Consider the following 72,089-nt stretch of genomic DNA (forward strand, 5'->3'; position numbering starts at 1 on the left):
CTGGAGTTCTTTGGGATGGACTTTTAACTTCATTAAGACTAACCAGAGTCAGAGAGTGAAATTGATGGAAAATCCATAGCCCCTTTATACAAATAAAATACATTTAAAATCTGAATTGATTAAACATTGTTCATTTCCTCCGTATGGAGTATGTGTATGAGCGGAGTATGTTGCTTTTTGGGCGACCTGCCAAATTCACATACAAATCTGAATGATCTGTCATTCTCAATAGGCAGGTTTCTGGTATTGACCCAGGTTTATTCGATAAAAGCAACATCACAATAATTCATTGCGACATCTGTAATGGAAACATCAAATATAGGAGATATTTTCTAATGATCAACAACATTTTAATCCATTCGACAGGGGTGGATTTTTCTTTAGTCAAACTTTCTTTATTGCGAAACTTCATGAGGGAAACAGTGTTATGATTAATGAGACGTGGTGTGATCATAACAACATACAGGAACTCAAGTCCTTCTGTTCAATTCCTCACACTCAAATGTTGACCGCATTATCTACTTAGGGAATTCTCTTCGATTATAATCACAGCTGTAAATATTCACCCCAAGCAGACACATCGATGGCCCTGAATGACTTAAATGTAATGTAAATGAACAAACTTTATATGACTCTATGTAACCTGGAAACCACATATCCTGAGGCTGCATTCATTGTAGCTGGGGATTTTAAGGTCATTATGCAGTTCTGGGATGTTTACTACTGTCTGTTAGGTTATTATGCAGTTCTGGGATGTTTACTGCTGTCTGTTAGGTCATTATGCAGTTATGGGATGTTTACTGCTGTATGTTAGGTCATTATGCAGTTCTGGGATGTTTACTACTGTCTGTTAGGTCATTATAAAGTTCTGGGATGTTTACTGCTGTCTGTTAGGTCATTATGCAGTTCTGGGATGTTTACTACTGTGTTAGGTCATTATGCAGTTCTGGGATGTTTACTACTGTCTGTTAGGTCATTATGCAGTTCTGGGATGTTTACTGCTGTCTGTTAGGTCATTATGCAGTTCTGGGATGTTTACTGCTGTCTGTTAGGTCATCATGCAGTGCTGGGATGTTTACTACTGTCTGTTAGGTCATTATGCAGTTCTGGGATGTTTACTACTGTCTGTTAGGTCATTATGCAGTTCTGGGATGTTAACTACTGTCTGTTAGGTCATTATGCAGTTCTGGGATGTTTACTGTTGTCTGTTAGGTCATTATGCAGTTCTGGGATGTTTACTGCTGTCTGTTAGGTCATTATGCAGGTCTGGGAAGTTTTACTGCTGTCTGTTAGGTCATTATGCAGTTCTGGGATGTTTACTACTGTCTGTTAGGTTATTATGCAGTTCTGGGATGTTTACTGCTGTCTGTTAGGTCATTATGCAGTTCTGGGATGTTTACTGCTGTCTGTTAGGTCATTATGCAGTTCTGGGATGTTTACTAATGTCTGTTAGGTCATTATGCAGTTCTGGGATGTTTACTACTGTCTGTTAGGTCATTATGCAGTTCTGGGATGTTTACTACTGTCTGTTAGGTCATTATGCAGTTCTGGGATGTTTACTAATGTCTGTTAGGTCATTATGCAGTTCTGGGATGTTTACTACTGTGTTAGGTCATTATGCAGTTCTGGGATGTTTACTACTGTCTGTTAGGTCATTATGCAGTTCTGGGATGTTTACTACTGTCTGTTATGTCATTATGCAGTTCTGGGATGTTTACCACTGTCTGTTAGGTCATTATGCAGTTCTGGGATGTTTACTGCTGTCTGTTAGGTCATTATGCAGTTCTGGGATGTTTACTACTGTCTGTTATGTCATTATGCAGTTCTGGGATGTTTACTGCTGTCTGTTAGGTCATTATGCAGTTCTGGGATGTTTACTGCTGTCTGTTAGGTCATTATGCAGTTCTGGGATGTTTACTGCTGTCTGTTAGGTCATTATGCAGTTCTGGGATGTTTACTGCTGTCTGTTAGGTCATTATGCAGGTCTGGGAAGTTTTACTGCTGTCTGTTAGGTCATTATGCAGTTCTGGGATGTTTACTACTGTCTGTTAGGTTATTATGCAGTTCTGGGATGTTTACTGCTGTCTGTTAGGTCATTATGCAGTGCTGGGATGTTTACTACTGTCTGTTAGGTCATTATGCAGTTCTGGGATGTTTACTGCTGTCTGTTAGGTCATTATGCAGTTCTGGGATGTTTACTGCTGTCTGTTAGGTCATTATGCAGTTCTGGGATGTTTACTACTGTCTGTTAGTTCATTATGCAGTTCTGGGATGTTTACTACTGTCTGTTAGGTCATTATGCAGTTCTGGGATGTTTACTGCTGTCTGTTAGGTCATTATGCAGTTCTGGGATGTTTACTGCTGTTTTTAACCTCTTCGAACTCTCGCTCTATACTGCCCCTGTTGGAGAAAGTGCGTACCCATAGTAAACTGAAAATATTTTTTCCCAAAATTGCTAATATATGCATATAAAAATTATTATTGAATAGAAACACTCTAAAGTTTCTAAAACCGTTTAAATTATGTCTGTATGTAAAGCAGAACTCTCAGGAGTTCCCAAACACTCCCAAACAGTAGTTGGGTCTACTTTGACGTCATCGCCAACACCCTTCCCAGGCAGCTACGGATCCAGGAACAGTCTCTATCAGTTCAGCGTGATGTCTGCTTTCAAATGGCGCATTCACTGTGAGAATCACAGGAGCCCTGCACCTTTGGTGCGCGAAATTCCGCATGTCCCTCTCAAAACCGGGCACTCTATTGCGTGCGGCCGATTTGGAGTACGTCTTTTTCCAACATGCAGCATTTGAAGCCGGTTTGTCTGTTAGCGCTGTCCTTTGTTCTACATGCTAACAACAGCATAAAGCTCGATTTTGCACATCGTTTGACCAGTTTAATCGACATATAATATGTAAATTGGAAGTTTTGGTGCGCAAGAGTGCTGGACCAGAAGTCATTTTTGATGCATTTCAGCTGAAGCAGTTAGCATATGCTAATACAGGGACACGCAACGTGAAACCAAACGATTTATTGGGTAAGTATGACTCCTTCTACGTCTTCTGATGGAAGAACTTCAAAGGTAAGGGAATATTTATGTGGTTATTTTGGGTTTCTGTGGACTCCAAACGTACTGCTAATATCTGAGCGCCGACTCCTAGTATAGCCAAGTGAACGATGTCTGTAACGTTAAAAATAAATGTAATACAGCGGTTGCATTAAGAAGAAGTGTATCTTTGTAAATATATGTAGAACATGTATATTTAGTCATGTTTATTGCTTGTTATCTGACGTTATCTGTCGGAGCTATCATCATTTCTCCTGACATTTGAGTAGCATGCTTTTTTTTTAAATGTCGTCAACCGAGATTTATGGATATTATATAGCATATTATTGAGAAAAAAATTAAATGTACTGTGTAACATGTAATATTACTGTCATCTGATGAAGATTTTCAAAAGGTTAGTGAATTATGTATTTTTTAATCCTACTTTTAAATTTTATTTTTTCTGGGACAAAATGGCCGCCGCTTGCCTTTTGTTTCGGTGGTGATCTAATATAAATATGTGCTATGTTTTCGCCGTAAAACATTTTAGAAATCTGACTTGCTGGGTAGATAAACAACTTGTTTATCTTTCATTTGAGCTATTTTACTTGTTAATGTGTGGAGGTTAAATATTTTTAGGAATATTTTTTCGCATTGTGCGTTATGCTAATGAGCTTGAGCCGTAGTCACGATACCGGATCCGGGATGGGTCGGACTATGAGGTTAAGGTTCGGTCTCTTCATGTTGACTTGGTTTTATTGTAATCCTATTACAATTTACGTACATATAAAAATGTAGTGTGTGTGTGTGCATCTATCAGTTACACAGACTGTACATGTCAGTACATATACACAACAAGTAGGTCACATTGGGGAGAGGCGTTGTGCCGTGAGATATTGTTTCATTTGTTTTTTGAAACCAGGTTTGCTGTTCACTTACTGTTATGCAGGTGAGTGAGGACCCAAAAGCGGTTTAACAAAAACAGAGTCCTTTAATGTCAAAACACAGGGAAGACATAGATCCTCTTCAGATGTATATAATGGCAAAATAGACAACCCGCAGAGAGGGCGACAAATGAATCATAAAGTCCTTCTGATATTTACAGAAGAGTCCCCTTCTTAGCAGCAGAGGAGAATAGCTGGGTTAGCGGCGACAGACTGCTGGTCTCTCTGGGTAGGCGCGGGTCGTAGAGGACAGAGATACCTGATCACACGTAGCATCAGATGAACAGGCAGATTCCGACAGGACGGGACAAGGGTGAAGCAAACGAGACGATAGTTTGGTTCTGGCATGAGAAACTCAAACGAGAATCTGACAAAGACAGAAGCAGGAACAGAGAGAGAAATAGAGACCTAATCAGAGGGAAAAAGGGAACAGGTGGGAAAAGGGTGAACGAGGTAGTTAGAGAAGATGAGGAACAGCTGGGGGAAGGAGAGGAAGAGAAGGTAACCTAATACGACCAGCAGAGGGAGACGGAGTGAAGAGAAAGAACAGGAACAAGACATAATATGACAATACATGACACTTACGCTATATAAGATGGAAGAGAGTTCCATTCACTCATGAAATACTGTATATTTCCTTGAATTTGTTCTGGATCTGGGGACTGTGAAAAGACCCCTGGTGGCATGTCTGGTGGGGTAAATATGTGTGTCAGTGCTGTGTGTAAGTTGACTAGGCAAACAATTTGGAGTTTCCAACACATTTATATTTCTTATAAAGGCAAGAAGTGATGCAATGTACTGATATTAGCCCTCTGATTACAATGAAGAGCTACACGTGACGTTCTGTTCTGGGCCAGCTGCAGCTTAACTAGGTCTTTCCTTGCAGACCTTGACCACATGACTGGACAATAATCAAGATAAGATCAAACTAGAGCCTGCAGGACTTGTGGAGTGGGTTGTGAAAAAGCAGAGCATATTTTTACCACAGACTGACTTCTCAGACTAAAGATATGACAGATAGCAGTGGCTATTCAGTCACCTACCAACCTCAGTAGCTTTCCATCTAAGTTCGCAATGCCAGGAGGTTTGTCATACAAAATTCTAACTTACACTGCTTTTCTTACATTATTTAATTGATTTATGCATGAATACAATGCCTCACTGTTCGTTGATGGCATTTCCTGCCTAAATGTGCCCATGTGCCACTGAAGTAATCATTAAAATAATTGGCACCATTACATGCTTTTGTGATGAATAAGCCATATGATTCAATGAAAGATGGAGCTGAATTTGTCTTTCTGCAAAGTGTGATGAGTGTTATCCATCTGGGGTAGGAGTCCCTCACTTGCATTCCCCTTAAAATGTGTTCCCTGTCAGGGGTGGAGGGGTAGAGGAGGAGAAGGGTGGAGGGGTAGAGGGGTGGAGGGGTAGAGGGGTAGAGGGGCAGAGAGGGTGGAGGGGTAGAGGGGGTAGAGGGAGTGGAGGGTAGAGGGGTGGAGGGGAGAGGGGTAGAGGGGTGGAGGGGTAGAGGGGTGGAGGGGTGGAGGGGTAGAGGGGTGGAGGGGTAGAGGGGTGGAGGGGTAGATGGGTGGAGGGGGGTGAGGGGGATGGAGGGGTGGAGGGGTAGAGGGGGTGGAGGGAAGGAGGGGGGCAGAGGGAAGGAGGGAAGGTAGAGGGGTGGAGGGTAGAGGAGTAGAGGGGGTGGAGGGGTGGAGGGTGGAGGGTGAGGGGTAGAGGGGTGGAGGGGTGGAGGGGTAGAGGGGTGGAGGGGGGTAGAGGGTGGAGGGTAGAGGGAGGGTAAAGGGATGGAAAGGTGGAGGGGTAGAAGGGTGGAGGGGTAGAGGTGGAGGGGCAGAGGAGTAAAGGGATGGAAAGGTGGAGGGTAGAGGGTGGAGGGGTAGAGGAGTGGAGGGGCAGAGGAGTAAAGGGATGGAAAGGTGGAGGGGTAGAGGGGTGGGGTAGAGGAGGAGGGGCAGAGGGTAGAGGGGAGTAGAGGTGTGGAGGGGTAGAGGGATGGAAAGGTGGAGGGGTAGAGGGGTGGAGGGGGTAGAGGAGTAGAGGGTGGGAGGGTGGAGGGTAGAGGGGTGGAGGGGAAGAGGACTAAAGGGATGGAAAGGTGGAGGGGGTAGAGGGTGGAGGGGTAGAGGAGTGGAGGGGCAGAGGGTAAAGGGGTATGGAAAGGGTGGAAGGGTGGAGGTGGAGGGGTGGAGGGAAGGGAGGGGTAGAGTGGTGGAGGGGAGTAGAGGAGGGGGTGGAGGAGTGGAGGGGCAGAGGGTGGAGGGATGGAGGGTGGAGGGGTAGAGGGGTGGAGGGGTAGAGGGTAGAGGTGTGGAGGGTAGAGGGTAGAGGGGTAGAGGGTGGAGGGGTAGAGGGTATGGAAAGGTGGAGGGGTGGAGGGAAGGAGGGGGTGGTGGAGGGGGAGGAGTGGAGGGGTGGAGGGTGGAGGGTGGAGGGGTGGAGGGGTGGAGGGGTAGAGGAGTAGAGGGGTGGAGGGGGTAGAGGAGTAAAAAGGGATGGAAAGGGGAGGAGAGGGGTGGAGGGGTAGAGGGGTGGAGGAGTAAGGGATGGAAAGGTGGAGGGTAGAGGGGGTGGAGGGGTAGAGGAGTAGAGGGTGGAGGGTAGAGGGGTAGAGGGGTGGAGGGGTAGAGGGGTGGAGGGGTGGAGGGGTGGAGGGAAGGAGGGGTAGAGTGGTGGAGGGGTAGAGGAGTGGAGGGTGGAGGGGTAGAGGGGGTGGAGGGGTGGAGGGTAGAGGAGTAGAGGGTGGAGGGGTAGAGGAGTAAAGGGATGGAAAGGTGGAGGGTAGAGGGTGGAGGGGTAGAGGAGTGGAGGGGCAGAGGAGTAAAGGGATGGAAAGGTGGAGGGTAGAGGGGGTGGGGTAGAGGGAGTGGAGGGGCAGAGGAGTAAAGGGATGGAAAAGTGGAGGGGTAGAGGGGTGGAGGGGTAGAGGAGTAGAGGTGTGGAGGGGTAGAGGGGTGGCGGGAGGGTAGTAAAGGGATGGAAGGTGGAGGGGTAGAGGGTGGAGGGGCAGAGGAGTAAAGGGATGGAAAGGTGGAGAGGGGTAGGAGGGTGGAGGGGTAGAGGGGGTAGTGGAGTGGGGATGGAAGAGGAGTAAAAAAGGGATGGAAAGGTGGAGGGCTAGAGGGTGGAGGGGTAGAGGAGTAGAGGGTGGAGGGGTAGAGGGGTGGAGGGGTGGAGGGGTAGAGGGTGGAGGGGTAGAGGGTGGGAGGAAAGGTGGAGGGGTAGAGGGCAGAGGTGGAGGTGTAGAGGAGGGGATGGAAAGGTGGAGGGGTAGAGGGGTGGAGGGGTAGAGGGTGGAGGGGCAGAGGAGTAAAGGGATGGAGGGGTGGAGAGGGTGGAGAGGGAGAGGTAGAGGGATGGAGGGTGGAGGGGGTAGAGGGGTGGAGGGGTAGAGGAGTGGAGGGGCAGAGGAGTAAAGGGATGGAAAGGTGGAGGGTAGAGGGGTGGAGGGGTGGAGGGAGGGAAGGGGTAGAGGAGTGGAGGGGTGGAGGAGTAGGGGATGGAAAGGTGGAGGGGGTAGAGGGGTGGAGGGGTAGAGGAGTGGGGATGGAAAGGGGAGGGGTAGAGGGTGGAGGGTAGAGGGTGGAGGGAGGGGCAGAGGGTGTGGGATGGAAAGGTGGAGGGGTAGAGGGGTGGAGGGGCAGAGGGAGGGAGTAGAGGTGGAGGAGGGGTAGAGGGTAGAGGGGGTGGATGGGGTGGAGGGTAGAGGGATGGAAAGGTGGAGGGGTAGAGGGGTGGAGGGGTAGAGGGGTGGAGGGGGGTAGAGGGGTGGAGGGGTAGGAGGGGGTGGAGGGTGGAGGGGTAGAGGGAGGGTAGGGGTGGAGGGTAGAGGAGTAAGGGATGGAAAGGTGGAGGGGTAGAGGTGGAGGGGTAGAGGGAGTGGAGGGGCAGAGGAGTAGAGGGTGGAAAGGTGGAGGGTAGAGGGTGGAGGGTAGAGGGGTAGAGGGTGGAGGGTGGAGGGGTGGAAAGTGGAGGGGTAGAGGGATGGAAAGGTGGAGGGGTGGAGGGGGGGTAGAGGGTGGAGGGGCAGAGGTAGAGGGGTGGAGGGGGGGGGATAGAGGGGTGGAGAGGTGGAGGGGTAGAGAGGAGTAGAGGGGTGGAGGGGGTAGAGAGGGTAGAGGGATGGAAAGGTGGAGGGGGCAGAGGGGTGGAGGGGTAGAGGAGTGGAGGGGCAGAGGAGTAAAGGGATGGAAAGGTGGAGGGGTAGAGGGGTGAGGGGTAGAGGAGTGGAGGGGCAGAGGTAAAGGGATGGAAAGGTGGAGGGGTAGAGGGTGGTGGGGTAGAGGGAGGGGATGGAAAGGTGGAGGGGTAGACGGGTGGAGGGGGTAGAGGGTGGAGGGGAGGGGTGGAGAGGAGTAAAAGGGGATGGAAAGGTGGAGGGGTAGAGGGTGGAGGGTAGAGGGTAGAGGTGGGGGTAGAGGGTGGAGGGGTAGAGGGGGTGGAGGGGTGGAGGAAAGGTGGAGGGGTGGAGGGTAAGGTGGAGGGTGGAGGGTGGAGGGGTAGAGGGGTGGAGGGTAGGAGGAGGGGGTGGAGGGGGAGGTAAAGGGATGGAAAGGTGGAGGGTAGAGGGGTGGAGGGGTAGAGGAGTGGAGGGGCAGAGGAGTAAAGGGATGGAAAGGTGGAGGGGTAGAGGGGGGTGGAGGGGTGGGAGGGGAGGTGGGAGGGGGGTAGAGGGTGGAGGGTAGAGGGAGGGAAAGGGATGGAGGGTGGAGGGAAGGAGGGGTAGAGTAGAGTGGAGGTAGAGGAGTGGAGGGGTGGAGGGGTAGAGGGATGGAGGGTGGAGGGGTGGAGGGTAGAGGAGTAGAGGGTGGAGGGGTAGAGGAGTAAAGGGATGGAAAGGTGGAGGGGTAGAGGGGTGGAGGGGTAGAGGAGTGGAGGGGGTGGAGAGGAGTAAAGGGATGGAAAGGTGGAGGGTAGAGGGTGGAGGGGTAGAGGTGGAGGGCAGTAGGGACTGGAAAGGTGGAGGGGTAGAGGGTGGAGGGGTAGAGGTGTGGAGGGGGAGGGGTGGAGGGATAGAGGGTAAAGGGATGGAAAGGTGGAGGGGTAGAGGGTGGAGGGAGAGGGGAGGGAGTAAAGGGATGGAAAGGTGGAGGGGGAGGGTGGAGGGTAGAGGAGTGGAGGGGAAGAGGAGTAAAGGGATGGAAAGGTGGAGGGTAGACGGGTGGAGGGTAGAGGGTGGAGGGGGTGGAGGGGTAGAGGGGTGGAGGGGAGGGGAGGGGTGGAGGGGTAGAGGAGTAAAGGGATGGAAAGGTGGAGGGGGTAGAGGGGTAGAGGGGTGGAGGAGGGTAGAGGAGTAAAAGGGATGGAAAGGTGGAGGGGTAGGGGGGTGGAGGGGTAGAGGAGTGGAGGGGCAGAGGAGTAAAGGGATGGAAAGGTGGAGGGGTAGAGGGGTGGAGGGGTAGAGGAGTAGAGGGATGGAAAGGTGGAGGGGTAGAGGGGTGGAGGGGGTAGAGGTGGAGGGGCAGAGGAGTAAAGGGATGGAAAGGTGGAGGGGTAGAGGGGTGGAGGGTGAGGGAGGGTAGAGGGGTGAGGAGTGGAGGGTAGAGGAGTAGTAAAGGGATGGAGGGGTAGAGGAGAGGTAGAGGGTGGAAAGGTGGAGGGGTAGAGGGGTGGAGGGGTGGAGGGATAGGGATGGTAAAGGGTGGAGGGGATGGAGGAGTAGAGGGTGGAGGGGTAGAGGGTGGAGGGGCAAAGGGATGGAAAGGTGGAGGGGTAGAGGGGTGGAGGGGTGGAGGGGTAGAGAGTGGAGGGCAGAGGAGTAAAGGGATGGAAAGGTGGAGGGTAGAGGGGGAGGGGGAGAGGAGGGGTAGAGGGATGGAAAGGTGGAGGGTGGAGGGAGGTAGGGGTGGAGGGGTAGAGGAGTAAAGGGATGGAAAGGTGGAGGGTAGAGGGTGGAGGGGTAGAGGAGTGGAGGGGCAGAGGAGTAAAGGGATGGAGTGGAAGGTGGAGGGTAGAGGGTGGAGGGGGGATAGAGGAGTAGAGGTGTGGAGGGGTAGAGGGTAGAGGGGTGGAGGGTGGAGGGATGGAAAGGTGGAGGGGTGGAGGGTAAGGAGGGGTGGAGTGGGTGGAGGGGTAGAGGAGGAGGGGTGGAGGGGTAGAGGGGTGGAGGGGTGGAGGGGTGAGGGGGGGTGGAGGGGCAGAGGAGTAAAGGGATGGAAAGGTGGAGGGGTAGAGGGGTGGAGGGGTAGAGGAGTGAGAGGGAGTAAAGGGATGGAAAGGTGGAGGGGGTAGAGGGTGGAGGGGTAGAGGAGTGGAGGGGGAGGAGTAAAGGGATGGAAAGGTGGAGGGGGTGGGGGTAGAGGAGTAGAGGTGGTGGAGAGGGTGGAGGGGGTAGAGGGGTGGAGGGGTGGAGGGATGGAAAGGGGAGTGGAGGGAAGGAGGGCAGAGTGGTGGAGGGTGGAGGGTGGAGGGGTGGGGGTAGAGGGGTGGAGGGTGGAGGGGTGAGGGGTGGAGGAGTGGAGGGGTGGAGGGTAGAGGTAAAAGGGATGGAAAGGTGGAGGGTAGAGGGGGTGGAGGGGTAGAGGAGTGGAGGGGCAGAGGAGTAAAGGGATGGAAAGGTGGAGGGGTAGAGGGTGGAGGGGAGGGGTAGAGGTGTGGAGGGGTAGAGGGGTAGAGGGATGGAAAGGTGGAGGGGTAGAGGGAAGGAGGGTAGGGGTGGAGGGGTAGAGGAGTGGAGGGTGGAGGGGTGAGGGATGGAGGGGGAGGGGTGGAGGGGTAGAGGAGTAGAGGGGTGGAGGGGTAGAGGAGTAAAGGGATGGAAAGGTGGAGGGGTAGAGGGGTGGAGGGGGTAGAGGAGTGGAGGGGCAGAGGAGTAAAGGGATGGAAAGGTGGAGGGGTAGAGGGGTGGAGGGGTAGAGGAGTGGAGGGGCAGAGGAGTAAGGGGTGGAAAGGGAGGGGTGAGGGGTGGAAAAGGTGGAGGAGTAGAGGTGTGGAGGGGAGGGGTAGAGGGGTGGAGGGTGGAGGGTGGAGGGGTAGAGGGTAGAGGGATGGAAAGGTGGAGGGGGGTAGAGGGTGGAGGGAGGGGTAGAGGGGTGGAGGGTGGGGGCAGGGGTGGAGGGGTGGAGTGGAGGGGGAGGGGTGGAGAGAGGGTAGAGGGATGGAAAGGTGGAGGGGTGGAGGGTAGGAGGTGTGGAGGGGTAGTGAGTGGAGGTGTGGAGGGGTAGAGGGTAGAGGTGGAGGGGTGGAGGGGTAGAGGAGGGAGGGGGCAGAGGGTAGGGGATGGAAAGGTGGAGGGGTAGAGGGTGGAGGGAGGGTGGAGGGTGGAAAGGTGGAGTAGAGGGAGAGGGGTGGAGGGGGTAGGGGGTGGAGGGGGTAGAGGGTGGAGGGTAGAGGAGTGGAGGGGTAGAGGAGGTGGGGATGGAGAGGGTGGGATGGAAAGGTGGAGGGTGGAGGGTAGGGGTAGAGGAGTGGAGGGGTGGAGGGGTGGAGGGGGTGGAGGTGGAGGGTAGAGGGTGGAGGGTAGAGGGGTGGAGGGGTAGAGGGTAAAGGGATGGAAAGGTGGAGGGGTAGAGGGAGTAGAGGGTGGAGGGGGAGGAGTAGAGAGGGGTGGAGTAGAGGAGTAGAGGGGTGGAGGAGTGGAGTAAAGGGATGGAAAGGTGGAGGGTAGAGGGGTGGAGGGGTAGAGGAGTGGAGGGGCAGAGGAGTAAAGGGATGGAAAGGTGGAGGGGTAGAGGGGTGGAGGGGTAGAGGAGTAGAGGTGTGGAGGGGAGGGTAGAGGGGTGGAGGGGTAGAGGGATAAAGGGATGGAAAGGTGGGGTAGGGGTGGAGGGTAGAGGAGTGGAGGGTGGAGGGGTAGAGGGATGGAAAGGTGGAGGGGTGGAGGGGTAGAGGAGTAGTAGGGGTGGAGGGGTAGAGGAGTAAAGGGATGGAAAGGTGGAGGGGTAGAGGGGTAGAGGGGTAGAGGAGTGGAGAGGGGCAGAGGAGTAAAGGGATGGAAAAAAGTGGAGGGGTAGAGGGGTGGAGGGTAGAGGTAGAGGTGGAGGGGGATAAAGGGGTGGAGGGATAGAGGGGGATGGAAAGGTGGAGGGGTAGAGGGGTGGAGGGGCAGAGGAGTAAAGGGATGGAAAGGTGGAGGGTAGAGGGGTGGAGGGGTAGAGGAGTGGAGGGGAAGAGGAGTAAAGGGATGGAAAGGTGGAGGGTAGAGGGGTGGAGGGGTAGAGGAGTAGAGGGGTGGAGGGGTAGAGGGGTGGAGGGTGGAGGGGGTGGAGGGGGAGGGTAGAGGAGTAAAGGGATGGAAAGGTGGAGGGGGTAGAGGGTAGAGGGGTGGAGGGGTAGAAGGAGTAAAGGGATGGAAAGGTGGAGGGGTAGAGGGGTGGAGGGGGTAGAGGAGTGGAGGGCAGAGGAGTAAAGGGATGGAAAGGTGGAGGGGTAGAGGGTGGAGGGGGTAGAGGAGTAGAGGGATGGAAAGGTGGAGGGGTAGAGGGGTGGAGGGTAGAGGGTGGAGGGGCAGAGGAGTAAAGGGATGGAAAGGGTGGAGGGGTAGTGGAGGGTGGAGGGGTAGAGGGTAGAGGGTGGAGGGGTAGAGGGGTGGAGGTAGTAAAAGGGATGGAAAGGTGGAGGGGAGAGGGGTGGAGGGGCAGAGGGTAAGGGATGGAAAGGTGGAGGGCTAGTGGAGGGGTGGAGGGGTAGAGGAGTGGAGGGGAAGAGGAGTAAAGGGATGGAAAGGTGGAGGGCTAGACGGGGTGGAGGGTGGAGGAGGGGGTAGAAAGTAGAGGGAGGGGGTGGAGGGGTAGAGGGATGGAAAGGTAGAGGGGTAGGAGGGATGGAAAGGTGGAGGGGTAGAGGTGTGGAGGGGTAGAGGGGTGGAGGGGTGGAGGAGTAAAGGGATGGAAAGGTGGAGGGGTGGAGGGGTGGAGGGTGTGGAGGGAGTGGAGGAAAGTGGAGGGGAGTAGAGGGATGGAGGGATGGAAAGGTGGAGGGTAGGAGGGGGTGGAGGGTAGAGGAGTAAAGGGATGGAAAGGTGGAGGGGTAGAGGGGTGGAGGGGTAGAGGAGTGGAGGGGAGAGGAGTAAAGGGATGGAAAGGTGGAGGGGTAGAGGGTGGAGGGGTAGAGGTGGAGGGGCAGAGGAGGTAAAGGGAAAGAGGGAAGGGTGGAGGGTAGAGGGGTGGAGGGATGGAGAAGGTGGAGGGGTAGAGGGTGGAGGGGTAGGAGGGGGTGGAAAGGTGGAGGGGTAGTAGAGGGTGGAGGGGTAGAGGAGTAAAGGGTGGAAAGGTGGAGGTAGAGGGTGGAGGGGGTAGAGGGTGGAGGAGAGGAGTAAAGGATGGAAAGGTGGAGGGGTAGAGGGGTGGAGGGGAGGGTAGAGGGATGGAAAGGTGGAGGGGTAGAGGGTGGAGGGTAGAGGAGTAAGGGATGGAAAGGTGGAGGGGTAGAGGGTGGAGGGTAGAGGAGTGGAGGGGCAGAGGAGTAAAGGGATGGAAAGGTGGAGGGGTAGAGGGGTGGAGGGTAGGGAGTAGGGTGTGGAGGGGTAGAGGGGTAGAGGGGTAGAGGGGTGGAGGGGTAGAGGGATGGAAAGGTGGAGGGTGGAGGGAAGGAGGGAGAGTGGTGGAGAGGGAGTGGAGGGGTGGAGGGGTAGAGGGGTGGAGGGTGGAGGGGTGGAGGAGGTAGAGGGTAGAGGGGTGGAGGGGTAGAGGAGTAAAGGGATGGAAAGGTGGAGGGTAGAGGGTGGAGGGGTAGAGGAGTGGAGGGGCAGAGGAGTAAAGGGATGGAAAAGTGGAGGGGTAGAGGGGTGGAGGGGTAGAGGGAGTAGAGGTGTGGAGGGTAGAGGGTGGAGGGATAGAGGGTAGTGGAGGGATGGAAAGGTGGAGGGGTAGGGGTGGAGGGGTAGGGAGTAAAGGGATGGAAAGGGTGGAGGGGTAGGGGGAAAAGGTGGAGGGTAGGGAGTGGAGGGGTGGAGGGGTGGAGTAAAGGGATGGAGGGGAGGGGTAGGGTGGAGGTGGAGTAAAGGGATGGAAAGGTGGAGGGGTAGAGGGGTAGAGGGGGAGGTGTGGAGTAAAGGGATGGAAAGGTGGAGGGGTAGAGGGGAGGGTGGAGGGGTAGAGGAGTGGAGGGTAGAGGGAGTAAAGGGGTGGAAAGTGGAGGGTAGAGGGGTGGAAAGTAGAGGAGTGGGGAAAGGTGGAGGGGTAGAGGGGTGGAGGGGTAGAGGAGTGGAGGGGCAGAGGAGTAAAGGGATGGAAAGGTGGAGGGTAGAGGGTGGAGGTGTGGGAGGGTAGAGGGGTAGAGGAGTGGAGGGGCAGAGGAGTAAAGGGATGGAAAGGTGGAGGGGTAGAGGGGGTGGAGGGTAGAGGAGTAAAGGGATGGAAAGGTGGAGGGGTAGAGGGGTGGAGGGTAGAGGAGTAAAGGGATGGAAAGGTGGAGGGGTAGAGGGGGTGGAGGGGTAGAGGAGTGGAGGGGCAGAGGAGTAAAGGGATGGAAAGGTGGAGGGGGTAGAGGGGTGGAGGGGTAGGAGAGAGGTGGAGGGGTAGAGGGGTAGAGGGGGTGGAGGGTAGAGGGATGGAAAGGTGGAGGGTGGAGGGAAGGAGGGGTAGAGTGGTGGAGGGGTAGAGGTGGAGGGTGGAGGGGTAGAGGATGGAGGGGTGGAGGGGTGGAGGGGTAGAGGAGTAGAGGGTGGAGGGGTAGAGGAGTAAAGGGATGGAAAGGTGGAGGGGTAAAGGTGGAGGGGTAGAGGAGTGAGTGGAGGGGCAGTGGAGTAAAGGGATGGAAAGGTGGAGGGGTAGAGGGGTAGAGGGGTAGAGGAGTGGAGGGGCAGAGGAGTAAAGGGATGGAAAAGTGGAGGGGTAGAGGGGTGGAGGGGTAGAGGAGTAGAGGGATGGAAAGGTGGAGGGGTAGACGGGTGGAGGGGTAGAGGAGTAAAGGGATGGAAAGGTGGAGGGGTAGAGGGTGGAGGGGTAGAGGTGGAGGGGCAGAGGAGTAAAGGGATGGAAAGGTGGAGGGGGGTAGAGGGGTGGAGGGGTAGAGGAGTAGAGGTGTGGAGGGGTAGAGGGGTAGAGGGGGTAGAGGGGTGGAGGGGTAGAGGGATGGAAAGGTGGAGGGGTGGAGGGAAGGAGGGGTAGAGTGGTGGAGAGGTAGAGGAGTGGAGGGGGTGGAGGGGTAGAGGGTGGAGGGGTGGAGGGGTGGAGGGGTAGAGGAGTAGAGGGGTGGAGGGGTAGAGGAGTAAAGGGATGGAAAGGTGGAGGGGTAGAGGGGTGGAGGGGTAGAGGAGTGGAGGGGCAGAGGAGTAAAGGGATGGAAAGGTGGAGGGGTAGAGGTGGAGGGGTAGAGGGGTGTGGAGGGGTAGAGGGGGATAGGGTGGAGGGGGTAGAGGGATGGAAAAGGTGGAGGGTGGAGGGAAGGAGGGGGTAGAGTGGTGGAGGGGGAAGAAGGTAGAGGAGTGGAGGGGTGGAGGGGTAGAGGGATGGAGGGGTGGAGGGGTGGAGGGTAGAGGAGTAGAGGGGGGTGGAGGGGTAGAGGAGTAAAGGGATGGAAAGGTGGAGGGTAGAGGGGTGGAGGGGGTAGAGGGTGGAGGGCAGAGGAGTAAAGGGATGGAAAGGTGGAGGGGTAGAGGGGGTAGAGGGGTAGAGGAGTGGAGGGGCAGAGGAGTAAAGGGATGGAAAAAGTGGAGGGGTAGAGGGGTGGAGGGTAGAGGAGTAGAGGTGTGGAGGGGTAGGGGGTAGGGAGGGATAGAGGAAAGTAAAGGGATGGAAAGGGGAGGGTAGAGGTGGAGGGCAGAGGAGTAAAGGGATGGAAAGGTGGAGGTAGTGGAGGGGGAGGGAGCAAAGGGTGGAGAGGAGGGCTGGACGGGTGGAGGGAGAGTGGAGGGATGGAAAGGTGGAGGGGTAGAGGAGTAGAGGGGTGGAGGGGGTAGAGGGGTGGAGGGGGTGGAGGGGTGGAGGGGTAGAGGAGTGGAGGGAGAGTAAAAGGGATGGAAAGGTGGAGGGGTAGAGGGTAGAGGGTGTGGAGGGGTAGGGTATGGGTGTGGAGGGGTAGAGGGTAGAGGTGTAGAGGGGTAGAGGGGTAGAGGAGTGGAAAGAGGGCAGAGGAGTAAAGGGATGGAAAGGTGGAGGGCTAGAGGGTGGAGGGGTAGAGGAGTAGAGGGATGGAAAGGTGGAGGGTAGGGGTGGAGGGTAGAGGGGTAGAGGGGTGGAGGGGTAGAGGGGGTGGAGGGGTAAAGGGTGGAGGGGGGTAGAGGAGTGGAGGGGATAGAGTAGTAAAGGGATGGAAAGGTGGAGGGTAGAGGAGGAGGTGTGGAGGGTGTAGAGGGAGTAGAGGTGTAGAAGGGGAGAGGGGTAGAGGAGTGGAGGGGCAGAGGAGTAAAGGGATGGAAAAGGTGGAGGGGCAGAGGGGTGGAGGGATGTAAAGGGAGTAGAGGGATGGAAAGGTGGAGGGGTAGAGGGTGGAGGGGTAGAGGGGTAAGGGGATGGAAGGGTGGAGGGGTAGAGGAGTGGAGGGGGTAGAGGAGTGGAGGGGTAGAGGAGTAAAGGGATGGAAAGGTGGAGGGGGTAGAGGGGAAGGAGGGGTAGAGGTGGAGGGGTAGAGGGGGTGGAGGGGTAGAGGTGGAGGGGTGGAGGGGGTAGAGGGGTGGAGGGGGTAGAGGGTGGAGGGATAGAGGAGTAAAGGGATGGAAAGGTGGAGGGTGAGAGGGTGGAGGGGAGGAAGGAGTAGAGGTGTGGAGGGGTGGAGGAGTAGAGGGTGGAGGGGGAGAGGGTGGAGGGGTGGAGGGGGTAGAAAGGATGGAAAGGTGGAGGGGGTAGGGGGGGTGGAGGGGGAGAGGGTGGAGGGGGTGGAGGAGTGGAGACAGGGATAGAGTAGTAAAGGGATGGAAAGGTGGAGGAGGGTGGAGGGGTAGAGTGGTGGAGGGGATAGAGTAGTAAAGGGATGGAAAGGTGGAGGGGTAGAGGGTGGAGGGGTAGAGGAGTGGCGGGATAGAGTAGTAAAGGGATGGAAAGGTGGAGGGGTAGAGGGGTGGAGGGGTAGAGGAGTGGAGGGGAAGAGGAGTAAAGGGATGGAAAGGTGGAGGGAAGAGGGTGGAGGGGTAGAGGAGTAGAGGGATGGAGGGGAGAGGAGTAAAAGGATGGAAAGGTGGAGGGGTAGAGGGTGGAGGTGGAGGGGTGGAGGGTAAAGGGATGGAAAGGTGGAGGGTAGAGGGTGGAGGGGGTAGGGGGTGGAGGGTAGAGGGTGGAGGGATAGAGTAAAGGGATGGAAAGGTGGAGGGGTAGAGGGGTGGAGGGGTAGAGGGGAGGGGTGGAGGGTGGAGGGAATGGGTGGAGGGGTAGGGGTAGAGGGGTGGAGGGGTGAGGGTAGAGGATAGAGGGGTGGAGGGGTAAAGGGGGTGGAAGAGGGTGGAGGGGTAGAGGGGTGGAGGGGGTGGAGGGGTGGAGAGGTAGAGGAGTGGAGGGTGGAGGGGTAGAGGGATGGAAAGGTGGAGGGGTAGAGGGGTGGAGGGGTAGAGGGTAGGGGTGGAGAGGGTAAAGGGGTGGAAAGGGTGGAGGGGTAGGGGTGGAGGGGGAGGGGGAGGGGTGGAGGAAGGAGGGGTAGAGGGGTGGAGGGGTAGAGGGGGAGGGAAGGAGGGGTAGAGTGGTGGAGGGGGGTAGAGGGAGTGGAGGGTGGAGGGTAGAGGGGTGGAGGGGTGGAGGGGTGGAGGGGTAGAGGAGTAGAGGGGTGGAGGGTAGAGGGAGTAAAGGGATGGAAAGGTGGAGGGGTAGAGGGGTGGAGGGGTAGAGGAGTGGAGGGGTAGAGGGGAAAGGGATGGAAAGGTGGAGGGTAGAGGGTGGAGGGGTAGAGGGGTGGAGGTGGAGGGAGTGGAGGGATAGAGTAGTAAAGGGATGGAAAGGTGGAGGGGTAGAGGGGTGGAGGGTAGAGAGAGGGATAGAGGGTGGAGGGGTAGGGATGGAAAGGTGGAGGGGTAGGGGTGGAGGGGTAGAGAGTAAAGGGGATGGAAAGGTGGAGGGGTAGAGGGGTGGAGGGTAGAGAGGGAGTAAAGTAAAGGGATGGAAAGGTGGAGGGGTAGAGGGTGGAGGGGTAGAGGAGAGGGTGGGGGGAGGGGTGGAGGTGGAGGGGTAGAGGGGTGGAGGGGCAGAGGAGTAAAGGGATGGAAAGGGAGGGAGGGGTGGAGGTGTAGAGGAGTAAAGGGATGGAAAGGTAGAGGGGTAAAGTAAAGGGATGGAAAAGGTGGAGAGGGGGGGTAGAGGGGTGGAGGGGCAGAGGAGTAAGGGATGGAAAGGTGGAGGGGGTAGAGGGGTGGAGGGGGAGTAAAGGGATGGAAAGGTGGAGGGGTAGAGGAGTAAAGGGATGGAAAGGTGGAGGGAGTAGAGGGGGTGGAGGGTAGAGGAGTGGAGGGGCAGAGGAGTAAAGGGATGGAAAGGTGGAGGGGTAGAGGGGTGGAGGGGTAGAGGAGAGGGGAGGGGTAGAGGGTGGAGGGGCAGGGGTGGAGGGAAGGAGGGGTAGAGTGGTGGAGGGGTAGAGGAGTGGAGGGGTGGAGGGGTGGAGGGGGTGGAGGGGTGGAGGGGTGGAGGGGTAGAGGGGTAGAGGAGTGGAGAGGGTAGAGGAGTAAAGGGATGGAAAGGTGGAGGGGGTAGAGGGGGGGAGGGGTAGAGGAGTGGAGGGGCAGAGGTAAAGGGATGGAAAGGTGGAGGGGTAGAGGGGTGGAGGGGTAGAGGAGTAGAGGGGTGGAGGGGTGGGAGGGGTAGAGGGGGTAGAGGGAGGGGTAAGGGATGGAAAGGTGGAGGGGTGGAGGGAAGGGTAGAGGGGGAGGGGTAGGGAGTGGAGGGGCAGAGGAGTAAAGGGATGGAAAGGTGGAGGGGTAGAGGGGTAGAGGGGTGTGGAGGGGCAGAGGGGTAGAGATGGAAAGGTGGAGGGGTAGAGGGATGGAGGGGTAGAAGGTGGAGGGGCAGGTAGAGGGGAAAGGTGGAGGGGTAGAGGGGTGGAAAGAGGAGTGGAGGGGCAGAGGAGTAAAGGGATGGAAAGGTGGAGGGGTAGAGGGGTGGAGGGGTAGAGGAGTAAAAATGGAAAGGTGGAGGGGTAGAGGTGGAGGGTAGAGGAGTGGAGGGGCAGAGGAGTAAAGGGATGGAAAGGTGGAGGGGTAGAGGGGTGGAGGGGTAGAGGAGTGGAGGGGCAGAGGAGTAAAGGGATGGAAAGGTGGAGGGTAGAGGGGGTGGAGGGGTAGGGGTAGAGGTGGAGGGTGGAGAGGGGTGGGAGGGTAGGGTGGAGGGATAGAGTAGTAAAGGGATGGAAAGGTGGAGGGGTAGGGGGTGGAGGGGGTGGGGGTAGAGGGGGTGGGAGGGGGGGGTAGAGGGGTGGAGGGTGGAGGGAAGTGGAGGGGGTGGAGGGGTAGAGGGGTAGAGGGGGGTGGAGGGTAGGGGGTGGAGGGTGGAGGGGTAGAGGGTGGAAAGGGATGGAAAGGTGGAGGGGTAGAGGGGGGGAGGGGTAGAGGAGAAAGGGATGGAAAGGTGGAGGGGGTAGAGGGTGGAGGGGTAGAGGAGTAAAGGGATGGAAAGGAAAGGTGGAGGGGTAGAGGGGAGGGGTGGAGGGGTAGAGGGGTGTGGAGGGGTAGAGGGTGGAGAGGAGTAAAGGGATGGAAAGGTGGAGGGGTAGAGGGGAGGGGTGGAGGGTAGAGGGGTGGAGGGTGGAGGGGTGGAGGGGTGGAGGGGCAGAGGAGGAAAGGGGAGGGTGGAGAAGGGGAGGGGTAGAGGGGTGGAGGGGTAGAGGAGTAGGGGATGGAAAGGTGGAGGGGTAGAGGGTGGAGGGGTAGGGAGTGGAGGGGTAGAGGAGTAAAGGGATGGAAGGTGGAGGGGTGGAGGGTGGAGGGGTGGAGGGTAGAGGGGTAGGAGTGGAGGGGCAGAGGGCAGAGGAGTAAAGGGATGGAAAGGTGGAGGGGTAGAGGAGTAGAGGGGTGGAGGGGTAGGGTGGAGAGGGTGGAGGGGTAGAGAGGGGTAGAGGAGTGGCGGGGATAGAGTAGTAAAGGGATGGAAAGGTGGGGGGTAGAGGGGTGGAGGGTAGAGGAGTGGAGGGGTAGGAGGTGGAGGGTAGAGGGGTGGAGGGGTGGAGGGGTAGAGGGGTGGAGGGGTAGGGGGGTGGAGGGGGTAGAGGGTGGAGGGCAGGAGAGGAGTAAAGGGATGGAAAGGTGGAGGGGAGGAGTAGAGGGTGGAGGGGTAGAGGAGTAGGAGGAGGGAGAGGAGTAGAGGGTGGAAAGGTAGAGGGTAGAGGGGTGGAGGGTAGAGGGATGGAAAGGGGAGGGGTGGAGGGGTGGAGGGGGTAGAGGTGTGGAGGGAGGGGGAGTGGAGATAGAGTAGTAAAGGGATGGAAAGGTGGAGGGGTAGAGGGGGTGGAGGTGGAGGGATGGAAAGGTAGGGGAGTGGAGGGATAGGAGTAGTAAAGGATGGAAAGGTGGAGGGGTAGAGGGGTGGAGGGTAGAGGAGTAAAGGGATGGAAAGGTGGAGGGTAGAGGGGTGGAGGGTAGAGGAGTGGAGGGGCAGAGGAGTAAAGGGATGGAAAGGTGGAGGGGGAGGTGTAGAGGGTGGAGGGTAGAGGAGTAAAGGGATGGAAAGGGGGGGTGGAGGGGAGGAGTAAAGGGATGGGGTGGAGGGGTAGAGGGGGTGGAGGGGTAGAGGGAGGGATGGAAAGGTGGAGGGGGTGGAGGGGGTGGAAAGAGGAGTAGAGGGATGGAAAGGTGGAGGGTAGAGGGTGGAGGGTAGAGGGAGTGGAGGGGCAGTAGGAGTAAAGGATGGAAAGGTGGAGAGGTAGAGGTAGAGGGGTGGAGGGTGAGGGGTAGAGGAGTAGAGGGGTAGAGGAGTGGAGAGGGCATGGAAAGGTGGAAAGGGGGAGGAGTGGAGGGGTAGAGGGTGGAGGGGGTGGAGGGGTGGAGGGGTGGAGGGGTAGGGTGGAGGGGTAGAGGTGGAAAGGTGGAGGGGTAGAGGGTAGAGGGTGGAGGGGTAGAGGGTGGAGGGGTAAGGAGGAGGAGGGGTGGAGGGTGGAGGGGTGGAGGGGTAGAGGGATGGAAAGGGGAGGGAGAGGGGTGGAGGGGTAGAGGGGTGGAGGGTAGAGGGTGGAGGGATAGAGGAGTAAAGGGATGGAAAGGTGGAGGGAGGGTAGAGGGTGGAGGAGTAGTAAAGGGATGGAGTGGAGGGATAGGAAAAAAGGGGAAGAGAGGGAAAGGTGGAGGGAGGGGTGGAGGGTAGAGGGGTGGAGGGGTGGAGGGGTAGAGGGGTGGAGGGGTAGAGGAGTAAAGGGATGGAAAGGTGGAGGGGTAGAGGGGTAGAGGGGTGGAGGGTAGAGGAGTAAAAGGATGGAAAGGTGGAGGGTAGAGGGTGGAGGGGTAGAGGAGTGGAGGGGCAGAGGAGTAAAGGGATGGAAAGGTGGAGGGTAGAGGGGTGGAGGGTAGAGGAGTAGAGGGATGGAAAGGTGGAGAGGTAGGTGTGGAGGTAGAGGGGGTGGAGGGGTAGGAGGAAAGTGGAGGGCAGAGGGAGTAAAGGGATGGAAAGGTGGAGGGGTAGAGGGGTGGAGGGGTAGAGGAGTGGAGGGGCAGAGGAGTAAAGGGATGGAAAGGTGGAGGGGTAGAGGGGTGGAGGGGTAGAGGAGTAGAGGGATGGAAAGGTGGAGGGTAGAGGGGTAGAGGGGGTGGAGGGGTAGAGGGGGGATGGAAAGGTGGAGGGGTAGGGGGTGGAGGGTAGAGGAGTGGAGGGCAGAGGAGTAAAGGGATGGAAAGGTGGAGGGGTAGAGGGGGTGGAGGGGTAGAGGAGTAGAGGGATGGAAAGGTTGAGGGTAGAGGGGTGGAGGGGGTAGAGGAGTGGAGGGCAGAGGAGTAAAGGGATGGAAAGGTGGAGGGTAGGGGGTGGAGGGGTAGAGGAGTAAAGGGATGGAAAGGTGGAGGGGTAGAGGGGTAGAGGGGTGGAGGGGTAGAGGAGTAAAGGGATGGAAAGGTGGAGGGGTAGAGGGTGGAGGGGTAGAGGAGTAAAGGGATGGAAAGGTGGAGGGGTAGAGGGGTGGAGGGGTAGGGGCAGAGGAGTAAAGGGATGGAAAGGTGAGGGGTAGGTGGAGGGGTAGAGGGGTGGAGGGGTAGAGAGAGGGGTAGAGGGGGTAGATGGTGGTGGAGGGGTAGAGGGTGGAGGGTAGAGGGTGGAGGGGCAGAGGAGTAAAGGGATGGAAAGGTGGAGGGGTAGAGGGGTGGAGGGGTAGAGGAGTAGAGGGATGGAAAGGGGGTAGGTGGAGGGTAGAGGGGTGGAGGGATGAAAGGTGGAGGGCAGTAAAAGGGATGGAAAGGTGGAGGGGTAGAGGGGTAGAGGGGGGGTGGAGGGGTAGAGGAGTAAAGGGATGGAAAGGTGGAGGGTAGAGGGTGGAGGGGAGTAGAGGGAGTGGAGGGGCAGAGGAGTAAAGGGATGGAAAGGTGGAGGGTAGAGGGGTGGAGGGGTAGAGGGAGTAGAGGGGTGGAGGGGTAGAGGGGTGGAGGGGTAGAGGAGTAAAGGGATGGAAAGGTGGAGGGGTAGAGGGGTGGAGGGGTAGAGGTGGAGTGGAGGGGCAGAGGAGTAAAGGGATGGAAAGGTGGAGGGTAGAGGGGTGGAGGGGGAGGAGTAGTAGAGGTGTGGAGGGGTGAGGGGTAGAGGAAAGGTGGAGGGGCAGAGGAGTAAAGGGATGGAAAGGTGGAGGGGTAGAGGGGTGGAGGGGTAGAGGGTGGAGGGGTAGAGGAAAAGGTGGGTAAAGGGATGGAAAGGGGTGGAGGGTAGAGGGTGGAGGGGTAGAGGAGTAAAGGGATGGAAAGGTGGAGGGGTAGAGGGGTGGAGGGGGTAGAGGGTAGTAAAGGGATGGAAAGGTGGAGGGGTAGAGGGGTGGAGGGGGTAGAGGGAGTAAAGGGATGGAAAGGTGGAGGGGTAGATGGGGTGGAGGGTTGTAGAGGATGGAAAGGGTGGGGTAGAGGGGGAGGGGAGAGTAAAGGGATGGAAAGGTGGAGGGGTAGAGGGTGGAGGTTCGGAGGTAGTAGAGGGGTGGAGGGGGGAGGGTAGAGGGTGGAGGGTAGGGATGGAGGGGGAGGAGGGGTGAGGGTGGAGGGGTAGAGGAGTAAAGGGATGGAAAGGTGGAGGGGTAGACGGGTGGAGGGGGTAGAGGAGTAAAGGGATGGAAAGGTGGAGGGTAGAGGGGGAGGGTGGAGGGGTAGAGGAGTAAAGGGATGGAAAGGTGGAGGGGTAGAGGGGTGGAGGGGTAGAGGTGGAGGGGCAGAGGAGTAAAGGGATGGAAAGGTGGAGGGGTAGAGGGGTGAGGAGGGTGGAGAGGTAGAGGGGGAAGAGGGTAGGAGTAAAGGGATGGAAAGGTGGAAAGGGGTAGAGGGTGGAGGGGTAGAGGAGTGGAGGGCAGAGGAGTAAAGGGATGGAAGGTGGAGGGCTAGAGGTGGAGGGTAGAGGAGTAGAGGTGTGGAGGGGTGGAGGGGTAGGGTGGAGGGGCAGAGGAGTAAAGGGATGGAAAGGTGGAGGGTAGAGGGGTAGAGGGGTAGAAAGGGGTGGAGGGGTAGAGGGTAAAGGGATGGAAGGTGGAGGGGAGGTAGAGGGTGGAGGGAGGGAGTAGAGGGTGGAGGTGGAGGGGTAGAGGGGTGGAGGGTAGAGGTAGAGTAAAGGGATGGAAAGGTGGAGGGATGGAAAGGGGAGGAGGGGTAGAGGTGGAGGGTGAGGGTAAAGGGATGGAAAGGTGGAGGGTAGAGGGGTGGGGGTGGAGGGATGGAGGAGTAGGGAGGTGTGGAGGGGGTAGAGGGGGGAGGAGTGGAGGGGTAGAGGAGTAAAGGGATGGAAAGGTGGAGGGTGGAGGGGTAGAGGGGAAAGGTGGAGGGGTGGAGGGGTAGGGGTGAAGGGATGGAAAGGTGGAGGGGTAGAGGGGTGGAGGGTAGAGGAGTAAGGATGGAAAGGTGGAGGGTAGAGGGGTGGAGGGGTAGAGGAGTAGAGGTGTGGAGGGGTAGAGGGGAGGAGTGGAGGGGCAGAGGAGTAAAGGGATGGAAAGGTGGAGGGGTAGGGGGTGGAGAGGGGTGGAGGGGTGAGGAGTGAAGGGATGGAAAGGGGTAGTGGGAGGGGGTAGAGGGGGTGGAGGGGTAGAGGGAGTGGAGGGGCAGAGGAGTAAAGGGATGGAAAAGTGGAGGGGTAGAGGGTGGATGGGTAGAGGAGTAGAGGGGTGGAGGGGTAGAGGGGTGGAGGGGTAGAGGGAGTAAAGGGATGGAAAGGTGGAGGGGTAGAGGGGTGGAGGGGTAGAGGAGTGGAGGGGGTGGAGAGGAGTAAAGGGATGGAAAGGTGGAGGGGTAGAGGGTGGAGGGGTAGAGGAGTAGAGGTGTGGAGGGGTAGAGGGGAAAGGTAGAGGGGGTGGGCAGGGTAGTGGAGGGGCAGAGGAGTAAAGGGATGGAAAGGTGGAGGGGTAGAGGGGTGGAGGGTAGAGGGTGAAGGGATGGAAAGGTGGAGGGTAGAGGGGGAGGAGGGTAGAGGAGTAAAGGATGGAAAGGTGGAGGGGTAGAGGGTGGAGGGGTAGAGGAGTAAAGGATGGAAAGGTGGAGGGCAGAGGGAGGGGTGGAGGGTTAGAGGGAGTAAAGGGATGGAAAGGTGGAGAGGTAGATGGGTAGAGCGTTGTGAGGTAGGGGGGTGGAGGTTGGAGAGGTAGAGGGGTGGAGTAGTGGAGGGTAGAGCGGTGGAGGTTCGGAGAGGTAGAGGGTGGAGGGTCGAAGAGGTAGCAGGGTGGAGGGTCGGAGAGGGTAGAGGGGTGGAGGAGTGGAGGGGTAGATGGGTAGAGCGTTGTAGAGGTAGAGGGTTGGAGGGTCGGAGGGTAGAGGGTGGAGGAGTGGAGGGGTAGAGCGTTGTAGAGGTAGAGGGGTGGAGGGTCGGAGAGGTAGAGGGGTGGAGTGTCGGAGAGGTAGAGGGGTGGAGGAGTGGAGGGGTAGATGGGTAGAGCATTGTAGAGGTAGAGGGGTGGAGGGTTGGCGAGGTAGAGGGGTGGAGGAGTGGAGGGGTAGATGGGTAGAGGGTTGGAGAGGTAGAGGGTTGGAGGGGTGGAGTAGTGGGGGTTAGAAGAGGAACTGACACCAGCACAATCTCAGCCGTCACTCACATGGACCCCTAGAGCATGAAGCTGAGGCTTCTGGGATGATACCAGAATAACCCTCTGACTGATTGGAGAGAGAGTGTGAGGGATGGATGGAGGGAGGAGAGAGAGAAAGACACGATTCTCCCTCCCGGAGTGATTTGTGAATTTTTACAATACATCAGCAGGCAGGAGGCATGCACCAGAGGACAGGAGAGAGAGAGAGAGAGAGAGAGAGAGAGAGAGAGAGAGAGAGAGAGAGAGAGAGAGAGAGAGAGAGAGAGAGAGAGAGAGAGAGAGAGAGAGAGAGAGACTCCTCCCTTCCAACATGATTCTTCAAATCAAATCAAATCAAATTGTATTTGTCACATACACATGGTTAGCAGATGTTAATGCGAGTGTAGCGAAATGCTTGTGCTTCTAGTTCCAACAGTGCCGTAATAACCAACGAGTAATCTAACCTAACAATTCCACAACTACTACCTTATACACACAAGTGTAAAGGGATGAAGAATATGTACATAAAGATATATGAATGAGTGATGTTACAGAACGGCATAGGCAAGATGCAGTAGATGGTATCGAGTACAATAAATACATATGAGATGAGTAATGTAGGGTATGTAAACATAAAAGTGGCATAGTTTAATTGGCTAGTGATACATTACATAAAGATGGCAAGATGCAGTAGATGACAGAGTACAGTGTATACAGATACATATGAGATAAGTCATGTAGGGTATGTAAACATTATATTAAGTGGCATTGTTTAATGTGGCTAGTGATACATTTTTTACATCAATTTCCACTATTAAAGTGAGCTGGAGTTGAGTCAGTATGTTGGCAGCAGCCAATCAATGTTAGTGGTGGCTGTTTAACAGTCTGATGGCCTTGAGATAGAAGCTGTTTTTCAGTCTCTCAGTCCCTGCTTTGATGCACCTGTACTGACCTCGCCTTCTGGATGATAGCGGGGAGAACAGGCAGTGGCTCGGGTGGTTGTTGTCATTGATTATCTTAATGGCCTTCCAGTGACATCGGGTGGTGTAGGTGCATTGTGGAGCCCTCACTAGGCACTGGAGAGCCTTACGGTTGTGGGCGGAGCAGTTTACGTACCAGGCGGTGATACAGCCCGACAGGATGCTCTCGATTGTGCATCTGTAGAAGTTTGTGAGTGCTTTTGGTGAGGAGCCGAATTTCTTCAGCCTCCTGAGGTTGTCCCGTCGTTGTCCCGTCGATGTGGATAGGGGGGTGCTCCCTCTGCTGTTTCCTGAAGTCCACGATCATCTCCTTTGTTTTGTTGACGTTGAGTGTGAAGTTATTTTCCTGACACCACACTCCGAGGGCCCTCACCTACTCCCTGTAGGCCGTCTCATCGTTGTTGATAATCAAGCCTACCACTGTAGTGTCGTCCGCAAACTTGATGATTGGAGGCGTGCATGGCCACGCAGTCGTGGGTGAACAGGGAGTACAGGAGAGGGTTCAGAACGCACCCTTGTGGGGCCCCAGTGTTGATGATCAGTGGGGTGGAGATGTTGTTACCTACCCTCACCACCTGGGCGCGGCCCGTCAGGAAGTCCAGTACCCAGTTGCACAGGGCGGGGTCGAGACCCAGGGTCTCGAGCTTGATGACGAGTTATGAGGGTACTATGGTGTTAAATGCTGAGCTGTAGTCGATGAACAGCATTCTCACGAAGGAATTCCTCTTGTCCAGATGGGTTTGGGCAGTGTGCAGTGTGGTTGCGATTGCGTCGCCTGTTGACCTATTGGGGCGGTAAGCAAATTGGAGTGGGTCTAAGGAGTCAGATAGGGTGGATGTGATATGGTCCTTGACTAGTCTCTCAAAGCACTTCATGATGACGGAAGTGAGTGTTACGGGGCGGTAGTCGTCTAGCTCAGTTACCTTAGCTTTCTTGGGAACAGGAACAATGGTGGCCCTCTTGAAACATGTGGGTACAGCAGACTGGGATAGGGATTGATTGAATATGTCCGTAAACACACCAACCAGCTGATCTGCGCTGGGGACGCGGCTGGGGATGCCCTCTGGGCCTGCAGCCCTGCGAGGGTTAACACGTTTAAAATGTTTTACTCACGTCAGCTGCAGTGAAGGAGAGTCTGCAGGTTTTGGTAGCGGGCCGTGTCAGTGACACTGTATTGTCCTCAAAGCGAGCAAAGAAGTTATTTAGTCTGGGAGCAAGACATCCTGGTCCGCGACGGGGCTGGTTTTCTTTTTGTAATCCGTGATTGACTGTAGACCCTGCCACATACCTCTTGTGTCTGAGCCGTTGAATTGCAACTCTACATTGTCTCTATACTGACGCTTAGCTTGTTTGATTGCCTTGCGGAGGGAATCTCTAAACTGTTTGTTTTCTGTCATGTTTCCGGTCACCTTGCCCTGGTTAAAAGCAGTGGTTTGCACTTTCAGTTTTGCGCGAATGCTGCCATCAATCCACGGTTTCTGGTTTGGGAATGTTTTAATAGTTGATGTGGGTACGACATCTCCGATGAACTTTCTAATGAACTCGCTCACCGAATCAGCGTATTCGCCAATGTTGTTGTTGGACGCAATGAGGAAAATATCTCAATCCACGTGATCGAAGTCTTGAAGCGTGGAATCAGATTGGTCGGACCAGCGTTGAACAGACCTGAGCGCGGGAGCTTCTTGTTTAAGTTTCTGTCTGTAGGCTGGAAGAAACAAAATGGAGTCGTGGTCAGCTTTTCCAAAAGGAGGGCAGGAGAGGGCCGTACATGCATCGCGGAAGTTAGAATAACAATGATCCAGGGTTTTACCAGCCCTGGTTACACAATCGACATGCTGATAGAATTTAGGGAGTCTTGTTTTCAGATTAGCCTTGTTAAAGACAGTAGTAAACATCCCAGAACTGCATAATGACCTAACAGACAGCAGTAAACATCCCAGAACTGCATAATGACCTAACAGACAGCAGTAAACATCCCAGAACTGCATAATGACCTAACAGACAGCAGTAAACATCCCAGAACTGCATAATGACCTAACACAGTAGTAAACATCCCATAACTGCATAATGACCTAACAGACAGCAGTAAACATCCCAGAACTGCATAATGACCTAACAGACAGCAGTAAACATCCCAGAACTGCATAATGACCTAACAGACAGCAGTAAACATCCCAGAACTGCATAATGACCTAACAGACATCCCAGAACTGTAATGACAACAGACAGAACTGCATAATGACCTAACAGACAGCAGTAAACATCCGAGAACTGCATAATGACCTAACAGACAGCAGTAAACATCCCAGAACTGCATACTGACCTAACACAGTAGTAAACATCCCAGAACTGCATAATGACCTAACAGACAGTAGTTAACATCCCAGAACTGCATAATGACCTACCAGTATCATGTCAGCTGTATATCAACAGACTATCAGTATCATGTCAGCTGTATATCAACAGACTATCAGTATCATGACAGCTGTATATCAACACAGTATCATGTCAGCTGTATATCAACACAGTATCATGTCAGCTGTATATCAACAGACTATCAGTACCATGTCAGCTGTATGTCAACAGACTATCAGTATCATGTCAGCTGTATATCAACAGACTATCAGTATCATGACAGCTGTATATCAACAGACTATCAGTACCATGTCAGCTGTATATCAACAGACTATCAGTATCATGACAGCTGTATATCAACAGACTATCAGTACCATGTCAGCTGTATGTCAACAGACTATCAGTACCATGTCAGCTGTATATCAACAGACTATCAGTATCATGTCAGCTGTATGTCAACAGACTATCAGTACCATGTCAGCTGTATTTCAACAGACTATCAGTACCATGTCAGCTGTATATCAACAGACTATCAGTACCATGTCAGCTGTATGTCAACAGACTATCAGTATCATGTCAGCTGTATATCAACAGACTATCAGTATCATGTCAGCTGTATATCAACAGACTATCAGTACCATGTCAGCTGTATGTCAACAGACTATCAGTACCATGTCAGCTGTATGTCAACAGACTATCAGTACCATGTCAGCTGTATATCAACAGACTATCAGTATCATGTCAGCTGCATGTCAACAGACTATCAGTACCATGTCAGCTGTATGTCAACAGACTATCAGTACCATGTCAGCTGTATGTCAACAGACTATCAGTACCATGTCAGCTGTATATCAACAGACTATCAGTATCATGTCAGCTGCATGTCAACAGACTATCAGTATCATGTCAGCTGTATATCAACAGACTATCAGTACCATGTCAGCTGTATATCAACAGACTATCAGTACCATGTCAGCTGTATGTCAACAGACTATGTCAGCTGTATGTCAACAGACTATCAGTACCATGTCAGCTGTATATCAACAGACTATCAGTACCATGTCAGCTGTATGTCAACAGACTATCAGTACCATGTCAGCTGTATATCAACAGACTATCAGTACCATGTCAGCTGTATATCAACAGACTATCAGTATCATGTCAGCTGTATGTCAACAGACTATCAGTATCATGTCAGCTGTATATCAACAGACTATCAGTATCATGTCAGCTGTATGTCAACAGACTATCAGTACCATGTCAGCTGTATGTCGACAGACTATGTCAGCTGTATGTCAACTGCACATCAACAGAGTCTCAGTACCATGTCAGTACTATGCCATTTTCATGTCAACATGAAGTGATCTAGCCTAACAGATGAAATAACATATTATTTCCTTAAGTCCAGAGGTGACTGATGCCTCCCTACGTGACATGGCCTATTTCAACCTATGGTTTGGTGTGGAAAGGGCAGCAGTCACAGAGCCAACCGATTGTCGACACCAAATCCTGATCATCTTTAATTATATTATAACAGAACCCACACCTGAGAAGGGTACCTAACAGAATAACTTAACAGACAAAAGACCAGCAACAATGTTTTAGTTAATTAAGCACCTCTGTGCTTCCCTATGTGACAAGACATTATTTCACTCAGTGGTTTTGTTCAGAAAGGGCAGCAGCCATAGAAGGAGCAATCCTACATTCTGCTGCTATCTGAGTGGGGGGTCAAGCTGCTGCCTGCCTGTCTGCACGTCCACCCTGGCCTTTAGAGACTGATCTGACCTATAGTCTGCAGGGAGCAGGAGGACAACTGATGGAGGAAGCTCTTCTGCTGGATCTGAGAGACAATAGGGAAGAAGGGTTGGAGGGAGGGAGGACTGGAGGACTGGAGGGAGGGACAGGGAGGGGGCGGTATGGAGGGAGGGTGAAAGATAGATAGAAGGACTGGAGGGAGGGAGGACTGGAGTGAGGGACAGGGAGGGGGCGGTATGGAGGCAGGGTGAAAGATAGATAGAAGGGCTGGAGGGAGGGAGGACTGGAGGGAGGGACAGGGAGGGGGTGGTATGGAGGGAGGGTGAAAGATAGATAGAAGGACTGGAGGGAGTGAGGACTGGAGGGAGGGACAGGGAGGGGGCGGTATGGAGGGAGGGTGAAAGATAGATAGAAGGACTGGAGGGAGGGACAGGGAGGGGCGGTATGGAGGGAGGGTGAAAGATAGATAGAAGGGCTGGAGGGAGGGAGGACTGGAGGGAGGGACAGGGAGGGGCGGTATGGAGGGAGGGTGAAAGATAGATAGAAGGACTGGAGGGAGGGAGGACTGGAGGGAGGGACAGGGAGGGGGCGGTATGGAGGGAGTGTGAAAGATAGATAGAAGGACAGGAGGGAGGGAGGACTGGAGGGAGGGACAGGGAAGGGCCTCACTTCCCGCCGGTGACTTCCAGCACGAGGACAGAGGTCACTAAAACACTTGCGTGCAAAAACCTGATTTAATCAGCTTATTTTCTTTAAAATACAATATTATAGTACATTCACATTCATATTTTCTGTATTCATTAGTTGTATATTTGACAACTGTGCTGCCACAAAACAAATACAGAGACAACTGTTTGGCCAACATGTCAAAATGAATGGAAAACAACTAAGTCTTCAGATCCAGGAGCTGTGTTCTCATGGAAGTCATTTTAAACATGAACTGATGTGCCTGGCCAGCTGCTCTGTACTGTTCTGTACGGTAATGAACCTCGCCTACATCTTCCAGTGTGTTTTCACAGCACAAAATAAACAGAGCAGATTGTTATTCTCCGATTCCATCCCAGCTCTCCATACCCCAGTGAATCTCAATATTAGTTTTTATTTTCCTTTGTTTGGAAGAAGAAGGTGATTTAGTTGGCTCATTTTCAGAGGATGCAAAGTAGCCACATTTTCTGTGTCCCAAACAGTACCCTGCTCCCTATATACTGTAGTGCACTAATTCCTATAAACCCTGGTCAAAAGTAGTGGACTATGTAGGGAAACATGTTGGGTGCCATTCGGGACACAGCGATGTTGCAAGGACTTTAGTGAGGCAATGCTGTTATAGGGGGTATAGGTTATACAATGGATGAGGCAATGCTGTTATAGGGGGTATAGGTTATACAATGGATGAGGCAATGCTGTTATAGGGGTTTAGGTTATACAATGGATGAGGCAATGCTGTTATAGGGGTTTAGGTTATACAATGGATGAGGCAATGCTGTTATATGGGGTGTAGGTTATACAATGGATGAGGCAATACTTTTATAGGGGGTTTAGGTTATACAATGGATGAGGCAATGCTTTTATAGGGGGTGTAGGTTATACAATGGATGAGGCAATGCTGTTATAGGGGGTATAGGTTAAACAATGGACGAGGCAAATATGTTATAGTGGGTGTAGGTTATCTTGTTAGGGCCGTAGGTTATCTTGTTAGGGCCGTGGTCCCGTGGTAGGAACATCAATCAGCGGAAATGTTCAAGAGCGCCACCTATAGTGGTTGATAAAACTCAAACTTTCATTAAAATGGACATACAATGTACTGAATTAAAGCTACACTCGTTATAAATCTATCCACCAAGTCAGATTTGTAAAATGCTTTTCGGCAAAAGCATGAGAAGCTATTATCTGATAGCATGTATCCCCCAGAATACAGCAACGTCACCTAACGACAGATTTTGCGATAGCCGGGGGCTACTCAAAACGCAGAAATAAAATATAAAACATTCATTACCTTTGACGAGCTTCTTTCTTGGCACTCCTAGATGTCCCATAAACATCATTTAGGGTCTTTTTCGATTAAATCGGTCCATATATAGCCTAGATATCGATCTATGAATACTGTGTGAACAACGGAAAAAAATAGCGTTTTAGAACGTAACGTCATTTTTTTAAATTAAAAAAGTCGACGATAAACTTTCACAAAACACTTCGAAATACTTTTGTAATGCAATTTTAGGTATTAGTACACGTTAATAAGCGATACAATTCATCAGGAGGCGATGTAAATTCTATAGGTGTCCGTCTCAAAAAAATGTCCGGAGAAATCTCAACCAAAACATCCGGTCAGAGACCGGAGGGAATCGGTTCCCTTGTGTCGGTTTGACCAAGAATCAAAGCCGAATCAAATGACAAGACTCTATACATCGTGTGGAAGCTGTAGGTACTGCAAACTCGGCCTCATTTAATCCGGTTCACTTTGAACATATCCTGGAAGTAGCGCATGGATATTTATTTCCATTTTCAGTGATCAGATTTTCCTGCACTTTTCGATGAAACGCACGTTCTGTTATAGTCACAGCCGTGATTTAACCAGTTTTAGAAACGTCTGAGTGTTTTCTATCCACACATACTAATCATATGCATATACTATATTCCTGGCATGAATAGCAGGGTGCTGAAATGTTGCGCGATTTTTAACAAAAAGCTGCGAAAATTCGCAACTTCGCTAACAGGATTTATTCAATGGATGAGGCAATGCTGTTATAGGGGGTTTAACTAGTTGCTCCTACCCTCTACTTTTTTGAACATTTTGTTAAAAATCGCGCAACATTTCAGCGCCTTGCTACTCATGCCAGGAATATAGTACGTTCATATGGTTAGAATGTGTGTATAGGAAACCTGATCACAGAAAATGGAAATAAATATCCTTGCGCCACTTCCAGCAATTGTTAACAGTGAGCCGAATTAGATAAGACCGAGCATTCAACTCCCACAGCATCCCCATGCAGTCGAGTATCTTGTGAATTTAATCCTCTTTGATTCTTGGTTGAACCGAAAGAGGGGCACGACGTACCTCCGGTCTCCGCCCAGATCATTCCGGAAGAGCTCTCTCCTGAAATTTTTTCCAAGACGACAGCTAATGATATGTACATCGCCTACGGATGAATTTATCGCTTATTAACGTTTACTAATACCTAAAGTAGCATTACAAACGTATTTCGAAGTGTTTTGTGAAAGTTTATCGTCTACTTTTTGAATTTTAAAAAATGACGTTACGTTGTGAAATCGCTGTTTTTTTCGTTTATCACACAGTCTACATATAACGATATCTTGGCTTTATATGGCCCGATTTAATCGAAATAAAGACCCAATAGTGTTTATGGGACATCTAGGAGTGCCAACAAAGAAGATGGTGAAAGGTAATGACTGTTTTCTATTTTATTGTGCGGTTTGTGTAACGCCGAAATGCTAATTATTTTGTTTACGTCCCCTGCTGTGCTTTTCTGTTGTAGTGTATTGGTGCATGCTATCAGATAATAGCTTCTCATGCTGTCGCCGAAAAGCATTTTAAAAATCTGACTTGTTGCCTGGATTCACAACGAGTGTAGCTTTAATTTGATACCCTGCATGTGTATTTTAATGAACTTTTGAGTTTTAACTAATACTATTAGCATTTAGCGTAGCGCATTTGCATTTCCAGAGCTCTAGTTGGGACGCAAGCGTCCCAGGTAGAGGTAAGAGGTTAAGTTATACGATGGATGAGGCAATGCTTTTATAGGGGGTGTAGGTTATTCAATGTATGAGGCAATGCTTTTATAGGGGGTTTAGGTTATACAATGTATGAGGCAATGCTGTTATGGGGGTATAGGTTAAACAATGGACGAGGCAAATCTGTTATAGTGGGTGTAGGTTAAACAATGGACGAGGCAAATCTGTTATAGGGGGTGTAGGTTATAAAATGTATGAGGCAAATCTGTTATAGGGGGTGTAGGTTAAACAATGTTTGAGGCAATGCTTTTATGGGGGTGCAGGTTATACAATGGATGAGGCAATGTCTCCTGTGTTATCAACAGAGGAGTCAACTGCTGGGAAGAACACATTGATTGAATTCAACTTTGAAATATAATTGCATTTAACATTTAAACATGACTTATCCCATCGTAACTGTGCAATGCAATACCATATCTGTGGCTTTGGTTTTCTCCTAATAAAATTACATTTGTTTTATTCTATTTAGCATTTACTACAAATCAGGCTTGATGTCATCCATTAATAAACGTCCATGTCTAAACATTTTACATTGACATTTTAGTCATTCAGCAGACGCTCTTATCTAGAACACGTACAGATACTGCATTCACCTTAACTAGGTGGGACAACAACATATCTCCGTCATATTTGGTACATTTTTCATCAACAAAGCAGCTATTAGCTAAATCAGAGCTAGTAAGGGGGAAAAAGCTAAGCGCGAGTGTTAGTTCACAAAGGTACATCTAGCAGCTATTAGCTAAATCAGAGCTAGTAAGGGGGAAAAAGCTAAGCGCGAGTGTTAGTTCACAAAGGTACATCTTTTTGTGAGGGGTGCAGCGGGGTGGAGGTGATGAGGGGGTACAAGGGATTATTTAAGATACTCCTTGAAGAGGTAGAGTTGCAGATGTTTTCAGAAGATAGGGATTGGATGGGGATGGGATGGGGAGGGGAGGGGAGGGGAGGGGATGGGGATGGGGATGGGAGGGGAGTGGAGTGGAGGGGAGGGGAGGGGGGGGGATGTAGTGAGGATGGGTATGGGAATGGGAATGGGATGGGGATGGGAGGGAGGAGGGGGGGGGAGGGGAGGGGAGGGGGAGAGGGAGGGGAGGGGTGGAGATGGGATCGGATGGGATGGGATGGGATGGAGTGGGGGTGGAGTGGGGATGGGATGGGGAGGAGTGGTTGATGAGATGAGAATGAGAAATGGTATGAGGTGGGGATGAGCTGGGGATGGGAATGGGATGGGATGGAGTGGAGATGATATGGGATGGAGTGGGATGGGATGGGATGGAGTGGGATGGGATGGGATGGAGTGGGGATGGGATGGGTATCGGATGGCGATGGGATGGGGATTGGATGGAGTGGGGATGGGATGGGAAGGGATGGAGTGGGGATTTGGATGGGATGGGATGTGGATGGGGATGGGGATTTGGATGGAGATGGGATGCAATGAGGTGAAGATAGGGAGGGCAATGGGTATGTGATAGGATGTAGTGGGGATGGGGATGGGTATCGGATGGAGATGGGATGGAGTGGGGATGGGGATTGGATGGATTGGGGATGGGAAGGGATGGGATGGGGATGGGGATGGGGATTTGGATGGAGATGGGATGCGATGAGGTGAGGATAGGGATGGGAATGGGTATGGGATAGGATGTAGTGGGGATGGGGATGGGATGGAGTGGGGATGGGATGGGGTGGGGATGGGATGGGGATGGGATGGAGTTTAGATGGAATGGGATGTGGTGTGAATATGGATTAGAATTGGATGGGGATTGGAATGGGATGGGGATGGGGACAGGGATGGGGAAAGGGATGGGGATGGGATGGCGTGGGGAAGGGATGAGATTTAGTGAGGATGGGGATGGGGACAGGGACAGGGATGGGGATGGGATGGCATGGGAAGGGATGGGATTTAGTGAGGATGCGGATGGGGATGGGATGGAATCGAGTTGGAATGTGATGGGGAAGGGATGGGCATGGGATTGATGGAATGGAGTGGGGGTGACATGTAGTGGGAATGGCATGGTGGCTGTGGGGATGGGATGGGAAAGGAGTGGGGATGGGATGGGAATGGATGGAGATGGGATGGGAAAGGATGGAGTGGGGATAGGATGGGATGGGAATGTGGATGGAGATGGGATGGGATGGGATCGGATGGAGTGGGGATAGGATAGGATAGGATGGGATGGGTTGGGGCCGCTGGTAAAGTGTAAGGTTTGGCTCAAAGAAAATCTGGAATACTATAACTACTGTTTTATCATTCTGAAGTTGTGCTTTGTGTGAAGTTTTGTTATGTCATGTTTTCTCTTTTTAGGCATGTTACATTGACGATACATTCAGTACTGTATTTACCAGAAGTATTCAGTTAAAGTATTATCTTCTGCAAGCAAATCATGATATTAGGTATCCCTTGTAAAATAGGTCTTCATCCTCATTGGACTACCTGGATAAAGACTGCATGTAGCTACACCACAGATAGAACAATGAGTCAGATATTTCACCAGCGGTAACACAAACCCTTAACACCAGTGCAGCAGTCCAATTAAATAGTCATATGGTATTTGCTGAGAATAATTGACTCGTACATCTGTATCTATGTTTTTCCCCAGATTTGGGTTCAAATTCTATTTGAAATCGGTAAGAAATGTGTAGCACTTGCTCTAGTCTGCATGGCATTGGCAGATGGGTGGGGTTTTATATGATTGACTATTTTGGGGTTCATTAAGCTAGGCAAGCTCAATCAATCATAGATATGGTATTTTAATCTATTTGAAATTGTATTTGAACCCAGGTCTGCTTTTCTCTCTCCATTCCAATCAAGCTCTGTGGAGGGACCTTCTACATCCCAAATGGCACCCTATTCCCTTTGTAGTGCAATACTTTTGACCTGTACCCATAGGGATCTGCTCAAAAGTGGTGCACTTCATAGGGAATAGGGTATTTGGGACTCAAGCAGAGCCAGTGTTACATTACTGAATATTTAATCATTCTTCTTACCCAGGATTTTAATTCCCCTGATATTATTTAAAACCATGAATGAACTTTACAGCAAAACATGCTGAGGCTGCAAGCAACCCTTTTTAAGAGTCAATGCATTTAATGTAGAGTCGTGACCACATATGGACTGACGAAGATAAATAAAGCTCTAACTACAAGACTACACCAACATTCAGTCAAATATTAATATAATTGTGACAAGGTTTGACCCACGCTGACAAAGAGAGGGTGTTCTACTACATTTACATTTGGAATTGTTTTAAGATAATCATACCAAGGATCATTTAGCTATTTGATTTTGAATTTTAGGCCGCCTTTAGATATCAAAAAAGTATGTAAAAAATGATTTATATTTTTAAATAAATATATTGGACTTATAGCTATTAGTCCATAGAAACAATTGCATAACAAATTCATACATGGAAAAACAGATAGTAAAAATACATGAAAGCAGTTGTAAAGTGTCTGTCCTCTATCTAAGAGGTATGCAGTAAGACAGTTCAGGATATATATATACACTACCATTCAAAAGTTCAGGGCCACTTAGAAATGTCCTTCTTTTGGAAAGAAAAGTATATTTTTTGTCCATTGAAATAACATTAAATTGATCAGAAATACAGTGTAGACATTGTTAATGTTCTTAATGACTAACGTAGCTGATTCTTTTATGGAATATCTAGATAGACGTGCCCATCATCAGCAAACATCACTCCTGTGTTCCAATGGCACGTTGTGTTAGCTAATCTAGGTTTATAATTTTAAAAGGCTAATTGATTATTAGAAAACCCTGCCTAGAAGGTCAGCATCCCGGAGTCACCTCTTCACTGTTGACGTTGAGACTGGTGTTTCGTGTTTCTCTTAAACAGACAGATTTATATTAGGATTTTTTTTAATGTTCATTATTTTTCAAGTGGAGCGGAGATCAACTCTAGGTGATTTTAAGGTGTCCATTAGTCTCTAGAGGAGCGGAAAAGAGGGAGTGAGAATGAGGGAGAGGGAGAGAGGAGGGAGTGAGGAAGCAGAGAGGTGGGAGATAAGAGGAGGGAGAGAGGAATGAGAAAGGAGGGAGGAAAGAAGGAGAGAGGAAGGAGTGAGGATGGAGAAAGGAGGGAGATAAGAGGAGAGAGAGAGGAGGGAGATATGAGAAGGGAGAGGGAGATAAGAGGAGGGAGAGAGGAGGGAGGAGACCGGGTGTATGTTAATGGAGTGGGGGAATGTTAATTGATTGGGGTAGGGTGTACGTAAAAGGATGGGGTGGGATGTATGTTAATTGATGGGGGTGGGATGTATGTTAATTGATGGGGGTGGGATGTATGTTAAAGGATGGGGATGGGATGTATGTTAATTGATGGGGGTGGGATGTATGTTGATTGATGGGGGTGGGGTGTATGTTAATGGTTGTGGGTGGGAGGTATGTTAAAGGTTGGGGGTGGGGTGTATGTTAAAAAGATACACTCGTTCTCAATGCAACCGCTGTGAGACAGCGCTCAGACGTAACAATATTTCTCCGCCATGTTGGAGTCAACAGAAATACAAAATTACAACATAAATATTCCCTTACCTTTGATGATCTTTCATCAGAATGTAGTGCAAGGAGTCCAAGTTCAACAATAAATCGTTTTGTTTCATAATGTTCAATTCTAGTGTCCAAGTAACAGCATTTGCTACCACTTTCAGCTCAAATGCCCAAAAAATGACTTCTGGTCAAGGATAACTTTGCATCAAAACTTCCAAATTACATATTACAGGTCGACGAAACTGGTCAAACTAAGTGCAGAATCAATCTTCAGGATGTTATAGTCATATAGATCCAATAGCATTCCAACCGGATCATTCGTTTTCATCTGGGGCTGATTGGAACAGCCGAAGCACTCAAACGCAAACGCGCCTCAACAACATGGAAATCTTTTGCGACACCTACTACTTTCCTTCCCATTAGGTCAAAGTTCACAGCAAATGCTCCATTAGACTTTCTACTGAATGAGGACATCTAGTGGAAGACGTAGGAAGTGTTTCCAGATCCATAACTTGTTGGGAAGGGAGGGGGCGATGACGTCAAAGTTGCCCCAACTTTCAGGATTTCAAAACTAGTTGGGAAGATTGCCTGCCCTGTGAGTTCTGTTATACTCACAGACATAATTCAAATGGTTTTAGAAACTATAAACTGCATATATTAGCAATTTAGGACAGATTTTTGATGCAGTTCACTATGGGCACGCAATTCATCCAAAGGGGAAATACTGCCCCCTATCTCTAACAGGTTTTAATAGGTGAGGATGGGGTGGGGTGTATATTAATGGATGGGGTGGGGTGTATATTAAAGGATGGGAGTGGGGTGTATATTAATGGTTGGGGGTGGGCTGTATATTAATGGTTGGGGATGGGGTGTGTGTATGTATGTTAAAGGTTGTGAGTGGGCTGTATATTAATGGTTGGGGATGGGGTGTATGTTAATGGTTGGGGTGGGATGTATATTAATGGTTGTGGGTGGGGTGTATGTTAATGGTTGTGGGTGGGGTGTATATTAATGGTTGGGGTGGGGTGTATATGAATTGTTGTGGGTGGGATGTATATTAATGGTTGTGGGTGGGTGTATATTAATGGTTGTGGGTGGGGTGTATATTAATGGTTGGGGTGGGGTGTATATTAATGGTTAGGGATGGGGTGTATGCATGTTAAAACCTCTTAAGACTCTAGGGGCAGTATTTCATTTTTGGATAAAAAGACGTGCCCGTTTTAAGCGCAATATTTTGTCACGAAAAGATGCTCGACTATGCATGGAATTGATAGCTTTGGAAAGAAAACACTCTGACGTTTCCAGAACTGCAAATATTTTCACTGTGAGTGCCCTAGATCAAAAGCTTCAGGCAAAACCAAGATGTTTCTGCACCCAGGAAATGAACAGGATTTCTGAGGCTCTCCTTATATGGCTGTGAATGCGACAGGAATGAGCCTACCCTTTCTATCGTTTCCCCAAGGGGTCTGGAGCATTGTGACGTATTTGCAGGCATATCATTGGAAGATTGACCATAATAGACTACATTTGCCAAATGTCCGCACGGTGTCCTGCGTGGAAATTGGTGCGCAAAACTCAGCTGCTGGTATTTTTCCATGGGATTCTGAGAAAAACCATGCTTCCACGAACGGCATATCAATGAAGAGATATATGACAAAACACCTTGAGGATTGATTCAAACAACGTTTGCCATGTTTCAGTCGATACTATGGAGTTAATTCAGAAAAAAGTTTGACGTTTAGGTGACTGAATTTTCGGTTAGTTTCGGTAGCCAAATGCGTAGTAACAAAATGGAGCGATTTGTCCTTCACAAAGAATCTTTCAGGAAAAACTGGACATCTGCTATGTATTTTTTTATTTTTTTTATTTCACCTTTATTTAACCAGGTAGGCTAGTTGAGAACAAGTTCTCATTTGCAACTGCGACCTGGCCAAGATAAAGCATAGCAGTGTGAACAGACAACACAGAGTTACACATGGAGTAAGCAATTAACAAGTCAATAACACAGTAGAAATAAAATGGGCAGTCTATATACAATGTGTGCAAAAGGCATGAGGAGGTAGGCGAATAATACAGTTTTGCAGATTAACACTGGGGTGATAAAAGATCAGATGGTCATGTACAGGTAGAGATATTGGTGTGCAAAAGAGCAGAAAAGTAAATAAATAAATAAATAAAATTTAAAAAAACAGTATAAAAACAGTATGGGGATGAGGTAGGTGAAAATGGGTGGGCTATTTACCAATAGACTATGTACAGCTGCAGCGATCGGTTAGCTGCTCGGATAGCTGATGTTTGAAGTTGGTGAGGGAGATAAAAGTCTCCAACTTCAGCGATTTTTGCAGTTCATTCCAGTCACAGGCAGCAGAGTACTGGAACGAAAGGCGGCCAAATGAGGTGTTGGCTTTAGGGATGATCAGTGAGATACACCTGCTGGAGCGTGTGCTACGGATGGGTGTTGACTGAGAGTCTCCTCATTGAAACATCTGAAGTTCTTCAAAGGTAAATTATTTTATTTGATTCCTTTGCTGGTTTTTGTGAATATGTTGCGTGCTAAATGCTACGCTAAATGCTAAGCTAGCCATCAACACTCTTACACAAATTATTGATTTTCTATGGTTCAAAAGCATATTTTGAAAATCTGAGATGACAGTGTTGTTAAGAAAAGGCTAAGCTTGAGAGCAGGCATATTTATTTCATTTCATTTGCGATTTTTAGAAATCGTTAACGTTGCGTTATGGTAATGAGCTTGAGGCTGTAGTCACGATACCGGATCCGGGATGGATCGGACTATGAGGTTAAAGGTTGGGGGTGGGGTGTATATTAATGGTTGTGGATGGGGTGTGTATTAATTGTTGTGTGTGGTGTGTATATTAATTGTTATGGGTGGGGTGTATATTAACCTGTTGCGACGAGACATCCCGGATCTGGGATCGTGAATACAGCCTCAAGCTCATTACCATAACGCAACGTTAACTGTTCATGAAAATCGCAAATGAAATGAAATCAATATGCTAGCTCTCAAGCTTAGATTTTTGTTAACAACACTGTCATCTCAGAATTTCAAAATATGCTTCTCAACCATTGCAAAACAAGCATTTGTGTAACACTATTGATAGCTAGCGTAGCATTTAGCGTTAGCATTCGGCAGGCAACATTTTCACAAAAACCAGTAAAACATTCAAATAAAATCATTTACCTTTGAAGAACAGATGTTTTCAATGAGGAGACTCTCAGTTAGATAGCAAATGTTCAGTTTTTACAAAAAGATTATTTGTTTAGGACAAATCGCTCCGTTTTCTGCGTCACGTTTAGCTACGAAAGAAACCTGTATCCAGGATTGTGTAAACTATCCGCAAGCTCATTAGCATAACTATTCATGAAAATCGCAAATGAAATGAAATAAATCTATTTGCTCTCAAGCTTAGCCTTTTGTTAAGAACATTGTCATCTCAGATTTTCAAAAATATGCTTCTCAACCATTGCAAAACAAGCATTTGTGTAACACTATTGATAGCCTAGCATAGTATTATGCCTGACATTCAGCAAGCAACATTTTCACAAAAACCAGAAAAACATTCAAATAAAATCATTTACCTTTGAAGAACTTTGAAGAACTTCAGATGTTTTCAATGAGGAGACTCTCAGTTAGATAGCAAATGTTCAGTTTTTACAAAAAGATTATTTGTGTTGACAAATCGCTCCGTTTTCTTCATCACGTTTGGGTAAGAAAAAAAAAAATATATATATATATAAACAATGTTTAGAATCAATCCTCAAGGTGTTTTTCACATATCTATCGATGATAAATCCTTCGTGGCAGGTGACTTTCTCTTCTGAAGAAATGGAACGCACATGGACCTAGAGATTACGCAATAATTTCGACACAGGACACCGGGCGGACCCCTGGTAAATGTAGTCACTTATGGTCAATCTTCCAATGATATGCCTACAAATACGTCACAATGCTGCAGACATCTTGGACGGACGGCAGAGAGCATAATCTCATTCACGGCACATTCACAGCCATATAAGGAGACGATAGAAAAACAGAGCTTCAAAAATTCTGCTCATTTCCTGTTTGAGTTTCCTCTTGGTTTCGCCTGTAGCATGAGTTCGTGGCACTCACAGATAATATCTTTGCAGTTTTGAAAAAGTGTTTTCTTTCCAAAGCTGCCAATTATATGCATAGTCGAGCATCTTTTCGTGACAAAATATTGCGCTTAAAACGGGCACGTCTTCTTATCCAATAATGACATAGCGCCCCCATAGGTTGAAGAGGTTAATTGTTGTGGGTGGGGTGTATATTAATGGTTGTGGGTGGTGTGTATACTAATTGTTGTGGGTGGGTGTATGTTAATGGTTGTGGGTGGGTGTATGTTAATGGTTGTGGGTGGTGTGTATATTAATTGTTGTGGGTGGGTGTATGTTAAAACCAGTTAAAGCGAGGCATCCCTCTCAGGGTCCGCCACCCCCGCCCCCGGTTCAGCTGAAACGGTGGCGCAGGCAATGCAAAAATATTCTTAGAAATATTTAACCTCCACACATTAATAACAAGTCCAATACCTCAAATGAAAGATAAACACCTTGGTCATCTACCCAGCATGTCATATTTTTTTAATGTTTTACGGCGAAAACACAGCACATATTTATATTAGACCACCACCGAAACAAAGACAAGAGGCAGCAATTTTGTCCCAGAAAATATAAAATTATAAAAGCAGGATTAAAAAATAAATCATTCACTAACCTTTTGAAAATCTTCATCAGATGACAGTCATATGACATGTTACACAGTACATTTATGTTTTGTTCAATAATATGCATTTTATATCCATAAATCACGGTTTACATTGACGCCATGTTCATAAAATTATCCAAAATGGCCGGAGAAATTATGGAAAGCTACGCCAGATAACAGAAATACTCATCATAAACTTTGACTAAAGATACATGTTTTCCATATAGTTAGAAAGATACACTGGTTCTGAATGCAACCGCTGTGTCAGATTTGTTTTTAACGTTACAGAATTAGTTGACTATGCAATAACCTGAGACGGCGCTCAGACGTAAGCAATATTTCTCCGCTATGTTGGAGTCAACAGAAATACAAAATGACAACATAAATATTCCCTTACCTTTGATGGTCTTCGATCAGAATGTAGTGGAAGGAGTCATACTTACCCAATACATTGTTTTGTTTCAGTTCGTGTGTCCTTATAGTAGCATCTGCTACCACTTTCAGCTGAAATGCATCCAAAATGACTTCTGGTCCCGAACAGTTGCGCATCAAAACTTCAAAATGACATATTATATGTCGACTAAACTGGTCAAACTAAGTGCAGAATCAAGCATTAGGATGTTATAAACGTATAAAACAATCCTCAATTCAACCGGACAATCATACTTCTTCTCAGGCAAGCTGGAACAGAGGAAGGTCTGTGTCCAATTCGCGCCCTAACGCACATGTATTTTCTCGGGTGGGGTGAATATTAATGGTTGTGGGTGGGGTGTATATTAATTGTTGTGGGTGGGTGTATGTTAATGGTGGTGGGTGGTGTGTATATTAATTGTTGTGGGTGGGTGTATGTTAATAGTTGTGGGTGGGGTGTATATTAATTGTTGTGGGTGGTGTGTATATTCATTGTTGTGGGTGGGTGTATGTTAATGGTTGTGGGTGGGGTGTATATTTGCTGCTTTTATCTTTGTATTAATGTACCTAGCTTACAGTCTAAAATCCTCAGCTTCTGTTGTTTAGCCATCAACAGCTAGAGACCCCACAGTTACACATTTCAGAAGTCTGGATGTGCTGATTCACAAGGAGTTCCACCTCCAGTCTATTGCTGATGTCAGAGCTTGTCAAAGCTCTGTTCTGACAGCCTTATAGACGGTGTCTCCTCCTACTTGTATTAAAGAGAGGGAAGAATGAGAGACAGACAGAGAGAGAAAGAGAACGAGTTTCAAATCAAATCAAATCAAATGTTATTTGTCACATACACATGGTTAGCAGATGTTAATGCGAGTGTAGCGAAATGCTTGTGCTTCTAGTTCCGACAATGCAGTAATAACCAACAAGTAATCTAGCTAACAATTCCAAAACTACTACCTTATAGACACAAGTGTAAGGGGATAAAGAATGGTACAGAGCGGCATAGGCAAGATACAGTAGATGGTATTGAGTGCAATATATACATATGAGATGAGTATGTAAACAAAGTGGCATAGTTAAAGTGGCTAGTGATACATGTATTACATGTATTATACATGTATTACATAAATATGCAGTATATGATATAGAGTGTGTGTGTGTGTGTGTGTGCGTGCGTGCGTGCGTGTGTGTTTGTGTGCGTGCGTGCGTGCGTGTGTGTGAGTGATAGAGAGAGCCCAGCGAGCCAGCATAGTGAGCCCGCTGCCTACCAGTCCAGTAATAGAAAGTTAAATAGGAATTAATTACACCGAATGACACGTTTGTAGATTAGGGAGAAGACGAATCATCTCACAGGGGGTTAACAAGAGAATCTTAATAATTAGTCTCAGAGGAGCAGATCCATCAGAATAGAGAGAAGGATCAGAGGGAGGAAGAGAAGGAGGTAGGGAGGAGGGAGAACTGGGGAGTGAAAGAAAGATGCTCTGAACATCAACTCCCAGCAGGCACACATGCAATATGAAACTGTGTCTGCATTTAGTCACTAAATATTTGTCACATTTATGCTAAATAATTTAAAAAAAAAGTTTTTACTAATTTTACCTCAATTTTACCATGCACAATTTTATGCATCCAAATCTACACCAGCTAAATGGAATACAAGGATTTAGGCTAAATTAAGAAAATGTTGAAAAGAAGGATGTCTCTGTGAAGTTTTGGTCTTAAGGCGTCTGCATACCAGGTTCGGTTTGCTCCTAGTCTACATACCAGGTTCGGTTTGCTCCTAGTCTGCATACCAGGTTCGGTTTGCTCCTAGTCTGAATACCAGGTTCGGTTTGCTCCTAGTCTACATACCAGGTTCGGTTTGCTCCTAGTCTACATACCAGGTTCGGTTTTGCTCCTAGTCTGCATACCAGGTTCGGTTTGCTCCTAGTCTACATACCAGGTTCGGTTTGCTCCTAGTCTGCATACCAGGTTCGGTGTGCTCCTAGTCTGCATACCAGGTTCGGTTTTCTCCTAGTCTACATAACAGGTTCGGTTTGCTCCTAGTCTGCATACCAGGTTCGTTTTGCTCCTAGTCTGCATACCAGGTTTGTTTTGCTCCTAGTCTACATACCAGGTTCGGTTTGCTCCTAGTCTGCATACCAGGTTCGTTTTGCTCCTAGTCTGCATAGTCTGCAGGTTCGTTTTCTAGTCTCATGCCAGGTAGTCTACATACCAGGTTTGTTTTGCTCCTAGTCTGCATACGGTTTGTTTTGCTCCTAGTCTACATACCAGGTTTGTTTTGCTCCTAGTCTGTTTGCTCCTAGTCTACATACCAGGTTTGTTTTGCTCCTAGTCTGCATACCAGGTTAGTTTTGCTCCTAGTCTGCATACCAGGTTCGTTTTGCTCCTAGTCTACATACCAGGTTCGTTTTGCTCCTAGTCTACATACCAGGTTTGTTTTGCTCCTAGTCTGCATACCAGGTTAGTTTTGCTCCTAGTCTACATACCAGGTTTGTTTTGCTCCTAGTCTGCATACCAGGTTAGTTTTGCTCCTAGTCTACATACCAGGTTTGTTTTGCTCCTAGTCTGCATACCAGGTTAGTTTTGCTCCTAGTCTGCATACCAGGTTCGTTTTGCTCCTAGCAAAACTCAGCTCTGCAAAGATAACGTCTGTGCTTCGCATACCCCCTCGAGTTAATTGACACACCGGTGCATCATTCTAAGTAACATAATATAAAACTCCCCATAAAATCTGTCAGTTTAAGCAAGAGAACTGTTTTTTTTGCATTGGATGTGACTCAATCCACCGCATCCGTCTATAGTGATCTTACACATCTACAGTGAAAGGTGGCAGAGCTAGAGCGGTGTTTGTCAGACCATGAACATCCAGAAAATCTTCTCACGAAAATGAGTCCGAACAAATGAATGTGACTCCTCTGGGGAAAGCAGAGAATCTCACGCACAGTGTTCTGTTTTCCTCTACAACCCCCACCAGTGTCACATGACTTGTCTGAAGGTAACTGGTACCGGTTTTAAAAAATGAAGTATGGAGGTAGTTTTTGCCTACCCAAATAAGGGGTTAAATATGTGAAAATATATATAATGCATAACAGTACCAGTCAAACATTTGGACACACCGACTCATTCCAGGGTTTTTCTTTATGTTTTACAATTTTCTACATTGTAGAATAATAGTGAAGACATCAAAACTATGAAATTACACTCTTCAAAGATTCTCAAAGTAGCCACCCTCTGCCTTGATAACAGCTTTGCACACTCTTGGCATTCTCTCAACCACCTTAATGAGGTAGTCACTTGAAATGCATTTCAATAACAGGTGTGTCTCATCAAAAGTTCATTTGTGAAATTTCTTTCCTTCTTAATGAGTTTGAGCCAATCAGCAGTGTTGTGACAAGGTAGGGGAGGTATACAGAATATAGGCCTATTTGGTAAAAGACCATGTCCATATTATGGCAAGAACAGCTCAAATAAGCAAAGAGAAATGTCTAGTGGAAATTTCCTGTATTTACCAAATCATGAGAGCAAACCACACACAAGTCAGAGTTATCATAAAGTCCATCTTTAATTATATGAGCTCTATCACAATCCTGTGACTCTCAGATTAATTCAGTGTCTATAAATTAATTCTCTGAGAGTGCTTACAAAACAGTTCTTAGTATCATTTATAGCCAAGACACACCCATCTCAACTCACATGACGAATAACAGATCTTAGAACATTACAAAGGAAGACTTTACTTGAGAGAGGAGTATCCCATAACCAGACAGCATTGGCTGTAAATTATCGTTCAGCTTTGTCTCCTAAACTATGTTCTTATCCCGCTCTTGTTACCACTCAGGACCAAAAACAAAACCTCATCAACGGACATATATCAAATAGACCCCTCCTGGACAAGATCACAGAGACACAGTGACTGGCACACAGACATTGTGAGCCAAGAGATAATTGGTTCCCCCTCAATCATTCCTTCACATGGTTTAAAAGATATGTTTACATATGAAGACAAGCTTGACCTCTCCTCTCTCTGTGGCCCAAGTAACTGACCCCAGGACAGAGAAAGGATAACTGCAAATGGCCACCACTATAGTACAACAAGATACATTCTAAATGAGAAGTAACTCACAAGCATATAATGAAAATAAAACATATTATCTATGTTACCCAACTATTCTGATACATCCCCAACAAATGACAGTTCATCATTACTTTAAGACATGAAGGTCAGTCCATTTTGAACATTTCAAAAACTTTGAAAGTTTCTTCAAGTGCAGTTTCAAAATCATCAAGCGCTATAATGATTCTGGCTCCCATGAGGACCGCCACAGGAAAGGACGACCCAGAGTTACCTCTGCTGCAGAGAATAAGTTCATTAGAGTTAATTGCATCTCAGATTGCTTCCCAAATAAATTCTTCACAGAGTTCAAGTAACAGACGCATCTCAACATCAACTGTTCAGAGGAGACTGCATGAATCAGGTCGAATTGCTGCAAAGAACCCAGTACTAAAGGACATGAGCAATGTACATTAGACCTGTGGAAATGTGTCCTTTGGTCTGATGAGTCCTAATTTGAGATTTTTGGTTCCAACCGCCGTGTTTTTGTGACACACAGAGTAGGTGAACGGATGATCTCTGCATGTGTGGATCCCACCGTGAAGCATGAAGGAGAAGGTGTGATGGTGTGGTGGTGCTTTGCTGGTGACACTGTCAGTGATTTATTTAGAATTCAATGCACACACCAGCATTGCTACCACAGCATTCGGTAGCAATATGCCATCACATCTGGTTTGCGATTAGTGGGACTATCATTTGTTTAACAACTTGAAAATGACCCAACACACCTCCAGGCTGTGTATGGATATTTGACCAAGAAGGAGAGTGATGGAGTGCTGCATCAGATGACCTGGCCTCCACAATCACCTGACCTCAACCCAATTGAGATGGTTTGGGATGAGTTGGACCGGAGAGTGAAGGAAAATCAGCCAACAAGTGCACAGAGTATGTGGGAATGTATGTATGTATGTGGTTTGAGAGAATGCCAAGAGTGTGAGTGTGCTAATCTGTCAAACCTGTCACTTTGAATAATCTCAAATCTAAAATATATTTTGATATATTTAACACTTTTTTGGTTACTACATGTGTGTTTTTTTAATAGTTTTAATGTCAGGTGTGTGCGTACTGGTAGCGAAGTCAGGTGCAGGAGAGCAGAGAGTTGTGAACAGGCGCACACTTTAATGAGGCAAGAGAAACCAACAGTTGGACGCAACTGCGTCAAAACCTCCAGCCCATAGGCAAAAGTGCAAAAACGCACAGAACAGTCACAATAATTTGTGTTTAACAATAAACATCTTCGTGAACAACACAGTACAAGCAAACCAGTCTGGCGCGTCAACAATATACACGTAACACAAACAATTTTACACAAAGACATGAGGGGGAACAGAGGAATAAATACATGCAGTGTGATTGGAGAATGAAAACCAGGTGTGCAGGGAACAAGACAAAACAAATGGATAAATGAAAAATGGAGCGGCGATGGCTAAAAGCAGGTGACGTCGACCGCCGAACCCCGCCCGAACAAGGAGAAGAGCCGACTCCGGCGGAAGTCGTGAAAGATGTCTTCACTCTTTTTCTACAATGTAGAATAAATAAATAAAATAAAAATAAATAAAAAACACTTGAACGAGTAGGTGTGTCTGCAATTTTGACTGGTACACATACAGTATATATACCAAATATATATAAATATATACATATACATATACATATATGTATATATATATATATATATATATATATATATATATATATATACAGCATATATGTAAAACTTATTCCTTATGATGTCTTTTTTGGATGTCTTTCTTGTCATTGATGAATTCAATTGGTGTTATTCAATTAATTTCTCTGGATTATGTAATTAAAAACCAAAACCAATATTCTATCAAATAATTATTTTATAAATATTTAATTAAAAAGACATTCACTTGAAAAACAAGAGAAAAGTGGCCATATTACGGTGTGTCCCTCTTGAGATGCCGCAGTAACAACATACAGTAACACTTCCTGAAATCAAAAACAAAAAGCTACATAATGAATGTGAAATATACTGTGTCCATAAAATGTATATAGGTTCAGAACTTTTGTGAAACTTCACAGCACATTTGAAAACATAATAGAAATCTAAACTGGATTGTCTTCAGAGACAGATGGGAGGGGTTTAGGGTAGCTGTTGGATGGGACTGAAAACAAACAACGGATAACTAATATAACATATACTGTGTCCGTAAAATGTATATTGTATGTATTTTTAATGATTTAGTTATTTCACCTTTATTTAACCAGGTAAATGAGAAGAAGTTTTCATTTACAACTGCAACCTGGCCAAGATAAAGCAAAGCAGTATGACAAAAACAACAACACAGAGTTACACATGGGATAAACAAACGTTAAGTCAATAACACAATTGAAAATACAGTGTGTGCAAATGAATTAAGGAGGTAAGGCAATAAATAGGCCATAGTGGCGAAGTAATTACAATTTAGCAATTAACACTGGAGTGATAGAAATGCAGATGAGGATGTGCAAGTAGAAATACTGGTGTGCAACAGAATAACAACAAAACAATATATAAATTGATTTGCATTTTAATGAGGGAAATAAGTATTTGACCCCTCTGCAAAACATGACTTAGTACTTGATGGCAAAACCATTGTTGGCAATCACAGAGGTCAGACGTTTCTTTTAGTTGTCCACCAGGTTTGCACACCTCTCAGGAGGGATTTTGTCCCACTCCTCTTTGCAGATCTTCTCCAAGTCATTAAGGTTTCGAGGCTGATGTTTGGCAACTCGAACCTTCAGCTCCCTCCACATATCTTCTATGGGTTTAAGGTCTGGAGACTGGCTAGACCACTCCAGGACCTTAATGTGCTTCTTCTTGAGCCACTCCTTTGTTGCCTTGGCTGTGTATTTTGGGTCATTGTCATGCTGGAATACCCATCCACGACCCATTTTCAATGCCCTGGCAGAGGGAAGGAGGTTCTCACCCAAGATTGACAGTACATGGCCCCGTCCATCGTCCCTTTGATGCCGTGAAGTTGTCCTGTCCCCTTAGCAGAAAAACACCCCCAAAGCATAATGTTTCCACCTCCATGTCTGACGGCGGGGATGGTGTTCTTGGGGTCATAGGCAGCATTCCTCCTCCTCCAAACACGGCGAGTTGAGTTGATGCCAAAGAGCTCCATTTTGGTCTCATCTGACCACAACACTTTCATCCAGTTGTCCTCTGAATCATTCAGATGTTCATTGGTAAACTTCAGAAGGGCATGTATATGTTCTTTCTTGAGCACGGGGACCTTGCGGGCACTGCAGGATTTCAGTCCTTCACGGCGTAGTGTGTTACCAATTGTTTTCTTGGTGACTATGGTCCCAGCTGCCTTGAGATCATTGATAAGATCCTCCCGTGTAGTTCTGGGCAGATTCCTCACTGTTCTCATGATCATTGCAACTCCACGAGGTGAGATCTTGCATGGCCGAGGGAGATTGACAGTTCTTTTGTGTTTCTTCCATTTGCGAATAATCGCATCAACTGTTGTCACCTTCTCACCGAGCTGCTTGGCGATGGTCTTGTAGCCCATTCCAGCCTTGTGTAGGTCTACAATCTTGTCCCTGACATCCTTAGAGAGCTCTTTGGTCTTGGCCATGGTGGAGAGTTTGGAATCTGATTGATTGATTGCTTCTGTGGACAGGTGTCTTTTATACAGGTGACAAACTGAGATTAGGAGCCCTCCCTTTAAGAGTGTGCTCCTAATCTCAGCTCGTTACCTGTATAAAAGACACCTGGGAGCCAGACATCTTTCTGATTGACAGAGGGTCAAATACTTATTTCCCTCATTAAAATGCAAATCAATTTATAACATTTTTGACATTTTTGACATGCCAGAGCCGCCTGTCAGTCAGGAGCTGCCAGAGCCCCCGGTCAGTCAGGAGCGGCCAGAGCCGCCTAACAGTCAGGAGCTGTCAGAGCCGCCTGTCAGTCAGGAGCGGCCAGAGCCGCCTGTCAGTCAGGAGCTGCCAGAGCCATTTGTTACTCCGAAGAGGCCACGGAGGCAGGTTAGGAGGTGGACAAAGACTATGGTGGAGTGGGATCCACTTCCCGTGCCAGAGCCGCCACCGCGGACAGACACCCACCCAGACCATCCCCTATAGGTTCAGGTTTTGCAGCCAAAGTCTGAGTCATTTTCAAACCATCTTATTACTTCATATATTGTACAGGTGATAAGGCCACACAGGGGATCAGATATCATTACAGACACCTGTAAATATATGAAGTACCGACAAGGGCCTCTACATGTCTTTTGATAGATGATATAAAATCCTTGAAAGATACCAAAATGGTAACCTGTGGTGGTGTTTACTGCTAGACCCTGCTACTTCAGAGGATGAGCTCAATGGTAACCTGTGGTGGTGTTTACTGCTAGACCCTGCTACTTCAGAGGATGAGCTCAATGGTAACCTGTGGTGGTGTTTACTGCTAGACCCTGCTACTTCAGAGGATCAGCTCAATGGTAACCTGTTGTGGTGTTTACTGCTAGACCCTGCTACTTCAGAGGATGAGCTCAATGGTAACCTGTTGTGGTGTTTACTGCTAGACCCTGATACTTCAGAGGATGGGTGGAACTGTCAACTGATCTGTCTTCCCAGGTGTGCATGCATCATCACAGCTTCCCTCCCTCCCTCTTTGCCTCCCTCCCTGCCTCCCTCCCTCCCTTTTGACAAACAGCAGCGCCTCATTTTCTGTGGCATCAAAGGGCCTGCTGTCGTTCTGTTCTCCTCATCCCAAGAGGCCTTCATAGAACAGAACATACTTTGATGGACCCTTTGCATCTAACACAAGGAGTCACACATATGCACATACCCATGCACACACACATACCCACGCACACACAGACATAAACACACACACATATAACAACACACACACAGATAACCAGGCACCCACACACATACACACACACACACGTAACCAGGCACACACACACATACCCACGCACACAATTAAAGAACATGCACCATGTGTATTATACTAATGAGAAGGAACAGTCATTCAAGGACACTATGGGTCTATTCTCATTGAAGAGAATTAAGGATCATTTTGAGAGATTCTCAAGAGGTATCGATTCTCGAGAGATATTACTGTAATGTAATTGTACTGTTATTGATCACTACCTCTGGCGGTTGCGCATGACACTCGCCCAATAGTTGCCTCCCTTAAAGCAGGACAACGTAAACAGAATTGTCAAGTTGAGACCAACATTCACATAGTTAAAATACTAATAGCACAGCATGATTTTGAAACAACTGAAATGAGTAGACAGTTTCATTATATTGGAGACTTGTTTTATTGAATTTTCACTTGACAATGAATTACAGGGACAAACCGCAACTATATTCAATGTGCGGGACAAAATTGAGGCTATGATTAAGAAGTTGGAGCTCTTCTCTGACTGCATTTTTTATTTAACCTTTATTTAACTAGTCAAGTCAGTTAAGAGCAAATTCTTATTTTCAATGACAGCCTAGGAAGAGTGGGTTAACTGCCTTATTCAGGAACAGAACGACAGATTTTTACCTTGTCAACCTTTCGGTTACTAGTCCAACGCTCTAACCACTAGGCTACCTGCCGCCCCGCATTAACAAGAACAACATCATTGCATTATTGTTTGTGTGCAAATGACCTCAAACGTATGGACAATGTCAAATGTGATACAGCGAAGCATCTGAGTGAGCTGGGTGCGCAATTACGCAGGTGTGGACGACACAAACAACTGGATTCGTTATCTTTTTCATGCCCTGCCTCCTGTCCACTGACCGATATCTGAGCCTCATTGAAATTGCAACAAGCAGTTCTGTGAAAATTTTATTTAATCAGAAGCCACTGCCAGATTTCTGGACAGGGCTGCGCTCAGAGTGTCCTGCTTTGGCAAATTTAGCTGTTAAGACACTGATGCCCTTTGCAACCATGTACCTATGTGAGAGTGAATTCTCAGTCCTCACTAGCATGAAAACTAAATACAGGCCCAGACTGTGTGTGGAAAATGACTCTCTCCAATATAACCCAACATCGCAGAGGTATGTGCATCCTTTCACACATACCCTTCTCATTAACCTGTGGTGAGTTATTCACAATTTTTGATGAACAAATACAGTAAGGTTTTATATGTAAGATGGCTAAATAAAGAGCAAAATGGTGGATTATTATTATATTCATTTTTGTGCCCTGGTCCAATTAGAGCTCTTTGTCACTTCCCACGAGCCGGGTTGTGACAAAAACTCACACTCATTCTTATGTTTAATAAATGGATCGTATATTGTGTGTGTGGCAGGTTTACAATGATGGCACAAAACAACATTTGAGAGTGTGCTGTCCCTGGTGCTAGAAGGGGTACACCGCTGGATGTTGAATGTTTGAAGGGGTACGGGACTATAAAAAGTTTGGCAACCACTGTTTTAGAATAATAGTTTTCAATCTCACTGGCTAGTTGCTACTGTGATACTGATATTTATAGGAGCAGACAGGTTAAAGAAGGATATTTAAGCCTTAAGACAATTGAGACATGGATTGTGTGTGTGTGCCATTCAGAGGGTGAATGGGCGAGACACAAGATTTAAGTGCCTTTGAACGGGGTATGGTAGTAGATGCCAGGCGCACCAGTTTGAGGGTGTCAAGAACTGCAACACTGCTGGGCTATTCACACTCAACAGTTTCCCGTGTGTATCAAGAATAGTCCACCACCCAAAGGACATCCAGCCAACTTGACACAACTGTGGGAAGCATTGGAGTCAACATCGGCCAGCATCCCTGTGGAACGCTTTCGACACCATATGAGTCCATGCCCCAACTCTTCTGAGGGCAAAAATGCTGCATCTCAATTTTAAGAAGGTGTTCCTAATGCTTTGTACACTCAGTGTAGAGGGGCATTGAAGAGATGTTGGCTGTATCTAAAAACATTACTGTCAAATCCTTGTACCCTCCAATTCCTTGCCTCCCTCTCAGCGATTGGAGGTGATCCAGTTGAAATCTCAGTAATCAAGAATCAATCATTAAATTACTAATTTACCACATTGTTCTGTTACCCACAATAACACAATGCACCACGCCCACTGCCACAAGGCTGTTGTCTCTCACAGCACCAGCACACACACTCACACTGACACTACACAACCCACACAAACGTGTGCAGCCATCTGTTACGGGCCTGCTGTAGCTTATTTGTGAAGGGGAGAGGAAAAGTTAAGATGTAAAGTCATGTTTACAGTACGCTTGATTAGTATAGATGGGAATTCTACTTTTGGTGCAGATTGGGCCTGGTAAGAAGTCTGGTGAGAAGTCAGGTGAGAAGTCAGGTGGTGACGCCAGGAGGTGATGCCAAGTGGTGACGCCAGGTGGTGACGCCAGGAGGTGATGCCAGGTGGTGACGCCAGGTGGCGAGGAAAGTTATAGGACCTAATCTCAGCTATTTGTCCCTGAGAATGTATTGATCAGCGTTGTGGGTTCAGATCATTGGTTGGTGGTGATCATCATCCATCAGGCTTGTCCAGAACTGCATCCCAATTTGTCCCCCTATTCCCTATGTAGTGCACGATATAGGGAATAGGGAGCCTTCTGGGATGTAGCCCTGGAGAAGGTATTCATCTTTATTTTGAGAGATCCCTGTGTATCTGGGGACCAGTTACACCACTCAAACACACCTCCCATGATGCAGGTGTGTGTGTGGATTTGGAGGGGCAGTCTTTGGACGCAATAAGCCACTCACACATTTGTCCGTGCTGCTGTCATCAATCACTCAAGCCACTGCTCCACCAAAATGCCTATTTACCACTAATAGTCTGCAGGTTCAGGGGTTAGCCATAGGCACCCATGGAAATTTAGATTATTTGATAACAACAAATGAAGGAAAGGTGAGGATTAAGTATTGGGGGGGGGGGGGACTGGTTCATGAAATATTGGGGATTTTATGAAATATGAAATCTTAGCATAGTGAAATGAAACAAATGGAATTGAAGGGGATTGCACCCTAACAAGCTTACCTGATTGAGGGAAGATTGTGAATGAGAGAAAGATATGGAAGAAGAAGAAGAAGTCTGGAATAATTGTTGTGGAATATGTCACCTTCAGAATAGAGTGCACTTTATTCTCAGAGGGAACCCAGTGGAAAGCCTGTCACAATATTTGCTCATTGCCATTGAACAGGGCTGGTTAAAATCAGCAATTACCACATTGAAATGGAGCCAGCGCTGCTTCAGTATGCCCTCGGGTTGAACAGCTGCATCTCCGCACAGCAGTGGCTCAGAAATTGGGCTTAGATGAGGAAGAGAATAAGAAAGAGAGAGCGAGGGAGAACTGGGAAGGAAGAGAGAGGGGGGATATGTAGAGGAGAGAGAGAGGGGGGGGGAGAAAGAGAAGAGGGGGTGTAAAGGAGGGAGAGGGAGAGGCAGAGAGAGAAAGCAATAGACACCAACCTCATTCCCATTAGAATGATAACACCTGCCATGATGCACAGTCAGTACCAGCTTAATCTCTGGCGAGTGCTTAATACGGTCCTCATCCCCTTTATTAAAGAGAGAGTGAGAGGGTACATTTACATTTAAGTCATTTAGCAGACGCTCTTATCCAGAGCGACTTACAAATTGGTGCGTTCACCTTAAGACATCCAGTGGAACAGCCACTTTACAATAGTGCATCTAAATCTTTTAAGGGGGTGAGAAGGATTACTTTATCCTATCCTAGGTATTCCTGAAAGAGGTGGGGTTTCAGGTGTCTCCGGAAGGTGGTGATTGACTCCGCTGTCCTGGCGTCGTGAGGGAGTTTGTTCCACCATTGGGGGGCCAGAGCAGCGAACAGTTTTGACTGGGCTGCGCGGGAACTGTACTTCCTCAGTGGTAGGGAGGCGAGCAGGCCAGAGGTGGATGAACGCAGTGCCCTTGTTTGGGTGTAGGGCCTGATCAGAGCCTGGAGGTACTGAGGTGCCGTTCCCCTCACAGCTCCGTAGGCAAGCACCATGGTCTTGTAGCGGATGCGAGCTTCAACTGGAAGCCAGTGGAGAGAGCGGAGGAGCGGGGTGACGTGAGAGAACTTGGGAAGGTTGAACACCAGATGGGCTGCGGCGTTCTGGATGAATTGTAGGGGTTTAATGGCACAGGCAGGGAGCCCAGCCAACAGCGAGTTGCAGTAATCCAGACGGGAGATGACAAGTGCCTGGATTAGGACCAGCGCTGCTTCCTGTGTGAGGCAGTGTCGTACTCTGCGGATGTTGTAGAGCATGAACCTACAGGAACGGGCCACCGCCTTGATGTTAGTTGAGAACGACAGGGTGTTGTCCAGGATCACGCCAAGGTTCTTAGCGCTCTGGGAGGAGGACACAATGGAGTTGTCAACCGTGATGGCGAGATCATGGAACGGGCAGTCCTTCCCCGGGAGGAAGAGCAGCTCCGTCTTGCCGAGGTTCAGCTTGAGGTGGTGATCCGTCATCCACACTGATATGTCTGCCAGACATGCAGAGATGCGATTCGCCACCTGGTCATCAGAAGGGGGAAAGGAGAAGATTAATTGTGTGTCGTCTGCATAGCAATGATAGGAGAGACCATGTGAGGTTATGACAGAGCCAAGTGACTTGGTGTATAGCGAGAATAGGAGAGGGCCTAGAACAGAGCCCTGGGGGACGGCAGTGGTGAGAGCGCGTGGTGAGGAGACAGATTCTCGCCACGCCACCTGGTAGGAGCGACCTGTCAGGTAGGACGCAATCCAAGCGTGGGCCGCGCCAGAGATGCCCAACTCGGAGAGGGTGGAGAGGAGGATCTGATGGTTCACAGTATCGAAGGCAGCCGATAGGTCTAGAAGGATGAGAGCAGAGGAGAGAGAGTTAGCTTTAGCAGTGCGGAGCGCCTCCGTGATACAGAGAAGAGCAGTCTCAGTTGAATGACTAGTCTTGAAACCTGACTGATTTGGATCAAGAAGGTCATTCTGAGAGAGATAGCGGGAGAGCTGGCCAAGGACGGCACGTTCAAGAGTTTTGGAGAGAAAAGAAAGAAGGGATACTGGTCTGTAGTTGTTGACATCGGAGGGATCGAGTGTAGGTTTTTTCAGAAGGGATGCAACTCTCGCTCACTTGAAGACGGAAGGGACGTAGCCAGCGGTCAGGGATGAGTTGATGAGCGAGGTGAGGTAAGGGAGAAGGTCTCCGGAAATGGTCTGGAGAAGAGAGGAGGGGATAGGGTCAAGCGGGCAGGTTGTTGGGCGGCCGGCCGTCACAAGACGCGAGATTTCATCTGGAGAGAGAGGGAGAAAGAGGTCAGAGCACAGGGTAGGGCAGTGTGAGCAGAACCAGCGGTGTCGTTTGACTTAGCAAACGAGGATCGGATGTCGTCGACCTTCTTTTCAAAATGGTTGACGAAGTCATCTGCAGAGAGGGAGGAGGGGGAGGAGGGGAAGGAGGATTCAGGAGGGAGGAGAAGGTGGCAAAGAGCTTCCTAGGGTTAGAGGCAGATGCTTGGAATTTAGAGTGGTAGAAAGTGGCTTTAGCAGCAGAGACAGAAGAGGAAAATGTAGAGAGGAGGGAGTGAAAGGATGCCAGGTCCGCAGGGAGGCGAGTTTTCATCCATTTCCGCTCGGCTGCCCGGAGCCCTGTTCTGTGAGCTCGCAATGAGTCGTCGAGCCACGGAGCGGGAGGGGAGGACCGAGCCGGCCTGGAGGATAGGGGACATAGAGAGTCAAAGGATGCAGAAAGGGAGGAGAGGAGGGTTGAGGAGGCAGAATCAGGAGATAGGTTGGAGAAGGTTTGAGCAGAGGGAAGAGATGATAGGATTGAAGAGGAGAGAGTAGCGGGGAGAGAGAGCGAAGGTTGGGACGGCGCGATACCATCCGAGTAGGGGCAGTGTGGGAAGTGTTGGATGAGAGCGAGAGGGAAAAGGATACAAGGTAGTGGTCGGAGACTTGGAGGGAGTTGCAGTGAGGTTAGTGGAAGAACAGCATCTAGTAAAGATGAGGTCGAGCGTATTGCCTGCCTTGTGAGTAGGGGGGAAGGTGAGAGGGTGAGGTCAAAAGAGGAGAGGAGTGGAAAGAAGGAGGCAGAGAGGAATGAGTCAAAGGTAGACGTGGGGAGGTTAAAGTCGCCCAGAACTGTGAGAGGTGAGCCGTCCTCAGGAAAGGATCTTATCAAGGCATCAAGCTCATTGATGAACTCTCCGAGGGAACCTGGAGGGTGATAAATGATAAGGATGTTAAGCTTGAAAGGGCTGGTAACTGTGACAGCATGGAATTCAAAGGAGGCGATAGACAGATGGGTAAGGGAGAAAGAGAGAATGACCACTTGGGAGAGATGAGGATCCCGGTGCCACCACCCCGCTGACCAGAAGCTCTCGGGGTGTGCGAGAACACGTGGGCGGACGAAGAGAGAGCAGTAGGAGTAGCAGTGTTATCTGTGGTGATCCATGTTTCCGTCAGTGCCAAGAAGTCGAGGGACTGGAGGGAGGCATAGGCTGAGATGAACTCTGCCTTGTTGGCCGCAGATCGGCAGTTCCAGAGGCTACCGGAGACCTGGAACTCCACGTGGGTCGTGCGCGCTGGGACCACCAGATTAGGGTGGCCGCGGCCACGCGGTGTGGAGCGTTTGTATGGTCTGTGCAGAGAGGAGAGAACAGGGATAGACAGACACATAGTTGACAGGCTACAGAAGAGGCTACGCTAATGCAAAGGAGATTGGAATGACAAGTGGACTACACATCTCGAATGTTCAGAAAGTTAAGCTTACGTAGCAAGAATCTTATTGACTAAAATGATTAAAATGATACAGTACTGCTGAAGTAGGCTAGCTGGCAGTGGCTGCGTTGTTGACTTTGTAGGCTAGCTGGCAGTGGCTGCGTTGTTGGCACTACACTAATCAAGTCGTTCCGTTGAGTGTGATAGTTTCAACAGTGCTGCTATTCGGGGGCTAGCTGGCTAGCTAGCAGTGTTGATTACGTTACGTTGCGTTAAAAGAACGACAATAGCTGGCTAGCTAACCTAGAAAATCGCTCTAGACTACACAATTATCTCTGATACAAAGACGGCTATGTAGCTAGCTATGTAGCTAGCTACGATCAAACAAATCAAACCGTTGTACTGTAATGAAATGAAAATGTGATACTACCTGTGGAGCGAATGCGACCGGGTTGTTGAGTGAGGATGTTCTATTCGGTAGACGTTGTTTAGCTGTTGGCTAGCTAGCAGAGTCTCCTACGTTAAGGACGACAAATAGCTGGCTAGCTAACCTCGGTAAATTAAGATAATCACTCTAAGACTACACACTCTAAACTACACAATTATCTTGGATACGAAGACAGCAAAGACAACTATGTAGCTAGCTAACACTACACTAATCAAGTCGTTCAGTTGAGTGTAATAGTTTTTTACAGTGCTGGTATTCGGAAGACGGTGGACGTTTGCTAGCTGGCTAGCTGGCTAGCTGCTGGGCAGATAGCAGTGTAGACTACGTTAGGACGACAAAATAATTACGCAATTATCTTTGATACAAAGACGGCTATGTAGCTAGCTAAGAAGAAATTGCTAAGATTAGACAAATCAAACCGTTGTACTATAATGAAATGTAATGAAATGTAATGAAAAGTTATACTACCTGCAGACCGAAGCGCTCGGATGTGACCGCTCGCTCGAACCCGGAAGGGTACCGATGGGAAGTAAGAGGAAGGAAAACAGTCAAGTTGTGTGGAATAACTGATAGCTCCCAGTTATGAGGGAACTGGAACATCACTTAGCAACACGTCCCTGTTCCAGTCCCAGACTGATAGCTTCTAGTTATGAGGGGAGTTGGTCATCACTTACCAACACATCCCAGTCCCAGTCCCAGACTGATAGCTTCTAGTTATGAGGGGAGTTGGTCATCACTTACCAACACATCCCAGTTCCAGTCCCAGACTGATAGCTTCTAGTTATGAGGGGAGTAGGTCATCATTTACCAACACATCCCAGTTCCAGTCCCAGACTGATAGCTTCCAGTTATGAAGGGAGTAGGTCATCACTTAACAACACATCCCAGTTCCAGTCCCAGTCCCAGACTGATAGCTTCCAGTTATGAAGGTAGTAGGGCATCACTTACCAACACATCCCAGTTCCAGTCCCAGACTGATAGCTTCTAGTTATGAGGGGAGTTGGTCATCACTTACCAACACATCCCAGTTCCAGTCCCAGACTGATAGCTTCTAGTTATGAGGGGAGTTGGTCATCACTCACCAAAACATCCCAGTTCCAGTCCCAGACTGATAGCTTCTAGTTATGAGGGGAGTAGGTCATCACTTACCAACACGTCCCAGTTCCAGTCCCAGACTGATAGATTCTAGTTATGAGGGGAGTTGGTCATCACATACCAACACATCCCAGTTCCAGTCCCAGACTGATAGATTCTAGTTATGAGGGGATTAGGTCCTCACTTACCAACACACCCCAGTTCCAGTCCTAGACTGATAGATTCTAGTTATGAGGGGATTAGGTCATCACTTACTAACACATCCCAGTTCCAGTCCCAGACTGAAAGCTTCCAGTTATGAGGGGAGTAGGTCATCACTTACCAACACGTCCCAGTTCCAGACTGATAGCTTCCAGTTATGAAGGGAGTAGGTCATCACTTACCAACACGTCCCAGTTCCAGACTGATAGCTCCCAGTTATGAGAGGACTTAAACATCACTTACCAGGTGGTTAAGTGACACAGCAGCGCATTGATAGTACACACACCACAACCACAACACATTGACACACACACCCAGGCACACACACACACACACACACACACACACACACACACATACACACCCACATTCATATGCTTTATTGGTTGGCTGCACATTGTCTACAGCAGGAACAGACTAATCCCTGACCAAACTCTATGGCTACCAAGCTATACATTGTGTGAGTAAAATGATAGGAAATCTGTTGAAACTGCACTGTTGTCATGCCTTTCATTATACCATAGGAAAGAGCATAGCAAAGGAATAGTACACTACGGATTGAAGGACTATACATAGAATCAAACTGAAATGTTTAAATACAGTTATTTCAATAAGCAAAAATATATAGTATGATAGCTCAAACTAATACAGAGACCTACAAATAGATGAATAGCTCTCACCCAACCAATAATAATACTTTATACCAAAACTAAGACCTATTCCTTTCCACCCCATCCCAAATACTGTATCTCAGTAATCCTGTAAAACATTCAGAATACACATTACGTCACCCTATTAGCAGTTGTGCTATTGAAGGGGTTTTCAAACCTCTCCCCTGGGACGCCAGGCTTTCAATGTATTTGAACTATTCTAGAGCTGGCACACCTGATTCAACTGCACACTAATTATTAAGCCCGTGATTGGGTGAATTAGTTGAGCTAGTTCAGGAATACAACACAATTGTGAAATGATTTGTGGTCCCTGGGGGGAGGTTTGAAAACCACTGTGCTATGGTACCTGACTATTAGCCACCATTAGCCTTGTAGCCTCCTAGCCCCAGACTGGCAGTCAACTCCCTTCTATCCAACCATTGGCAGCTTGGATTGGGCTGTGGTACCTAACGATTAGCTGTTAGCCTTGTAGCAAAAACCAGACCTACAGTTTGCCCCATACCTGCAGCCAACAGCCCTCCTATCTCCATACCTGCAGCAACAGCTACCAGCCCTCCCAGCCCTATAACGGCAGCCAACAGCCCTCCTATCTCCATACCTGCAGCCAACAGCTACCAGCCCTCCCAGCCCTATAACGGCAGCCAACAGCCCTCCTAGCACCATACCAGCAGCCAACAGCCAACTCCCTTCTCCACAGCCATCCATAGCTTGTACTCCAGCCCTCTCCTTCTGTGTACTCTTGTAAAGATGTACGCTGAGAGTCGGAAAGAAAGTTCAGGGAGGGAAACAAAACAAGAAACACAAACAATGCACCGACATTAAACAGCAACAATGACGACTGGGGAAAAAAACTAAGGGAATGACATTTTTTATTTTACCTTTATTTAACTAGGCAGGTCAGTTAAGAACAAATTCCTATTTTCAATGACGGCGTAGGAACAGTGGGTTAACTGCCTGTTCAAGGGCAGAATATAGATAATATATAAAGAGCAGGTAACCAAGGAAGTGATGGAGTCCAGGCATTGTAATTATGTGCATAACGCTGGTGACAGGTGTGCTCCCTAACGAGCAGCCTGGTGACCTAGAGGCTGGAGAAAGAGCCCACGTGACAGTACCCCCTCCCCGATGTGCGGCTCCAGCCGCAGAACACCGACCAAGATGACGATCCCGTAGATCAGGAGCGGACCAGTCTGAGGCGCGGGAGCATGACGACCTAGAGCATACGTGATAGTACCCCATCACCGGCACGTTCGGCCTCAGCCGCAGGATGCCAACCACAGGGATGATCCCGGGGATCCGGAGTGGACCAGTAGCCTCTGCTGAGGCACAGAAACCTGATGAACTGGATGAGGAGTGAGATCCTTTTGAGCCGGCTGAGATCTCCCCAGTTACCTCGATTGAGGCACGGGAACCTGTTCACCCAGCATAGGCATGGAAGCATATTGAACCCGCTGAGGCATGGGAGCCTACAAACCGGCTGAGGCCTCCTTGGTAGCTCTGGCTCCAACACCCGGACCCGGCATCACCCCCATCACAAAAACAACAAAAACCACTCCCTGATGCTTCCCTTTGTTGAGTCGTCATTCTGTAACGATGTACACTGAGAGACGGGAGGCAAGTTCAGGGATTGAATACATTTAATAAATTAATGAACAAAACAAGAAACACAAACAACGCACCGACATGAAACAGCAACTATAACGACTGGGGAAAAAAAACTAAAGGAGTGACATATAATGGGCAGGTAGGAGGTGATGGAGTCCAGGTCAGTGTCATTATGCGCGTAACGCTGGTGACAGGTGTGCGCCCTAACGAGCAGCCTGGTGACCTAGAGGCCGGAGAGGGAGCACACATGACAACTCGAGCCTTCTCCTTTTACAGATCCAGTAGAAGACTAGTCCAATTTTGGTCAACAAGCACCTTTTTCTTCCAATTGCCCAGAATATGTTTGAATAACCGTGACTCACTAGCTGTTACTAATTTCCCTGATTTTACTTATCATCTGCCCCAATACATACACTTAAACAATTACCTATACATGACAGAAAACACACTGTAGAGGACAATCATTGTCAAAACATACAAACTATTTGAATTGTCTCTCAAAAAGTAGCTTTTTAATTGTTTTGTTTAGGCTTATTTCCTGATACCTGTCAAGTCAGAAACCTTGGCTATCAGAACCACTGCATGTTTCAGCGAAAGCAGAATAAGATAATTCTGCTATGGCTCACTGGTCTGTACTTGCTGATTAAGGTAATGTGATCTAGCACTATCGTTGTTCCAGCTGCCCTAGAAAGTCCTTAATATAGATGATATTAAATGATCAATGGCATGTCAAAATAGCTAAATAAATATAATATGCTAATACCACCAAAAGGCCACTTTTGATTACATTGCAAATATGCTGCTGGCTCTGCGCTAAGCATACAAGGTGCTTTGGAAAGCCAAATCTCATTATAATAACGTAAAGGCATGGCAATCATTTCCATCTCTATTTCTACATCTTGGTATAGGCTACTGTAGGCTTGTCGAATGTTAATGGCTGGCAGGGTATAAATGATCTAATCTAGTGAGATACGTTTGCAGGAAATTGAATTGTTTGTTCCACCTACGGTACCTACACTGACTCACACTGACTTACATCTTAGATTCAACACATGCTAATGTAATTATCTGATATTTTACAGTACCAGTCAAAAGTTTGGACGTACCTACTAATTTCCAGGGTTTTGCTTTATTTTGACTATTTTCTACATTGTAGAATAATAGTGAAGACAAAACTATGAAATAACACATATGGAATCATGTAGTACCCAAAAAAGTGTTATTCAAAATATATGTAAACAACATTCTAAAGATTGATTCAGTACATCGTTTGACATGTTTCTACTGACTCTTACGGAACTTTTGGACATTTTGTCACGTTATAGTGGACGAGCTTTGTGACTTTGGAATTGTTTACCAAACGCGCTAACCAAAGTAGCTAATTGGACATAAATAACGGACATTTTCGAACAAATCAAGCATTTATTGTGGACCTGGGATTCCTAGGACTGCATTCTGATGAAGTTCATCAAAGGTAAGGAAACATTTATCATGTATTTTCTGGTTTCTGTTGACTCCAACATGGCGGCTAATTTGGCTTCTGTTCTGAGCGCCGTCTCAGATTATTGCATGTGTTGCTTTTTCCATAAACTTTTTTTGAAATCTGACACAGCGGTTGCGTTAAGGGTATATCTATAATTCCATGTGTATAACTTGTATTATTGTCTACATGAGTATTTCTGTTGAAACGATGTGGCCATGCAAAATCACTTGATGTTTTTGGAACTAGAGAATCTAAATAGCCAATGTAAACTCAGATTTTTTTATGTAAATATGAACTTTATCAAACAAAGCATGCATGTATTGTGTAACATGAAGTCCTATGAGTGTCATCTGATGAAGATAATTCAAGGTTAGTGATGAATTTTATCTTTATTTCTGCTTTTTGTGAATACTATATTTCGCTGGAAAATGGCTGTGCTTATTGTGGTTTGGTGGAGACCTAACATAATCATTTGTAGTGCTTTCGCTGAAAAGCCTACTTGAAATCGGACACTTTGGTGTTATTAACAACGAGCAAAGCTTTAACATCATATATGACACATGTATGTTTTAGGAATTGTAATTATGAGATTTCTGTGGTTTGAATTTGGCGCCCTCGATTTTCACTGGTAGTTGTCATATCGATCCCGGTATTGGCATTGCAGCCATATTAAGCAACTAAAATTTAAGTCTGAATACCAAATATAAGAAGTGTGAAGGAAAGGAAGGACATACAATTCCAAAGTCAGGATCGGGCCCTTAAATCCCCCATGCAGTCTTTTTAATTGTATTTTTAAATCATCACTGTATGTCCAATACATCATGGTTCATGTTTATTCAACGAAAATAACGTCCCTTTGGACATTGAAATGCTCAGTCTAATCATGTAAGCCTTAGGAAACAAATGTGAAAATATGTATATACACTGCCCTGATTGACTGATAGGATGGTGCAGAGCCCACCCCCTTACCCAGATTAACGTCATGGGTCTATTATAATCAGATCAGATTCTGACATCATGATCTCGGCCAAAAACTCCATCCCACCTGAACAGGCTGAAATTCTTACAGAAATAGGGCATTATTTTGACTTCATAGTGTGGAAATACCATATTATTATTTTATTTTTTTCTTCCTTTTTCTTAAACCGGGAAGCAAGCTGCACCAATGTGTCAGAGGAAACACTGTTCAACTAACGATTGAAGTCAGCCTGTAGGTGCCCGGCCCATCAAAATTAGTCACTAGAGCGTGGTTAGCCAAATAAAGCCCCCACGGCTAAACCCTCCCCTAACCCAGATGATACTGGGCCAATTGTGAGCCGTCCTAAGGAACTCCTGGTCACGGCCAGTTGTGACACAGCCTGGGATCAAAATATATTGTAGTATACTGTAGAATAATATAGTAAATGCTATAGTATTAACCCCCCCATGTAACGATCTGGGTGTCGTGGGTGTGAAGTCAGGCGCAGGAAACAGAGAGTTCAATATAGTGCTCTTTTAATGCACACACGGTGAACAACGGCCACCCCACTAAACACTGGGTGCTCAAAACAAATGCCCCAAACGCGGGGACAAAAACAGTCCAGCAAAATCCACGAACAGAAACAAACACGTTCGTCTCCAACATACACACATGTTACAATAATTAATCCCGCACAAAGAAACAGGCGGGCCGGCTGACTAATAAAACCCAACTAATTAGCACAAACTCATAACAGGTGTAACCAATAAACACACAAGGAGGGGGAGGAAAGAATCAGTGGCAGCTAGTAGGCCAGCGAGAGAAGAGCACCGAGCGCCACCCGAACGGGAAGGGGAACCACCTTCGGTGGGACTCCCCAAAACAACACTGTAGACAAATACTACAGTAATGTTCTCAAAAACACTACAGTCCGCAAAAACACTACACTTTTATAACTATAGTAAATGCAACAGCATTTTATTTGCATTTTGCCTGCCCATTCCCCTCCCCCATATGCCAATGTGTGCCACCCGTAAGTGATAAACCTACATTTCAAGTACTGAGCATATATTGTGTTCCCTATAAATCAAATGAAATGTTAATTGTAACTTGCTCAAAATACAACCTTATATCGTGAAATGCTTACTTAGTGTCAATATAAATAGGCCAGGTTATAGAAAAGAGCATAAACTCTGAATTATCTGTTAAGAACCCAGTCCGTCCAACCTACCTGTATGTCTGTTATAGATAATGTGCTATTTTTGTATCTTTCAAGTAATTTTCAGGAAGTAGAATGCCTCCACTTCTATTTCAAAGATAATAAAACTAAAACACCATAGTAAATACTGCAGTAATGTCTGCAAAATAACTACAGTAAATACTACAGAGTACTACAATCCACAAAAATATTACATGAATTACTATATTATATACTACAGTTTTCTTTTACTACAGTATTTATACAATAGTTAACTCTTAATACTACAGTATACTACAGTAAACTTTAGATTACAGAAACACTGCAGTAATGTCTGCAAAAACACTAGAATGAATACTATAGTATTTATGCCATAGTATACTTTATGCCATAGTATTATTTTTTATAAATTTGGGAAAGCACACGTGTAGCCTGAATAGATTTTTTTGAGCCTTGACAAAATGATAGTGTTCACGTGGAACCACAACGCATTTTGGAGCCTACCACCCGTTTTCAAGTCCATTCACAAATGTTTTATGTATACAATTATATACAGCTTTTCTTCTGTTAATACTTGTTGCCTTAAATTCTACATAATAGTTGGTGCCATGAAAACATTATTTGCCATTGATAATGTCTTAGCCAAATAATCTTGTCAGTTATTAGCACAGTGTCCTTTCATTGTAGACTACTAGTTCCGTTGTAGACTACCAATTCCATTGTAGACTACCAGTTCCCACCTTTATGACCAAGCCTACACTAAAACTAGGCACCTTTATGTGCTGTTTCATCTGGGCAGAATAAAAACATAAATGTTCCTGATATACAGAGCTGGTAGAATATGCTTGATTACACCACCGACCGCCACGTTGCCTCCCTGCTGCACCATTTCTCTAGCCAGCACTACAAGGTGATAAAAAGGTCTGTCAAGAAGAGAGGGAGCGATGGATAGATGGAGAGAGGGAGCCAATTATACACTACAAAACTATGTGGACGCCTGATCATCAAACATCTCATTCCAAAATCATGGACATTAATATGTAGTTGGTCCCCCCTTTGCTGCTATAACAGCCTCCACTCTTCTGGAAAGGATTTACGCTAGACGTTGGAACATTGCTGCGGGAACTTGCTTCCATTCAGCTACAAGCACGTTAGTGAGATCGAGCACTGATGTTGGTGTTCCAATTTCATCCCAAAGGTGTTTGATGGAGTTGAGGTCAGGGCTAGGTGCATGCCAGTCAAGTTCTTCCACACTGATCTCGACAAACAAATTCTGTGTGGACCTCGCTTTGTGCACGCAGACATTGTCATGTGAAACAAGAAAGGGACTTCCCCAAATTGTTGGCACAAAGTCGCCACAGAATTGTTTAGAATGTCATTGTATGCTGTAGAGTTAAGATTTCCCTTCAATGAAACTAACCACATCCCCAGATCATTCATCTGGAAATTTGAATTTCAAGTAGTGGACATACACAAAATAGTCCAAATTGGTGAAGTGAAATAAAATTAAAATAAAATGTAAAAAAAATTGGTAAAAAGTTAAAAACGGAAAAGTGGTGTGTGCATACGGTTGAATGCAGAAGAAAACATACACTTAGGTTGGACTCATTAAAACTCATTTTTCAACAACTCCACAAATTTCGTGTTAATTAATAAACTGTAGTTTTTGCAGGTTGATTAGGACATCTACTTTGTGCATGACACAATTAATTTTTCCAACAATTGTTTACAGACATATTATTTCACTTACAATTCACCTATCGCAATTCCAGTGGGTCAGAAGTTTGCATACACTAAGTTGACTGTGCCTTTAAACAGCTCGGAAAATTCCATAAAATGATGTCATGGCTTTAGAAGCTTCTGAAAGGCTAATTGACATCATTTAAGTCAATTGGAGGTGTACCTGTGAATGTATTTCAAGGCCTACCTACAAACGCAGTGCCTCTTTGCTTGACCTCATGGGTAAATCAAAAGAAATCAGCCAATACCTCAGAGAAGAAATTGTAGACCTCCACAAGTCTGGTTCATCCTTGGGAGCAATTTACAAACATCTGAAGGTACCACATTCATCTGTTTAAACAATAGTACGCAAGTATAAACACCATGGGACCATGCAGCTGTCATACCGCTCAGGAAGGAGACGTGTTCTGTCTCTTAGACAATCCCAGAACAACAGCAAAAGACCTTGTGAAGATGCTGAAGGAAACAGGTACAAAGGTATCTTTATATCCACAACAAAACGAGTCCTATATGAACATAACCTGAAAGGCCGCTCAGCAAGGAAGAAGCCACTACGATTTCCAACTGCCCATGGGAAAAAATATGGTACTTTTTGGAGAAATTTCCTCTGGTCTAATGAAACAAAAATGGCCATAATGACCAAACAGATGACTGTAAAGTTTGGAGGAAAAAGGGGGAGGCTTGCAAGCCAAAAAACACCATGCCAACTGTGAAGCACGGGGGTGGCAGCATCATGTTGTGGGGGTGCTTTGCTGCAGGATGGACTGGTGCACCTCATAAAATAGATGACATCACGAGAAAGGAACATTTTGTGGATATGTTGAAGCAACATCTCAAGACGTCAGTCAGGAAGTTAAAGCTTGGTCGCAAATGGGTCTTCCAAATGGACAATGACGCCAAGCATACTTCCAAAGTTGTGGCAAAATAGCTTAAGGACAACAAAGACAAGGTATTAGAGTGGCCAACACAAAGCCCTAACCTCAATCCTCTAGAACAAGGAGGCCTACAAACCTGACTTAGTTACACCAGCTCTGTCAGGAGGAATGGGACAAAATTCACCCAACTTATGGAAGGCTATCCAAAACATTTGACCCAAGTTAACAATTTAAAGGCAATGCTACCAAATACTAATTGAGTGTATGTATTTTTCTGACCCATTGGGTATGTGATGAAAGAAATAAAAGCTGAAATAAATCATTCTCTCTGCTATTATTCTGACATTTAACATTCTTAAAACAATGTGTTGATCCTTATCTGACCTGAGACCGAATTTTTACAAGGATAAAATGTCAGGAATTGTAAAAAAAAAATGTTTTATTTAAATGTAGTTGGCTACGGTGTATGTAAACTTCCGGTGCAACCAATTACCATCAGCTGTCACATAAATAGTTAAATAAAGTGCACCTGTATGCAATCTAAGGAAAGGAAAGAAAGTAACTGTAAGGAAAGGCGGCGAAAGCAGGTGTTGGCTTTGGGGATGACCAGTGAAATATATACCTGCCTGAGTGTGTGCTACGGGTGGCTGTTGCTATGGTGACCAGTGAGTCCGGTAGTCAAATTCTCATTTTCAAAGATGGACTACTGTGTTAACTGCCCTTGTTCAGGGGCAGAACAACAGCTTTTTACCTTGTCAGCTCATGGATCGATCTTGCAGCCTTTTGGTTACTAGTCCAACGCTCTAACCACTAGGCTATCTGCCGCCCCATGGCGATGAAAGGGCAGAGAGGGTCCGTTAGAAAACTCAGAGGGCCTGAGTTTGAGGCTGGGGCCGACAGATAAACAAAGTGAAGTACCGTGTTAATGAACAGTCCAGCAGGCATCAGCTGTGTAGGCTAGTGGTCATAGGGTCCAATGAGCAGCAAATGATGAAACAGGGAGCCGTTCCGTAGTCGTTACTACGCTAGGCGAGCGTTGAAAAACTTGCAGGCCGGGGCTAGCAGATGGGTCTTCACCGACATCCACGATGCAGAGGCCGGTTGAGAGCACATCGGCCGAAATAAGTCAGCAGAACAGTCGTGATGGATCGGCGGGGCTCTGTGTCGATAAAGGGTCCAGGCCAATTGGCAAGAGAGGTATTGTAGTTGGTGTACTTTGTTTGCTAGCCGGGAGATGGGCCTAGCCCGAGGCTAGCCTGGTGCTTGCTTCTGGACAAGGGCGTTAGCTAGCTGGCTGTGATGATCCGGTGTAATGGTCCAGCGCTTGCGGCAGGAATCCGGTGATGTATTGGATAAAAAGCAGTCCGATATGCTCAGGGCTGAAATCGCACTGTGCTGCATGGCAGGTATTATCCGGGCTATCCAGGCTGAAGCGGATGGTGTCTGAGCTAAAGGTAAAGACCGCTAGCAATGGCTAACAATGACTAAATAGCTAGTAGCTAATTAGCTAGCTAGCTTCCGATGGCTAGCTTCTGATGGAGGTTCCAGTTATAAAGTTAAAAAAATATATAGGGTTGCATGAAGGTATATTCAATCCGAAAATGTAAAAAAATAACTTGAAATATATTGAAATGTATACGAAAAAATATATTTAAAAAATGGAAAATTTACATGGGACTGAAACAAACACATCTTACTGCTATGTCATCTTGGAGAATGGGCTTTACGGAAGAGTGGCTAGAAAAAAAGCCATTGCTTAAAAAAAAATAAGCAAACACTTTTGGTGTTCACCAAAATACATGTGGGAGACTCCCCAAACATATGGAAGAATGTCTGGCGCAAACCCAACATCTCTCATCACCCCGAGAATACCATCCCCACAGTGAAGCATGGTGGTGGCATCATCATGCTGTGGGGAGGTTTTTCATTGGCAGGGACTGGGAAACTGGTCAGAATGATGGATGGCGCTAAATACAGGGAAATACTTGAGGGAAAGCTGGTTCTTTCTTCCAGTGATTTGAGACTGTGACGGAGATTCACCTTCCAGCAGGACAATTACCCTAATTATGCTACTAAGGCAACACTTGAGTAGTGTAAGGGGAAACCTTTAAATATCTTGGAATGGCCTTGTCAAAGCCCAGACCTCAATCCAATTGAGAATCTGTGGTATGACTTAAAGATTGCTGTACACCAGCGGAACCCATCCAACTTGAAGGAGCTGGAGCAGTTTTGCCTTGAAGAATGGGCAAAGATCCCAGTGGCTAGATGTGCCCATCTTATAGAGATATAGACCAAGAGACTTGCAGCTGTAATTGCTGCTAAAGGTGGCTCTACAAAGTATTGACTTTGGGGGGTGAATAGTTACAATGAGGGAGCAAACTATTTGATCCCCGGCTGATTTTGTACGTTTTCCCACTGACAAAGAAATGATCAGTCTATAATTTTAATGGTAGGTTTATTTGAACAGTGAGAGAAATCCAGAAAAACGCATGTCAAAATGAGGGAAATAAGTATTTGACCCCCTCTCAATCAGATATATTTCTGGCTCCCAGGTGTCTTTTA

This window comes from Oncorhynchus nerka, linkage group LG28 (genome assembly GCF_034236695.1).
Source record: "Oncorhynchus nerka isolate Pitt River linkage group LG28, Oner_Uvic_2.0, whole genome shotgun sequence".
Lineage (NCBI taxonomy): Eukaryota > Metazoa > Chordata > Actinopteri > Salmoniformes > Salmonidae > Oncorhynchus > Oncorhynchus nerka.